This window comes from Mixophyes fleayi, chromosome 7 (assembly GCF_038048845.1).
Source record: "Mixophyes fleayi isolate aMixFle1 chromosome 7, aMixFle1.hap1, whole genome shotgun sequence".
Classification (NCBI taxonomy): Eukaryota; Metazoa; Chordata; class Amphibia; order Anura; family Limnodynastidae; genus Mixophyes; species Mixophyes fleayi.
Genome location: NC_134408.1, coordinates 3123317 through 3195405, shown reverse-complemented (window position 1 = coordinate 3195405; position 72089 = coordinate 3123317). Strand labels below are relative to the sequence as shown.

The window sequence follows — 72089 nt, the reverse complement described above, 5'->3', positions numbered from 1 at the left end:
TCTCTCACGACCACTTTCTCAACACTCTGCCCCTGTCTCTGCTCTCCTGCCACTAATCCCCCATACACACTATTCTCCCATTGCCTTTGTATGTACTGATCTTAATTCTACCATTATTGTACTGCCTTAGCCATAGTACTGCTCTACCATAATATTGCCGTGCCATAATATTGCCTTGCTGGTGTTTTACCACTTTGTTGCATTGCCGCTGTCATACCTCCCTTGCCAACATCTGGACTTCTACACTACCTATGCCCAGACAATCATGCGCTCTACAACTTTTAGACCCCTGCACCATCTGGATGTGGCCTAAATAGGTATTTGCACCATCTGGCCCCTCCAGGACTCTGTACCACCTTGGCTTCTGCACCATCATGGCTCCATCTAGGCTTCTCTACATTACTACCTCAGTATTATGCTGATCTCTGCAACATAGTGAAGCCCACTATGCCTATTGTCCCATTTGTTCTTTTGTCTCTCATTACCCCCTCCCTTTAGAAAGTAAACTCTCATGGGCAGGGTCCTCTACCCTATGTCTCATGCCTGTTCGCTGAGTCTCATGTCTGTACTCTACGTTCCTCTCTGTCCCTTTCTTGTCTTATGCAGAATTGTTTTTGACTGCCATGTGATTTGTTCTGTTAACTGTATCCATGCATTTATTATTCTGCTTCTCTGTGCATATTGTTATCTGTATGTACGTATGTCAATTTGCTGTATGTTCTACTACTCTGTGACTGACAGAAACCTTGTGGCGTCTTATAAATAAAAGATAATGACAGAGCTTACCTGGATGGAGATGCCGTGATTACACCTGTGGATATTGTAGAACAGCACGAATGGAGCTCAGGGCAGAATTTTTAAATGTATATTTTTTATCATACACAATTGAACTCTTTTGCATTTCACAAACTTAGTTCTAGGTAGAGGAGGAAGCAGCCTGTCAGGAGATGTATCTGTTACAACTGCTTCACCCCTGGTGCAAGATCCGTGCTCGTGATGATGATGATGATGATGATGATGGTGATGATGATGACATTGATGGTATGTGTAAAAAAAACAAATAAATAATTAAAAACATGTGCCCCCCTTCAAAACTCCTTCCAGCACTAGTGCTGAGAGCCTAGTCTGGTATTGGCAAAATCACTCGGATAAAAAGTGTGATGTACCCCCGAAAATGCCAATACCAACTCTAGGCTACGCCAACCAGGTCTGGTGGCACTATATCAGGGAAATATGCAGTGTGAGGTTCCCCTGACACAGTAGTAACCAGCCCTAGGCCGGATAACACAAGGTTGATTTCCTTAGGGGAATTGGGCAAATGAAAAAGTGCAGACCCCACGTGCTGGTGCTTTAAGTACTGCAAGTGCCAGTATATCCATGGCTGCTAGAACATGCTGGCACTTGTAGAACTGCAAACACCAGCATGCCCTGGCATCCATGTCCCAACGGGACCTATATTGCAACATGTAAAACTGCATAAAAAAACAAACACCCAGAAAAAAAGCATTTAGTACAAATAAGACACCCTCCTTCACCAACTTACTGCCCAACTAATTACTGGTGGGGGGTCCTCTAATACTGTTCTGCAACATACTGTCATTATCTATCTATCTATCTATCTATCTATCATATGATATATAACAATACGTTGACTTAACATGCTGGATACTTAGTACAACACACTAGAACAGCAGAGGAACCAGGAAGTTCAGCCAGGGGAGGGGGAAACTTTCACTTTCACTATCACAGGTCACAAATAACTTCCAAGCTCAGCACAGTTAATGTGAACGGTGTGGGACAGATGTGACGGAACAGACTGGATACAAGAAAGAGACAGAGGAAATACTCTTAGCTGACTGCCTATACGTGAGCGAGGTGAGGAGACACTGACTGTACATGAGACAGAGATAGAGGTATGGAGAGACGTAGAGGGCTATAGAGAGGGGGCGAGGGAGAATGGGTGGAGAGAGAGAGAGCTTGAGAGACAGAGGGGCGTATTTAAGAAGCACCGCAAAAGAAAAAAAAATAGTTTTCAATCCTTATCGCATTGATAAAGATTGAACTATGTCTCATATTCATCACAAGAAACAGCAGTTCTGATAAACTGCTGTTCTTGTGAAGTGCAAAACTTACTTGCCACTGCCCCTTCACTTCCGGAGACGTTTGCGATCTACGGGGGTCCCCTTCTAATTCCAGTGCGCATGCGCCGACTGAAAACTCGGGCATGCGCACAAACATCCCTGCAACTCACTGTTGCAGAGAAAGCGGTGTGAGACAGGGAGGGATCATGTGATCCCTCCACACATGCGCTGTCCAGCTCAGAGCAGAGCTGAACATTGTTGAAAATGATCAAAAATGGTAATGTACAGCAGACTGAGCTGGCGTACATTACCATAGGTGTACAAGTGTTTTAGAAAGTTGCTGAATTGCGGTACATAGCAGTCCACATAGACATCTATGGGGACTACTATGTATTTCGACAAAAAATGCAAAGCAGCCGATATCATAGATATCAGCTGCGATACAGTGTTGATATATTAGGAAAATACTTAAATATGGGTCCATTAACTATAATAAATAGGCTACAAAGAGAGAAAAGAGTTGAGGGAGAAGGGGGTGAGAGAGAGAGAGGGTGAGGGGAATATAGTTGGGGAGAGAGAAAGGCAGACAGAGAGGAAGATGGAAAGGAGATAGTGAATGAGAGGTTGAGAGGTAGAGAGATAGAGAGAGGGAGAGAGAAACGGGGCAGACAGAGATAGGGAGAGAAGGGAATAGAGAGAAGTAAAGGTAGAGAGGGAGTGGGAGAGATAAAGGGGAGAAAGAGATTCAGATGTAAATAGATAAGGAAAGGGGAGAGAATGGGAAGATAGAGAAGGATTTAGATTTCAATTTTGTAGCAACGGAAGCCACGTTACACAGCAAGTGGTGCAAATATATATTTCTATGTGTGCAGGGTAACTCCTGCAGGTCCTGCATGTTGCACACATGTACTGGTCAGCTGTATTTTGCCCCATGTTTTACATGTGGATCGGCCACAGCCCTCACAGATTACATTGTGCACTTGGCGTCCTCCTGCAGCACAAAACAGATTCGATTTTTGCACCCTGTAGATGGATTTGCTCCTAACACTAAACCAGCCCATAGTGCCTTACAGCAACCTCAAAATATTCTCTAAAATACCTATGACCTAGAGCTATAGTTGTGTCACCTGCATTATGCTCATGCTATAGAATTGTACAGTACCACCAGATTATAAGTGTTTAGTAAAGCAAAAATGGAAAATAGAAACAATCTGCTAAAAATTCTTATTTTTATTATCACAGAAATGAAAAAGAAACATCCAATAAATATTCTAATCAGACTGAATAGGATAAGTTAAAGCCAAAAATATCCCGTTATTACCTGCTCCTATTTCACCACAATTCTTCTTTTCATTTTAGGACATTATGTTTCAACTATTAATTCTTCCAGTCTGTCATATTGTTATCAGAGTTGTCTCATTTCTTCTATATAAACTTCTAAAAATAAAAATCAGAACAACGAGAAATGTTGGGATATTTACCCGGGAAGCAGAGAATAACTACAGATTTCTGCAAGATTTCCTCACATCTTCTGATAGAGTAATCAATGAAGTAAGGCCATTCGCCATAACAAACAGTGGTCACCAGGAGTTCAGAGAGGAGGTTGGGAGGTGTGACGCTGCTATACTTTATCATTCCAAGAGAAGGGGACGAGTGAATATCACAGATGTGACGGATGCTCTGTATAATGAGGAGCTGGAACAATTGTCCAGACAACTAGGTAAAAGCCGACGAAGGCACTGTACATACAAATGATGGGGGATTGTGTCACTTGTGTTATTCTATACCATCTTTGTATGTCAACTGTTTTTATATACTTTTTGTTATATGGAGATTTGTTTTTGCTTTTGTTAGGATAAGTTCTCCTACAGTAATATCATGCAGTTGTGTTCTGGCATCATCGAGGAAGGGTGTATCATATTAGTGTTGGGATGTTGCTTAATATTTGGGTAACTGGTGTAAGTGGCAATATTGTAATTGTGGTTTTGTTCTTTAAGGGAAGAGTAACGTGATTGTAGTGGCCGATCACTTGGAATCCAGTTCTCCAGAGGGAAAGAAGAGGATACTCCAAAATCAGCCTCGAATCCAGGAAATGACCAGTGATCTCTTTCTCTTCAGTGAGAGGGACAACAATGAGAGAAAGTTACAGGACCATATGAATACGAATTTACAGAACATATTATCTGTCATTAATCAAGATTTCCGCATCTTTATAGGTAAATCCTATTTGTTTGTAATATCCTGTATTTCATGTTGATACATCCCTGGTGTGCGGTAAAGGAATATTAACGGTGATTGATGCCAGTTGGCCCGACAGTGGCTCTACCATGATGAAGTTAACATGACCCTAATTCAAGGCCCTTATTAATGCAAAACTGAAGCTACAGTAATGTTCCAGTTTGTTACATTCAAGAAGCCGGTCCTGAAGAGTAAATGACTATTTCTTATCACCGCTGTCCTCCATGTAGATCTCTAAAGGTCGTTTTACCTTTGGGGACATAATGTACTCATACCTGACAACTTGTAAAGCGATGAAGACAACAGAAAAGACTTAGCAAACCTCAAGTTCTTAAAATTTAAGGATCCCCAGCGCATTTAATGAACTTATTTAATCATATATAAATATTGTGCATCTTCCTACCAGCCTCTATGTAACATCTGCACCACCCTTGGGTCATCTGGCTCCATGCCACATAGTTCACAGCGCTCCTTGTCTGACAACCACATGTCGATCCATTAGGTTAGACCTTGTAGTCCAGAATACTATTCTGCCTTCAGTTCTCTGATAACTCAGTGATAACCAGAGTTCATGATAAGTAGCCGGTAGTTATAATCAATGATGATACCGGCATGTTAAACATACTCAGTTCACGTGACCCAAATCGTGGGTTATCCACTTGATTGTGGATATTGGCATCAGGTATTGTGCTGGCTCCATCCACATTAAATACACTCTTCTCCCAGTAAAGACACAAGACCAGGATACACTGCTTGTTATCCCAGGTAGTCTGAGCAGTTAGTAGGTTGAGGAAAAGCTGTTCTTGTGCCTCATTGAGTTCATTCACAAAATTATAAGTTGTTATCGCTGCCCAGAAAAGTCGTCTCCTCTCAGCTTTATCTCAGATACTTTGAGCTCTGAAAAACCTCCAGAAATATTTACATGTATATCTGTGAAAGTTATTCAGTAGCTATTTCTTTGTACTTAGTGGTTTAGTGGTTGTTACAATAGACAGAAAATTTGATCTTAAAGGATAATTCCACCCAAAAGTGGCTTTTAAGTTGTTGATGGAATTTCAAAGATAATCCTCTATTCCCAAAGTTTTATTAACTAGGGTCCAATGTTCAAGGAGTTCTGCTGGTCTCCAGCCATTGTGCTCTCTGACTCCCCTCTGCTTGCTCCTGATCGCTTCTTCTGGGAGCATGTTATTTGTGAACATTACACTGCCTAACTAATAGAAAACCAGAGTGGCAGTCATACCTTGTGCTCAGCAGACCTCAATCTTTGGGGTAGGATTATTATGAAGGCCTCACTTTGTTATATTTCTCAGTATTAGAATTTGTAAAATGATATATACATCATTAACAGGTAATAGGAATAATATAGATATAAGTGGGCTAAGCCATTAGCTGTTTACACAATATTTCCCAAACCCAGACTTCAAGAAGCCCCCATAGTCCATGTTTTCCATATCTCCTTACTGGAGCACAGGTGTATTCATAACTGACTGACTCATTGTAACAGGTTCACAGGTGATACTAATTATTTCCAATGTGGAAACCTGCACTGTTAGAGCTCCACAAGGACTGGATTTGAGAAGCCCTAAACTAGTACTACATACATACAATCAGCTGTATATTATACCAAGGGCATTATAATGCACCACAGTTAGAAATGTTCTCCATCAACAAACCAGTTTATCCTGGGGAATAAGAGCTTCAAAAGATTTCCATCATAATTCTCACAGACTGCAAGTATCTCTGTGCCACTGTAGCTTTATAGGATTGGTGGTTCTCTTGGCTCTGTTGTCATGTTCCTTGGCAGTGTAATGGGAACACACAGAGAACGTCTGACATTACGTAAAATCTCCCCGTATCCTGTGACTTATTTCCATAACACAAATTTCCTTCCAATCTCCAGATTCACAAAGGGGATGTGGGATTCCAATCCTGGTAAGTAGAAAACATATATTTTACTTATGTAATTCATTTAAAATAAATATTCATGCAAGAATATTAAAATCCATAAACATGTACAGTAATATTTATAATATTTCCATACCAAGGTTTCCATACCAAATAGCTTTATGTAGAAATGATGATTAGTGACTGATTGATTGTTGACCTTGGAATACATTGGGAAATGTGTATTAAAAGGAAAAGCAGAATTCAGTTTGTAGGTTATCAGGATGCTTGACGTTGTCATGTGCCTTCATAGCTTTTCATGGGCTTCGATAGTCTAATTATTGTCTAAATAATATTACTTATAATCTCTTTGAGCGAGTAGCTTTACATATTAAAGAAGAAATAACATAAAACAGAACTGAATTACTTGCACGGACGTATTAATCATTAATTGAATTCTCTAAATTCTGTTAGGGAACAAATGACAAGTTTATACAAGAGAGTCTCTTATAGGTTCTTACATCTTTATCGTGTCCACTTTCATCCAATCTGATGCGGGTTCAGCTGCTACATAATACAACTAGTTGGACATGTATTGCAATAAATGCAACAAATAGCCCCTGTCTTAATACATAAGAAAATGGCTACCATGGAAATGGATGATTCTCAGAAAGAAATATCCTGAAACGAATATCGACGTATCACAGATCTGTACGTGGAGAATTCACATGGAAACTCAGCCGGGAGGGGTTTATAAAGACTAAATGCATGTGATATAACTGAATAAACCAGTGACATCCATCATATATTACATTGTACTTAAAGAGTATAATGTTGCTGAACATTGCATCAAATAATCACAAGTTTATTGTTACATTTATTTTGTATTTTGGAAAGACCCTTTCGTTGTATTTGGATGGAGTAAAATACAGTTTATAGTACATTCTTGTTACTAAGCAGAATACATGAAATGGAAACTAAAGATTGAATGAGTTGTTTCCATACTGTCCAAATGTCCCAGTATTCTTTTATATATCATCCCCCCCCACGTGCTTTATCTGACCACCCTTCATATAATCACATGACAATTGACATCATTAATTGTGACTCTGAGGACATTAATTAGAACATTTCTGTACTTGGGCCATATTATATATATATATATATATATATATATATATATATATATACACATACAAACTGCCATTAATATAATATATATACACACAAGTAACAGGAATATAGGTAATATTTCCAGTAATCTATATCCAAGTAATGTCATCAGGCGTCTCCTTCACTCTGGTCACCACAGTGACTGCACCTTGAAAGGGACTGATCATATTTCTATAGAAACTGCCCCGTCTGAACCCATGTTTCATGTTGTTGTCCAGACCTGAACGCTGCTCGCAGCATTATTCATCCGGCCAGCACAAATGTCAGTGGGTACCGACAGTGCAATAAATCCAAACAGACCTAAGGAACATGAGACACTCAGCCCTTTGGTCCTCTAGTGCTTGGCCCGTGGGTCATGTGTGGTCCCTAGAGGTAGTGATGATGCCTCCTGTGCATCGTTTATCTGCTGATACCAGTGTATGGGACAGAGTAATGGTTGTCATTGATTCATAGTCATGCAGCATATACTTGTATCTGTACTACTCATCACACAATGCGAGTTTATGTGTTATGAGCTTGTTTAACTTTTCCTTGTTTTTTTGTGTATTTGTTAGACACCACTGTTTGTGAACGTACTTCGAATTTTTGCTTTTTTGCTGGAATATATCATCAGGTAGGTAATAAAATATGTGTACAGTATGATTTAATGTAGGCTGTGTGTGACTTATGTTAATACATTATCTCATTTGTGTGACTCCTTGTATATACTGCTCTGTCTTGTTCTCCGTCATTCATATACTGTGTATGTGATTCCTAGTGGATATAATACTTGACCACTTTTTGGACCTCCTGAAGTATCAGGAGGGAGGCCCAAGGTGCACGTGCAGGTGGTGTGACTATGTGACTATCATAACTGTGTCACCTACCGAATCACATCATCAAACCCCCATTCTGCCCACTTAATTAGGGAAGTGGGCAGATTACAAAGGTGGCTTCTCTCCCTGTAGAAAACCCGGAAATTTGGGAGTCTCCCAGACATTCTAGGAGGATATGCAAATATTGATATTATAATGTATATGTGAATCCATTTGATATTTTTACATATTCTGCTCTGTGTGACACCCACTCTGCTATTCCTAAAACAATGTCTTCTGCTCATATGCTGAGATTCAGAAATGAATATGTGTTAAGCCTTAAATGTTTTGATGTATCTGTATAACTAGGTGGTGGAGGCAGTGATGAACAGACCCAACACTGCAGCTGTGGGTGAGTTTGTGGACTGTTATCAGCTATGGGTTTACGTTTATTGATTTATTTTTACATTCTCATCATGAGTAAATAATTTTGTGTTTGTGCAATCCAACTTCAGTATTCCTATATCTCTAAGACAGAGTCATTGACCAGACCAAGAGGTACCCATGGGCCAAAGAGGTAGACAAAGCTCCAGAACCCAGGACCTAGATTTTGAGCGATCAGTTACATGAAGAGTTCTTTAACCTCCATTATTTTAGCACATGATTGGTATTGACAGGAGGCCCAGAAAATAACCTCTTTCTATACAACACAGGGAAGGACACTGCATCCACTCTCATCATAGATTCCTTTATCTAAAATATTCATTTTCAAATCTGAGTGAAATTGGCTGAAATTCCTCTGAATTGCAGCAAATGGAATTTCTAGGGCTTTACACAATCCCTCTCGTAGTCTGATTCAGAATGGAACACAAGTGAAATGCGTCAGCTTGACAAACCCCTCAGACGCTTGCGTCCAACTTGCGAACATTTGCAAAAACCTTTTATTTTATATGTTACAAACACAATTGTGATGAAGCATCATCAACCTGAATAACCTACAGCGGGAACAACTTCCTGACATGTGTACAGAGAATAATAATCTATTAAAGTCTCAGTAAGTGCCTGTGTATCATTTGCAAACCTCTAATTAGAAGCGGTTCGTTAGTTCAGCGGTTCAACATTATCATCATCCGCTAGTGCGAGAAAGCACAAAGATAAGCTACACAAAGGAATCAGGCCCTGAGTATATTTTCTATAGTTCACTCCCATTAAAACCTATAACAACAGAATATAATTTACCTGGTTGGGGTTCCGGAAGCAGAAAAGTAGATACATCAAAAAGTTTTGATATCTCAAGGGTCAATATTTGAAATGAATGATGTGTACAACGTAAATGAATCAGTAATGGACGATTACACAAAGAGCAGACCCCTCTTTTTATTCTGTTTGGTAATACCCAGTCTTGTTTTATTACTTTGTTTGCTCACCATTGTAAAGAGCTGAGGTGAATGCTGGCACCATATCTAGTGGGTGACTATGGAAGAGGGGAATACCGTAAAGAATAAGTGCCTACATGTTATTCTACACCAGCGCCAGTGCTTTTATGGATCTGGCATTTTTCTATGTGCGCTACCTCCCTCATCTGAGTATGTGCAAAGAAACATATATGTATCCCTCAGGGGAATGAATCAGTGAGTATTGGGGGGAATATTTTAATTAATCTATTCCTTTTTGTATTGAAGAGTCCTGAAAAGGTTGTTAGTCAAGGCTGTTGGACTGCCCCAGAAGAACCTCAATTGATGGAGCATGTTTGACGAGTTTTTACTATCCAATGCAAGTACATGAATGCCACATTATTCACCGGACCGCGCCTGTTTCACATGTTCTTTGGAATTAATGAGTGGCTTGTCTACACAAAAATGACATATATATTGTAATATTCATGTGTGTCTTTGCTCCCAGGCAGTACAATAGATTTCATGTAATATTTGTATATCGCTACACAAGTGGATTGTCAGACAGACCGCCATTGTTTTATAAAGATAAACTCTATAGTACCATATACTATAACATGTTAGTGTTTTGTACTTGGCGACTAATGATTTTATAAGCTAGTAACACATTTTGCTATGAATTATAATTAAATAATTTACTTTGGACAATGCAGTGAGCTGTATGGGTGTGTGTGTATTATAGACCGTATCATGTGTAGAAAGAACCTCACAGAATTCAGGTATAATCTATGTTTTAGCCATGAAAACATTTTTTTGCTTTAATTGAAGTATCATCTTTACTAATTTGGTCAATTCCTTGGCCTTATCTTACTGTGACTGCCCAGGTCTGATTTGAATAAAGGATGATTTTAGATGATGGTATGTGTAATGTATTTCTTATACAAGAGTATGGGCATATTTATTAATATATGGAGATAAGTATGACTTTTATCGATTCTTATTAGCTAGCCAGTTTGTGCATGCGCAGTATGAACAGAAAACTGTAGCCATCAGATGAGAACCCTCACAAAATTGCACCCCATAACTTCCCCTTTATCCCCACCATCTACCGGTGGGGGAGTAGAAGCTGTGAATGACAGAGTAAGGGTAAAATAATGAGGACCCTCTTGTGACAACTCTTCCACCCCAATCGTCCCAGTAAAGTGCTAATTTTCTTTTATGGTGTTTCTCATTAACTGCAGTGCAGTTTCCAACGCAATATGACATCTGGTGGTAAACAAAGGGTACTGCATGTTAAAATAAATTAGACTAAAAGCTTTGGCACACACATTGTACATGATGTAATATTTCCTTAAAGTTCTGTGATAATTAAAAAATATTGTCTGTAAGCGATTCATAATATGTAGACACTATATAAGTAATTGTCATTATTACTATTATTATATACATACGACACTAATCCCCAGATATTATGTTATATCCACTGTCTACAGAATGAACATATATGTAGTCTGCTGCTTCTCTGGTGTAGGCACTTTTCTCATCAGCACCTGTGTGTAAACCCTTCACTGCTAAGGACGTGGGACAACTGTTTCCAATGTCACATAACTGAACCAATCTTCTGAGTTTAATATTTTCTTCGTTATGAACGAAGGACTGTGGACTAGGGCCCTAGCCATGTCCTTTGTGGGATGGCGACCCCCCCCTCTCTGGTGGCTCTCCTTCACTGCTAAGGACGTGGGACAACTGTTTCCAACACCAAATAACTGAACCAATCTTCTGAGTTTAATATTTTCTTCGTTATATACTACACTATGGCCCTAGACATGGTCTCTGTGGGATGGCAACTCCCCCCTCTCTGGTGGCTCTTCTTCACTCCTTCAGTGGCACTAACACAAAGTGGTGGTACATGCATTATTTCGTAGGCCCCAACCTATATATTCTCCCAGTGTGCACTTTATGCCCCAGTCTGACACTGTGTATAAGGAAAGATCACTCTTCCCCCAATAGTGAACAGTATTATCAGAGGGGACTTTTTGAGATGAATGATTTACAGTAAAGGCAACATAACCTACAAATAGACTATTATAGATGAGATACAGTAAGAGATCAATACAGAGAGCAGGATTTGAAGCAGAAAGAAATGATTGATTTAATCTTTCACCGGAAGGTAGAGAAAAAAAGAATAAAATAAAATCAGATTTATTGTTAGTGTCTGTGAGGAGTAGAAGGAATCAGACAGTACAAAGACATTGGCCAATATTATTGTTAGACAAGGGTCTGGAACAAGCCTTAGGGCCAAATTGGAGGCACCTAATTCACCTAATATAAGGGATATGGTGCTCCGCAGTCATTATGTGAGGAAAGATAAAACATTTCCTAAGGTAAAAGTTTAAAAGTGGAAAGTGTAGGTTATGTCTATACATGTCCTGAACACCGATGGTTGAGGATACATTTCTTAAGAAAAATCGAATCAAATATTTATTATGTGTGATATTACGTGGTGTAATTTATTGCACTAGTGGAAAAAGACACACGGGCACGGTGGTGATACTGTACATACAACATGTATATATATATATATATATATATATATATATATAATATATAACATTGGTACGATAAGGAATACAGAATCTGACAGACAACATATGAGACCACTCACATCAGTTGTGAGACTCTCTCACTACAACCATAAAGGGAATCTAACGGATTACAAGTGTTTAGGAAACAGAACATTAGTCTGGATCAGAGGAGTTGACCTAACATGGGAACTCCTACAACGGGGGAGAGAATGGATTTTTTTGTAGGATGCCTTCGCTCCGTATGGGATGAATGAAGGTAAAAACTACTCATTTTTTTTTAATTAACTAATTGTGGTCTCAAACTGTATAACCAATTATACTCGTTTTGACTACCTTTCAGTATTTTAGTCACTTGTTGGTGGACATTAAGGATTCCATAGGAATAAAATAATTTCACATATAGGATATATGGTAATCAATGGTCACCAATGTTATTTTTATCTTAACAACATGAATAATACGGTGATTATAATATAAGACACTGAAATACATTATTTGAAATATTACAATAGAACACAGGGCAGGATTACACTACATCACATTCTGCTCATTTAGAAATCAAAAGTAGGGTACAGTAATTTAGTGGGGTCCTTTAGGGTGCACCGTTGTACACGTTGGACTAATATTACCGTTAATTCATTTTCAAAGTCGCGGCACCAAAAGTTACTGAAATGCAACTTTGGAACAATTACATTGACCTATTGAAGAGACATAATGGCAAGTCAGAAGGCGGCCCGAGATCATGCTCCTCACATACCCGCTATGTACTGCAAATACTCCTACTTAGTAGAATATCATATGCATTTGTCTTTAGAATAAATATTTTACATGTGTAATAAAGTCCAAAAAATAACTTGACATAAAATGGGGGAAGGTGAGTAAAACAGGAACCGCTCTATAAAAATAAATGTGGATCATACTCATCTGCCAAAATTCCAGGGCCAAAAATCATTCCCAAATTGGCCATTCTCCCGATCGCACCAAGCCACACCCAGATTAAGCAAAACAATGTCTATATTCTACTAGACCACGCCCAAAGATGCTATGCCACACCTCTTTACTATAACAGAAACTGAAATTGTTGAGGGGTTTGCTGTCACTCTTTTTGTATTTCTTCCAGCAGGGGGCAGGAGGGGGCATGACTACATGTAAATTCCCCTAACATGGGTAGATCACGTAAATGTTCTGTTCTACTAATAACTCTGATCTTTTAAAATTCTGGTTATTTAAGATAGACATTCACATATACATTTTTGAAGGGATATATTTTAAAGCATGCATAACGTTTATCTATAACATCACCATTCATATACTACACTAAACCATTTCAAAGCAAAGTCTTAAATGTTTTAGTATAATTGGCCAATATTGCCTGAGTCATTAAGGTACATAAATGTCTGTGTTGTGTATTTTGCATAAAATTGGGGCAGAACGGGGAGGACACTGGGCGTAGGCACATAGACAATGTACAGTAAGGATGTGCCAAGCTCCAGCGTATGCAGCAGCATCTGATTCAAGCATTGGGCATCTCTCAGGTACGTGTTTTTCTGTTGTATCACTTGCTCTGCTATAGGTCAGGTGCTGATTGCTAGTGATGACGGCTGTGTATACAGCTACAACATGTGTCTGCAATCAGGAGCAACTAGAATAATGCATTTTACGTACAGGAAACATTAGAAAAAAAACTAATAAATGTATTTTTTGCGGGGGTAGAAAAAAAAAGTTCTTAATGTTTTGATTATATTATTATTAACAGGTGACATGAATTGAATAGTTTTTTTTCTGTGCATTCTTTTGTGACTGTATTTTCCATATATGTATTGGACGTATCCTACAGTGTATTGAATGTTAGATCAGAGCGGACCTGGACCCATATTTACCAGACATATCTTTGCATCTGCTCCTTGTTGTATACGGACGTGCGTATACCCGATATATGTTCATTTAAAGAAAAAAAAACACACAAATAAAGGTTAAGTTTTATTAAACAATTAGTGGTACATATGGTATACTTCACTCTATAAATGTTATATTCAACAAAATAATAGGACTGTAGTCACCTAATCAAGTCAGTTCCCTTGTCTTCCTTTTTCTTTTTTTGTGTACAACATTACACATTGTCCTCTTCATGTGAAGCCCCCTCTTGTCTTACCCCCCTCCCAGAAGAACAGCTATGAAATGTAGGCAGGTATGTTAGCTAGGTATAGAAAAATGACTTGATCTGTGCATTAAAAGTGAATCTGAATAAAGGTGGAACTGCCGCTTTAAGATTTGAAGAGGTTGCTCTATTGCAACGTTTTATATAGGTGATAAGCTTAGAATCTCTATGTCCTTATTGCTGTTCTCCTACTTTCACTTTCTCAGTCATCTCGCATTCTTGTAACGAAGAGAGACATACAGAATAAAGCAGCTTCCGATGGGTGAGTACAGAAACTTGGGGTGTCTGTAGGTGACTGTACTGAATCAGATACTGTCCCATCGTGCTGATGATATGCCCCAGTGATGTGCTGCTTTGTGAGGGCTGTGCGGGGAAAGGGAATGATTACAGGCTGCCAGGGATATTGTGAGTAATACTGACATATAGTAAAATATGGTTCTTACAATTGCCTGAGGCCTCACTATTTGTGAAAAGTTTTGCAGGAGAAAAGCAGGTCTGGGATAATGCCATATGACAATGCCTAGAGTTACAGATAATTATTTGCATTTTCCAGCACAGTCAGGAAACCCTTTACTAACTGGTGAGATGCAGATGTGATCTCATACAACTGCATCTCATACAAAGGAAGTGAGCTGGCGGGGGCCGTGGTTAAACAATGTCAAGCTGAGATGTGTTGAGGTTTGTTGCAGCTTATTGCACCAAGAGCTTGTTACCACTGGGGTTAACCTGACCGTGTAACAAAAGTAATAAACCGGAATACGTGCATAATATGATCCTCTGGATTTCTCTTTGTAGATTAATTACATTTCGTTAGAATATTCAGAGAATACCTGGACAAGGAAGAACTATATTTAAGAATTAACGAATTTGATGGTTTCTCAGATAATTGGAAATATAAACAGCCAAGTCCAGTTTTCCAGTTTTAGGTCACAGAAGAATGGACATTTGCTCTTAACCTTTAACTAAGGTTTTCCCAAAGTTCCAGTTTCAGTTCCATATTGGTATCATTTGTTTAATGTAATCATGTTTGCGGTGAACACGACTGATCGTCACCTTATGGGAGTTTCAAACTGCGGAAATATTGGAGCCACAAGAAACTGGTGGGTTACAAGGAAGAGTAGAGTCGAGTAGAAGAGAGGAATCAGATGAAACCTCCATGAAAAAAATGAGCTTTCAGTAACTGGAGCAGATGAATTAATGTTTATTAATGAAGTTGTTAGGTGTTGGCGGTCAGGACATGATGGTGACCTTGTGATCTTCTCTTCATTCCTCACAGGTTGCATAACAGTCATCGGGATTTTTGCGCAGTTTTTGGTAAGACAATCCAACTACAGTATGTAACATGGTAATAGATGGGGAAATACACACATGCAGGGAGCTTACATTTGGAGTAAATTGTCCTTAGATAGGAATTAAATTAACTACCTTCATTTTATAATGAGAAAAATCTGGAATTATTTACCTTCATGAATAGGACGGTTTACCTAAAGATTTCTCCTTATCGACCCTTCATTTCTTATTTCCTTCTATTTTATGGTACTGTATTGTCTCTGTCCTTTGTTACCCCCCCCACCCCCCAAATTGCCATTAATGTATATATCTGGCTATCAGCAGGTCATCAGTGCTTATCATCCTTTTATAGATCATATTGATCCTTTTCCCATTCGCTGTTGTGGGGTTCACAATCAGATACATTGTATTATGGGTAAGTAGAGCAACCTTACAGTGTGAAGCTAATTATAGGTGAGTAAAACCAATTCAACCAATCCACAGTTTTACTGAATGTCAGCTGGTTGGATTAGTGCTAATTGCTGGCTGTGATATTAGTGCTCAATGGAAATGTTTTCAGTAATTACCCCCTCACATCCCCAATGAGATGAACTACATGTGATTTGTGAGAAATTCAGCCCATTGCCTCCAACAGTTCTTTGATCCTTCATCTCCGAAGAATGAATGTAAACTGCAGCAAATAAGGTTATCAATGTGGTTTGTCCAATAAGCTGTGTCAGCAAACTTTATATCCATCTGTTTGTATTTAAACATGAGATTTTTAACACTGAAGGATCATGGGACCTAGGAGGACTATAAAGGCTCAGATCCTAGAACTACCACAGATTGTTAGTTGAGGAGGAGGAGATAATTACCAAAATAAATCTACTACTTATACTCAGTAGATCTAGCGAGTTCTCCAATTTGTCTAATGATCTGGAGCAGGAGATCTTCTCTCCGCCTGAAGTGTTTCCCTCATGAACTTTAGTGTGCACAGGTCCATCCGACTAGTAGAGTGGATCTCTTGCACAGATCCATGAGAAGTATTGTATGTTCTAATGAGTTGCTGGAACAATGGAGTACAGCTATGTAACACACTGGATTTCACTTGAACTCACTTATACCCAAATTAAACATTTTTGTTCTTGGTGAAATGACAGCTGCAAAATTCACATTACAGTGACAGCATCTGGTTTAATAGTTTATAGCTGATTGGGTAATATTTAATTTGAGATTGTCCAGTCATTTACTTGCAGATCATAGGAGACTGTTATAGCATTATAACATAATACAGTATGGTACAGTAAAGTACAATGTACTACATTAACTTATTATATGTATAATATAGTGCAGTACAGTATAGAACAGTATAGTTGAGTGCTGTATATTATAGCATAGCACTGTGCAGTAAGTACAGTATAGTTGAGTGCTGTATATTACAGCATAGTACTGTGTAGTATAGTATTGTATATTACAATAATACAGACATGGCTCTTATCCCTCAAACAAGATATAAAACAGAAAAAAAAACCCTGTATAGGTGTTTAATAATTATAGTGAACAATCAGCTGTTAATAAGAAGCCTCTACTCCGGACACAATGAGGCTTAGCACAGAGTATACTTGCAGAATGCACTGATGTCTGTTATCCAGTCCTCTCCCCGAAGTGCTGTTTTCCAAAGTAGATGAAATCCCAGTGGTATTATTGCTCCATAAAACTGTTTAATCGCTTAGAGCTTAGTTAACAAATGTCACAGGAACCCAAAATATATATGGTTCCCTTATGTGTTTCATTGTAAAGGCAACTCCATCAGAGGGTAAATACTGGATAACTGGCATGAGTGCATTCTGCAAGTATACTCTGTGCTGAGCCTAGTTGTGTCCGGGTCTGTGACTATTCTGATAATGACTGCGAGCTGGGACTGTTAGTTCCAGGACAATCTGGACATTTTCTAAGCTACTTACAGCAAACTGAATTATCAGTTGGAATCCTGCGGAAACTATGGATTCATTGCTACAAAGAGATTTCATTATCAGCATTTTTCGGGGCCATATGTCCCATTATTTAAAAAAATGTGTATGGACAAAATCTCGCTTTTAGCATCAAACATTGTTTGTATTTGTCTAGACATGGTCTATTATAAAGTATATGTTTACCAGACTCGCACTGCAGTGATAGAATTAAATGTGTATTTGTTTTTTAATGATTATTAATAAATGATCTGTTGTTTTTACATCACAGAGAAAGGTTTTGCTTTTAAGTCAATTTTCCAACGCTGTCATTTTCTCTCTTTTTGTATATGGCACTTACCCCTGTTGTTCTTTCTTGTTTCGTTTGTAAAATAATTATGGGTTTGTCTTGTTATATCTGTTAATTAGCTGTTGTGTTGAAGAGGTTTATGCAATAATCATCAATCAATATTCTATGTTTTAATCCCAGGTATAGTGGATCATCGAATCCATTTTAGTTGTGGGATTCACCGAAAGGCTTAACTTTTGAAAAGTGTGGTATGCACTACAAACACGGAATAACTAGTCATGGGTATGAGTGTAGAAGGTGTCTATATTGTGTGAGATTGAGGATGTGACTTCTGCAATGGGTTAAAAGATTCCTGTAGGAGGTGTGGGATGTGTGTGGACTGTGTGAGGTTGTTCAGTTGAGTAAAGTACTATGATGGCAATGGATAGGAGAACAACAGGGGAAAGAGGTGTGTAAAAGGGGCTGGGATAAAAGCAACAAAAACTCTTGGAACTTGCATGGGGGAATGTGTAGGACTTTGCAGTAGTTGTAAGTGAAACAATTGTTGTGAAGGTTCTGTGTATTTCTGATATGCAGTATGTTAGGAACCCCTCCAGCCGGCACAACACAACCCGGAATCTACTCTGCCAGTCAGGTGTTCACTGGAGCCCCTGATGGTGGGGACAGACTGGGCCGCAGACTGACAGAGGGTCGTGAAGTGCGTACCAGCTGGGGAGAACCCAGGCAAGAGGAGTCAGGTCCACGCAGAGGTCAAGGGCCGGCAGCAGACAACAGTATCGATGAACAAGCTGAGGTCAGGGGTCACAGGCAAATAGCAGAATGGTTAAACAGGCCAAAGATCAGGGTCACAGGAAACACGAGCAAGGTCCAAATAAAAGCCAAGGGTCATACACGGGGAGTCAAATAGAGATATCAGGATACAGGACAAGAACTAGCAGGTTAGCAGACTGGAACACAGGAGCTATAACCGGCAATGAGGCAGCAGACCTCATTGCCTTAAATACCAGTGGCCACCAATCAGAGCCTAGCTCTGAATTAGACACAGCCCCCAGCATAATTAATAGGCTGCATTAATTAGCCCACAGGCTAGAACATATGGTGAGCGCTGCGCCCGGCTTCCTCTCATTGCCGGGACGCAGCGTCGAAGCGTCTTCTCGTTGCCCCGGCAACGGCCGGGTCAGGGCCGGAAGTGACGTCCCGGTCGCCATAGCGACGGCCGGGACGCAGGTGAGTGAGTCGCGGCGGCTGGGCACCGCCGCGGCTCGTAAGAGTACCCCCCCTTGAGGAGGGGTCGAGGGACCCCGACATCCAGGTTTTCTTGGGAACCTCCTGAAGAATTCCTTCAATTGTTTAGGGGCATGGAGTTGTCTTCGCGGAACCCAAGATCGCTCTTCTAACCCGCGATTCCTCCACTGCACCAGGAAGTGCACCTGTCCTTGCACTTTTTTGGAATCTAAAATCCTTTGAACCACATATCTTAGTGGCTTCCTCGAACTTCCCCCAGGCACAGTTGAGGATTGGCTAGGATACAATACCGGCTTCAACAATGAACAATGAAATGTGTTCGGAATTTTTAGTGAGCTAGGAATCTTCAATCTAAAAGCTACCGGATTGATCTGTTTGGTAATCATGAACGGCCCAATAAATTTAGGCCCTAGTTTTTTACAAGGCTGTCTGAGCCTGAGATTTCTAGTTGATAGCCATACTTTCTAGCCCACTCTGAATGGGCAGGTGGTACGGTGGCGATCCGAAAATTTTTTGTCCGACAATGAGGATTTTTTCAAGGAGGACTGAACTTTCCCCCAAATTACTTTCAGATCAGCAGCTGTGGAATGAATCTCCGGAATACCAGCAGATTTGAGAGAGTACAGAGAATTAGACCTGGGATGGAAACCGGGGAAGTTTGAGTAGATGAGTGAGATGAGTTATTGTAGGCAAACTCTGCCCAAGGCAGCAAAGATGACCAGTTGTCATGGAATTCTGAGGAATAACATCGGAGGAACTGTTCCAGTGCTTGGTTAACCCTTTCAGTTTGCCCGTTAGACTGAGGGTGGTATGCAGATGACAGACTGATCCGGATTCCGAGGAGGGTGCAGAAGGATTTCCAGAATTGTGCTATGAATTGTGAACCACGATCAGAAACAATATCGGAAGGAAGGCCATGGAGCCGGAAAACATGTTGTATGAAGAGAATGGCCAGATCTCGAGCTGTAGGAAGCCTGGTTAATGGGATGAAATGTGCCATTTTACTGAAACGGTCCACCACAACCCAAATAGTATTATGTCCTGCAGAAGGTGGCAAATCAACAATAAAATCCATGGACAAATGTGTCCAAGGTTTTGCAGGAATGGGCAATGGAAGCAATTGACCCACCGGGCGAGTCCTGGGGACTTTATTCCTGGCACAAATTTCACACGAGAGGACATGACTTTTGACGTCAGCGGACAAGGATGGCCACCAGATCGTACGGGAAAGGATCTCCAGCGTCTTATAAATTCCAGGGTGTCCAGCAGACCTACTATTATGCGCCTCTGCAAGAACCGCCTTCCTTAGATGGACTGGAACAAAAAGACGTTGTTCCGGAGTAGTATCAGGGGCTAATTTCTGGAATCTCTGAAGTGTGATACTCAGATCTTGGGTTAATCCAACATGGATTATGGAAGGAGGAATAATAGGCTCTCGGTTCGAAACTGGAACGTGGTATGCCAAGAAACTTCTGGACAGAGCATCTGCCCGGACATTTTTGGAACCCGGTCGATAGGTGATCAGGAAATTGAACCGGGTAAAGAACAACGACCAACGGGCCTGTCTGGGATTTAGACGTTTGGCCGATTGTATATATTGCAAGTTCTTGTGGTCGGTAATGACAGAGATCTGATGTGGCGCACCCTCCAGCCAATGTCGCCACTCCTCGAAAGCCCATTTGATTGCCAACAGTTCCCTATTCCCGACATCATAGTTGGCTTCTGCTGAAGAGAACTGACGGGAGAAATAGGCACACGGGTGTAGACGATTAGTATGAGGGTCCTTCTGTGATAGTATAGCCCCAGCACCGACGTCAGAGGCGTCGACCTCAAGAACAAATGGTTTAGCTGGATCCGGGTGTCTAAGGACCTGAGCGGAGACAAAGGCTTTTTTCAGGCTTTCGAATGAGGCTACTGCTTGAGGCGACCAATTAGTTGGATCCATCCCTTTACGGGTTAGGGCGACAATGGGAGCCACGATGTCCGCAAAACCTGGAATGAACCTTCTATAATAATTGGAGAAGCCCAGAAACCTCTGCACCGCCTTAAGGTTGTTTGGTTGCACCCAATCTAGAATAGCCTGAACCTTAGTTGGATCCATGGAGAATCCCTCAGAAGAGATTATGTAACCTAAAAAGGATACTTTCTGCACCTCGAACTCACACTTTTCTAGTTTGGCGTAAAGGTGGTTCTCTCGCAGTCTTCGTAGAACTTGTTTAACGTGATTCTGATGTACAGACAGCGATCTGGAATAGATGAGGATATCATCTAAATAGACGACCAAGAAAGTCCCGAAGAACCTCATTGATTAAGTCCTGGAATACTGCAGGTGCATTGCTAACACCGAACGGCATAACCAAGTATTCATAATGGCCAGAGTGCGTATTGAATGCCGTCTTCCACTCGTCTCCCTCCTTGATACGGATGAGGTTATACGCTCCACGAAGATCGATTTTTTAGGAAGACAGTAGCACCTCTCAGCTGATCAAATAATACGGAGATGAGCGGAAGGGGATAGGTATTCTTGACTGTAATAAGATTCAATCCCCGGTAATCAATACAGGGTCTTAGTCCTCCGTCCTTTTTGGATACAAAGAAGCATCCTGCTCCTACGGGAGATTTAGATGGCCTGATGAAGCCCTTCTCCAGACTTTCTTCAATGTATTCCTGCATGGACTTGGTCTCCGGACCAGAGAGAGAGTACAGGCGACCCTTAGGCAACTTGGAACGAGGAATAAGCTCGATGGCACAGTCAAAGTCACGGTGTGGTAGTAAGGTGTCAGCAGCCTTCTTGGAGAACACATCCCAGAACTCATGATATTGTGAGGGAAGCTGCTCCGGAATAGACTGAATCACCCACAGGGGCAATGACAAGCAGGACTGTGTACAGTAAGAGCTCCACTGGACAATTTCTCCTTTTACCCAGTCCATGACAGGGTTATGACGGGAAAGCCATGGGTGACCCAAGATCAAGGGAACTGATGAACAATCGATAAGAAGGAAGGTTATTGACTCTGAATGGAGAGCTCCGATTTTTAATTGTAGTGGCGAGGTCTCCCAGGAAATCTTGCCACCAGGCAACGGACCTCCATCTAAGCCACAGACAGTAATAGCGGACTTGAGTTTTACCATCGGAATTTTAGCAGCGCGGGCGAACCCGATGTCCAGGAAATTGCCTGCAGCTCCACTATCAACGAAGGCAGACAGGTCCATTGAACGAGCACTAAACATGAGCTGTGCAGGGATCAATACGGCGTTTTTCGGGGAGACAATCTGCAGACCTAGGTGAACTTTCCCCTCGTTCCCTAGGCATGCTCTTTTCCCGGCTTATTCGGGCAGGAACGGGAGAAGTGGCCTTTTGTGCCGCAATAGAGACATAGGCCCTGTGATCTTCTCTTGTCTCTTTCCTCAGGGGAGAGACGATACGCCCCCAATTGCATGGGTTCCTCACCATCCGTGGGAACAGGAATGAAGCCGGATAGAGGTGATGATGTCTCCTTTTCGATTTTCCGCTCTTTGAATCTCCTGTCGATTTTAATGGAGAGGTGCATCAGATCCTCCAGAGAGGTAGGAGATGGGTACTGCACCAAAGAGTCTTTGACCTGTTCCGACAGGCCAAGACGGAACTGACTCCGCAAGGCAGGATCATTCCATCCACTATCAGGTGACCATCTACGGAATTCAGCGCAGTATTCCTCTGCCGAGCGCCGGCCTTGTTTCAAGGCCCGTAGATGAGTTTCAGCGGAGGCAGTACGGTCCGGGTCGTCATATAGTAGACCTAACGCCTCGAAGAAAGCGTCTACTGACTGCATGGCAGGACTGGTCTGCGGCAAGGAAAACGCCCAGGACTGGGGGTCACCCTGTAGAAGGCAAATGATAATCCCGACTCTTTGATGCTCTGACCCGGAGGAGCGGGGTCTCAATCGGAAATAGAGCTTGCAGCTCTCCCTGAAATTCCGAAACAGGGACCTATTTCCAGAGAAGCGATCCGGCAAGTTCATCTTAGGTTCACAGACGGAACTTGGAGTGGGTTGTGACACTTTTGCGGCTTCTTCTTGAACAGACAGACGCTCAGCCAATCCCTGGATCATCTGATATAAGGACTCAACATGAGCTGCTAGGGCTTGTGCCGGAGACGGTGAGGATCCACTTGCATCCATTCCAACCTCGTCTCCGTGAGTGGGCCGGTTATAATGTTAGGAACCCCTCCAGCCGGCACAACACAACCCGGAATCTACTCTGCCAGTCAGGTGTTCACTGGAGCCCCTGATGGTGGGGACAGACTGGGCCGCAGACTGACAGAGGGTCGTGAAGTGCGTACCAGCTGGGGAGAACCCAGGCAAGAGGAGTCAGGTCCACGCAGAGGTCAAGGGCTGGCAGCAGACAACAGTATCGATGAACAAGCTGAGGTCAGGGGTCACAGGCAAATAGCAGAATGGTTAAACAGGCCAAAGATCAGGGTCACAGGAAACACGAGCAAGGTCCAAATCAAAGCCAAGGGTCATACACGGGGAGTCAAATAGAGATATCAGGATACAGGACAAGAACTAGCAGGTTAGCAGACTGGAACACAGGAGCTATAACCGGCAATGAGGCAGCAGACCTCATTGCCTTAAATACCAGTGGCCACCAATCAGAGCCTAGCTCTGAATTAGACACAGCCCCCAGCATAATTAATAGGCTGCATTAATTAGCCCACAGGCTAGAACATATGGTGAGCGCTGCGCCCGGCTTCCTCTCATTGCCGGGACGCAGCGTCGAAGCGTCTTCTCGTTGCCCCGGCAACGGCCGGGTCAGGGCCGGAAGTGACGTCCCGGTCGCCATAGCGACGGCCGGGACGCAGGTGAGTGAGCCGCGGCGGCTGGGCCTATAAGACAATTTGATAAACAAATAAATGAATTCAGGGAGTGCCATCAATGCCCAGTTTTTCAGTGAAGGGTTGGTATATACATTGCTGTGGTACGCCTGGTGTTTCTAATTGAGACACAAGTGCATATTTTTTCACATCTCCAGTGAAAGGTAAGAGCTTTGGCATGTTAAATTTTGACTCCTTCAGAGATTCTAAGGCATTCAATGCAATCAGCTTATTCCATATTTTCTCATAGATCTTCCTGAAGTTGTGTGAATTTTCCATTATAGCAGTGCAGTCCTCCATCATTACTCAGCATTCATCATCATCATCATTTATTTATATAGCGCCACTAATTCCGCAGCGCTGTACAGAGAACTCATTCACATCAGTCCCTGCCCCAGTGGAGCTTACAGTCTAAATTCCATAATATACACACAGACACACACAGAGACAGACACAGACTAGGGTCAATTTGTTAGCAGCCAATTAACCTACCAGTATGTTTTTGGAGTGTGGGAGGAAACCGGAGCACCCAGAGGAAACCCACACAAACACAGGGAGAACATACAAACTCCACACAGATAAGGCCATGGTCGGGAATTGAACTCATGACCCCAGTGCTGTGAGGCAGAAGTGCTAACCACTGAGCCACTGTGCTGCCTTGCATTCCATAGTGCTCCAAATATTTTGCTAGCTATATCTGACCTTCAGTGCTATTGAGGCAGTTTTAAATGTACTGGATTCATTGTTGAAGCCAGCAACAAGCCTCACAGCATTTACTGCATGCAAAAAGTTTGATGGAATGATGAAGTCCTCCATTTTCTCCAAATTGGTAGCTCTTCTGAGATGTAACCGTAGCCAATCAGTTTCTCTAAGTTTCTGATGAATGTACCAATGTTTACTGTATCTGATCCGACCTGGTTGTACAGATGCTGCTCTCATCTGTATTATACATCGGTCATTGGGGGATAAGATTTCATCTTGTTACATGTCATTCAAAAGCTTCCAAACATCAGTGTTGGTGAAACAGGTTGAACAAAGACACACAAAGAGGCAGGTCTGGGCTTGTCACACTTTAGATTAAGTTTAGATTTCTTCATGTGTCGACACAGATATTTTCTTGCAAAACAAGCTTTGGCAAGTGACACAGTGCATGAAACCTTTGGGGACTGCACCATTTTTGTGATGTTTGCATGGAATCAAAACTCTGCTCCCAGTCCTTATTACCTCACAGTTGTGTGCAAAGTTACTATTTCAAACATGTTCAAATGGTATACACCTTTCCTTTGAGTACTTGGGTAGTTTTAGTACCCTGGCAACTTCAGTCTCATTGCAAGGAGCATGTTCGGTATGCCAGGCTTTTTGAGACAGGTTTCCCACAATATAGGCAGTACTACTTTGTTGTAGATTCTAGATTCATCACTTATTTGGAAATTGTTACGACAGACACGGCATCAGATTTTCAGGCTTCTTTGTTTAAAACACGTGGCGATCAGGTAGAGAATTGTTGTGTGTAGAACAAGTCTCTCGGGGTTTTTTTGTACGGCCTCCCTACGATGGTGTTTTATCACTGCTGTTGCTGATGTCTGACCCATTCTTCTCTAATGGGTCAGGAAAATACTCGTCTTCACTTCTATCCAGGCTATAATCAGAGCTCAAAACAAATTAAACAAAAAAAAAAATCAGGCGCTAAGAATCCTAAACAGCACAAAAAATCCGATCTGCAGCTCTCACAAACAGGATTCTGAATCTAATAAAAACTAGAGAGCTCTAACGTGACAATCCATTTATTACAATTCATATAATTATTATAATACCTAAAATAATAAAATAGCATCGGACACCATTAATATCATTAACTAAATTCTGGAGCCAATAAATATCAAAAGAACTAAATATTGTAAACAAATACTCAGTCCTCTGGTCTTTGACCAAAATTTTCATAATAAGGATGTAAATAAACATTCAATCCGCTGATATAGATCAATAATCTCTCCTTAGCTAAAAGCAACAGGGATTAGCAGATAAATTCATTATCATACGTAAAAACCGTTGCAAGCAAATAAGAGTCCATTAGTGTCACTGTACCAAGGAGGGACAACTGGATCCTGGTAGTTCAGCTGGGATTGGCGTGACTTCTGCTAGGGGCACTGAATCTAACAAGCGAAAGGTGTTCACCAGTGATTTCCGCAAGGGAATATGGGCTTTGCGGCTTCCACTCGCAGGTCGCAGCCCCCTAGGGAAGATCCCAATGAACCAGAAGAGAAGGAGCGTTGAATTAGGTAGAAATTAGCGTTGCCACTTGGGAAGCGGTTTGTAGAGATAAAGTAGCGTTGTCACTTGGAGGTGGTATTTAGCAGGAATGTTCTGCGGCGTCGCCACTTGGGAACCGGTTTGTAGAGATAAAGTAGTGTTGCCACTTGGAAGTGGTTTGCAGGTATATTCTGCGGCGTAGTCACTCATAAGTGATTTGCAGGTGTGATTTGCTGCGTAGGAGCCTGGAGAAGCAGGAATATTGGAACGCAGAGTAGAACTTCTCAGGAGCATGAAATAGACACAGGAGCTGTTTCCAGTACAGAGGTCAGGAACTGACTGAAAGAACCAGCCCTGAATCCAGAGTAGAAAGGTAAGATATAGGGCTGGTTTAATTAGGGCAGCCAATAGAGGGCAGCAGAAGGTAGGAAAAGGTTGGAAGCTTCTCCGCTTGCGCAGAACTGCCGGCCGCCAAGAAGACAGAGACAGCGCTGGAAGGAAGCAGGTCTGCCGCCCCTGATCAGGTAAGACAGGAGAGCAGTAGGTGCACACGCCAGGTTCCGAGGGGACACAGAGGGAGCCCGGCGTGTGACAATTAGCATGCGGAAAATTGCCGCGGCATATTGTTCATCTTGAATAATAAATGGACATAGATACTTATCCTTCCCAGTATAATGAAGCACTTATCCGGAGAGATAATGTCCGATAACGGGTAAATAGTAACAAAATCGATGACTTTAAACATCCATAACCCCGGAGCTGCCACCAATGCCATCAAGAATATTCATAAATAGCTTTTATTTTTCATTTTGTTTTAAAAGATATCGATAAATATCCATAACCATACCAAAACTAGTGAGGGTGAAGGAGCAGGGATGTAACAGATCCCAGAGTAGTGGTAGAGGACATATATACCCCTTATACAACTACTATATTTATTATGACAACCTGCCATGTACAAATGTAAATATTATATATAATAGTTGGGTGAGGGGTTTATACATACATAACTCACACACCTTGGTGCTCTATAACCCTTTAGTCCACCCTACTTATCTGACCAGTATGGGGTTAATTCAGTCCCCACGTTAGATGTTAGGGGACTTATAAAGTCCTCATCCAACTATTACATGTAACCCAGGAGCTAACAATTGCAGAGACACAGCCAGCCAGACAATTGCAAATAGAGCAAGTGGTAATCTAGTATTTAACCTAACATGAACATTGACACTTGTTTTGGAAACACATTGCCCAGTGTGTTTTCCAAAGTGTAACATTGAAATTCCATGTAATACATTATTCTGCCACCAGATGGCACCATGAAATAATCCTATTTCACATGTCAGATGAATGAAAGTTATGCAGCATATGTGCACTGTGCTTTGTGAAACAATTACTAGGATCATGTCACCTCTTAAATGAATCAATCGGTGGTCTAAATGGAGGTATCTGTCAGTCACTTGTAGAAATAATAATAATAACACTAACACACAATTGTAAACTGAAATGTAATTGAATAAAACACCCCATGCAATTTTACAAATATAAATTAAAATATTTTGTCTTAATACATTATAGTCCTATACATAAATACAATCTTCCTTTCTCCTTTCTTGTTATTTGATCTGATGCAGTCCAAATGAGGGAAACCCTATAAAAATCCCTTTAAAAAGACTCACCCCTCAGTCAAGTGACAAATACTAAATGACCATGCCCAAGGGTAAGCAGGACTTCATTTCTGCCAGCCAATCAGAAGCCATTTCATTGTTCATATTCATATTTAATAAAATGGTGAACAATGGTTTTGAGGATTTTATCCAATTTAACTTTATTAAGTGTGTATGTATATTTTTCTATTTTTAATATTTTGGAATACTTGGTATCAGAAATGTATCCTGACAGGTGTATCTGCTTCTGTGCCCAGGTGTACATCGGTCACATGTACTTGAACACGCCCTTACTGTGCTTGGACTACACTAGCATAGCCCTTGCCTCCCCCGATATGCCAATAGTTTTGCTTACTTCTTTTACTTACTTGTTGTTAGTGCCCAATTTTATTAAAGTGTATGTTATTGTAGCTATATCGTGTTTTAGTGCCCTACAAATTAAGGTACTAATCTTTCATAATACTTAGTACTGCATAGTATAGAATAGCATAGTATATTATAGTATAGTGCAGTAGAGTACAATACCATATTACACATTATATTATAGAATATTCAGGGAGTAATTTGTACTGGAAGACACAGTAACACAGTTTGGGCACTTGTTTTGGCTTATTAGACTTTAATACTTGTTAGTGTTCTTCCTCCGTATGTCATGTCAAGTTTTGCAGTTTGACTTTTCGTTTATCTGCGTTTCACTTAGTATTTTTTTGCTACAAATATAATACAGAATAGTACAGTAGAATAAGATAGGTCAGTATTGTATTGGACAATATAGTACATTATAGAAGAATATAGTATAATAAATGAAAGTACAGTACACTCTACTTTATTGTAATATAGTATATTACAGTACAGTATAACAGTATAGTATGGTAGAGTTCAGTACAGTATAATACAGTGCAGCATAGTACATTATATAACAGTATAGTACAGTACTGTAGCATAGTATATTATGGTATCTTATAGTATTATGTAGCATTGTACAGTATAGTACAGTAGAGTATAGTATAATATAACATGGCATGGTATAGTACAGAATGATGCAATACATTATAATATATCATATTTAAGTATAATTCAGTACAGTAAAGCATAGTATCATAGCACGGCATAGTATAGTACCGTATAGTATAGTACAGTATGAGAACATATTGTTACACTAATAATGTTAGAATGTATTGTTATTATATTGTTTTTCTGTTCCTTCCTAAACAGATTTGCCCTAAGTCCTCCCAACGAGTTATTGGGATCTTCTCTCGTTCCGCACCCAGTGACTATGAGTGGATCACTAATGGCCTTAGATCCGCAATGTTCAGACATCTGGTGTCAGAGACGAAACCCATCTCCATCTCTAACAACGTCCATCAGTTCAGAGAAGCTGCACATGGCTGCGACTTTGTACTGCTGTATCACACGAAAAACCGAGGGAGGGTCAATCTTACAAATGTGACCGACTCTCTCTACGACATGGAGCTGAGATATTTGTCAGAGCTTAAAGGTAAAGGTTAGATCATGGCTGGGATCTTTTCTATCTCATCACCTGTATGGTATTGGGGTGACAAATGGGGATCAGTCAGCCGTTACAACAAAACAAATTGCTGTCTGTCCTTTTCCCTGGGAGTGAGAGCTGCCCCCTCATATAGTCCCATCATGCTCAGTATACTATGGTCTATGGTGCAGCTGTGTATTGTGCTATGTACAATCTATGCAGCTATTCTGCAGTTTGAAGCCCTGAACGCTGCAGTTACACCTCTATTATTTGGGATATTTAGATGGTGTGTTTGACAGATGGCAAAATCTGACTTTTCCCTGCAGGTCTGTGGTAATGTAAAGTATTACCTCCATACTCCATTAGAGACAGCTGTAACCCCTCCCCCATCTTTAGGACAATGTCCTAATGGGATCTCATATAGGTCAAAAAGATGAAGCTACAGTCATTTAAGTTACTGTGACATCACTGGTTCTGTTCTTGTGTATGCAGCAACCAATCCACACAGTTACATTCTGCAGAGCGAGCCTGTCAGTCACTGTCTCTCTGTTAGAGAAGCCCTCCCCCTAATACGTCAGCGTGATATACAGGTGTGAGAGGCATTGTGGGCTTATTTAATATAAACACTCCAGTTATTTACTGTACCTTATTCAGCTCAGTAATACACAGCCTTCCATATATATCTATGCCATATAGCAGTGTTGCTTTATCTTTAAATTGAGAGATTGTTAACCTAACACCACAGTATAGTTCAAAGTGCAAAGTATTAGAACCTGTATCATCCAATCAGATCAGCTTTCATTAGATGAACCAACACTGGACTTATGCAATCTGACTGGTCAATATAGGTTACATCATATAGATGCTATTTTCTATTTCTATTAGTCTAAGAAAAAAGTTAAAACATTAATGTATAATAGTTTTAATTTTAGGGTTTATCTAGCTTCTATTACACTGTTACTGAATCTATAAAGTTGGCCAACGCTAATTAGAATTTCATTAGGACTCAATTACAAAACCGTAAATAGTGCAGACAAGCAGCACTTAGATTTCAAAGGTCACATTATGATACCTTTACTTCATGTGTCACATTGATACATTTTAATCTTTTAATTACATTTGTTTTTGAACAAGTATAAATAAGCTTTAGTGAATCAAAGGATCATGGTCAACACAAAAGCCGCCCTACTGAAGTTAACATCTGTTGTCCGATCATCGCCACCTTGTCAGCAGACAAGCTGTCTTTTTATGGGCTAAAATGGTTCTGTGGACAACACATAAATTAGAAGCATCAGGAGATACATATGGAGTATCTGCCGCTTGTAGTTCATTATTATATCTCAACCCACGGAGCAATATTTAATTCTTGCATCTGGATTTACAGCCGGATGTATGACTGTGATTTGCCCACATTCAGCAAGGAACACCCCAATCTGACCATCAGACGGAGCTGAACCTTGCATCTACACTACTGCCACCATCTTGACAGCAAATTTCTCACCCGTGATAATGGGGCAATGGCACAAAAATTTGGATTTGTTTCTCATAATTCCCCTAAATCTTTTCCTAAAACCCTCCTGCCACTCTTATTCATACTGGGCTATAATCCCTTAAAGTAAGTCTATAATTATATTATTAATTATGTGAACTGATATAAAACATTCTAGAGTTAAACAACTACTTTTATTCTATTTATTTATTTATTTATTTATATATATATATATAAACATTGTACACGCTTGGAGACAGTCCTTTACTGAACTTCTTAGTTGAAAATGTAGCCTCTGTGTCCCCCAACACCATCATCTACCTGATATGATGGGCTTACCAGAGTGGGAATAGCTCTCTGTGCTGGGACATGGGAAGCCTGTGACGTCAGTTGGAGAAGAAGAGGTGAAGGCAGGGGTAGAACATTGAATCTCTGGCCCTCCATAATCTCCAGGCTCCGTAGCTAATGGACCCCCAGCAATGGTGGTAGATCCACTGGTGAGTGTAGGACAGTTTTATGTGGAGTGCAAACAGTGATTAGGTGAAGATGGAGAAATTTAAATCTAAGGTAAGTATTACTATAATCTATGAGAGAGGTACCTAGAACCATATAGATGCATATTTTATTTTAATAGAAATGACTGTCTAGATCTACTTAGGCTATATACATAAAGTGCACAAAACATGTTGTATCCATTAAGTCAGTGATGGACAACCTGATACACTTCAGTTACCACAAGGGCCACTCACTAACCTTCCAAAGGGCTACACATTACCTTTAATCTTAGTAATAATTCTTCTGTAATAACAAATCGGCCGGCATTATAAACAAGTAGTATAAGAAGTAATCAACAGATCCGACAATAAAGTAGGAAGCAGGTTGGGGCCGCAGGGGAATGCTTGGTGGGTCTCATGTGGTCCGTGGGACATCTATTCCCCATCATGGCTTAAGCAAAGTAAATGTTAATGTGTACAGCTTCAAAGTCAATCCAACTGTAATTGTACAAAAGGTTGTGGGCTAAGCATGAATTTTCTATAGATAAGATTTACTGTTAGGAATTGTCTAATTACCCCATGTCAAGACCAAAAAATGGGGGAAATGAGTCATTTTTGTTTAATATGTAGATGATTGCAGGAACCGGGTTTTAGTGACTTTTATTTGTATATATGACATCGGTCTGGCTTAAGACCAAGTGAACTATTCCTGCTTTGACTGTTGTTCTCTGACTGTAACATTGATTTTAAAGGTAGGGTGAATGTTATCGTGGTGATAGATGACCTGGATCAGGGCGGCTATGAGGAGAAGAATCGCATCCTGCGTGAGCAACCTGATATTTTGGAATGTTCCCAGGATCTGATACTCGTCACTCTGAGAGATAAGAATAACCCACGTACTGTTAATGAGAAGCTTGAGCAGATCAAAGATCTCATATCTACAGGTAACTGGACTAACATAAACGTCATTAATCAACTACATGAAATCAGGAAGTTTAACACTTCTACATATTCTATACAATACATTATTTCTCTTTAAATTACTTATTTAGCTAATACTTCTTGTTTTTGTAACCTTATTTTAATATAGCTCCAACATACAGTATATCCTCAGCACCCTTGCTTTGATATCCCCTTGTAACTACATCCTCAAAACTCATTTGCTTCTCCTTCCTCCTCCAAAAAAGACCTTTCACTTGTACATAAATGTACAATCTAAGAGAAGGCAACACTTCACTGGCCATAATACAACCCATATGTTTATATACTGGCACGCAATGCAAAAAAAGGAGTAACTTTGCACCTTGGCAAAACCATGTTGTTGAGGGGAAGATAAAATTAAAATATGAGGACAGATTTATATTTGGGGTAGGACATGTCCTAGATCAGTTTTACATTTCAGTGTAAAAATAAATCTATCAAGTATTTGTGTGCTACAGGAAAAAAACAGTCATTATTGTCCTTATGTGCAAAATAATGAACAAATGAACTAATTTGCATTGCAGAATGTTTTGTCATGGAGCAAATTTACTCTTTTTTTTTTCTTTAGTTTACTTAATGAATCAAGCCCATAGTATCAATGTTTAAAGAGCACACAAAAAACTTTGAAATATAGGATTAATTTAAATTTGCAATGTAGTGCATTCCAGCATAAGGTTGTGGCATGGGGATAGTAAAGGGAGGATGATAGGTATATGTCATTGGCAGACCAGAGAAAACAGATAGTTAACAAGACTTAAAAGGGTAAAATATTGTGGATGGCTTTTTAGATAAGACACTTCATATTACATTCTAATTTAAAGAAAGGAGACAGACAGTTAATTAGCTGACCGAGAGGGGCAGCATTAGTAAAATGGTAAGGATGGATCAACATGGCAGCCACATTAGAAAGCAGAAGATGGAAATAGTGTCAATTTGGTTAATGATAGGCCAATTACAGTAATCAATACAGGAGATGACGAAAGCATATAATATTGTTTTAGTATTATGGATGCAAGAGACTTTTTTTAAGATGGATAAAACTGGGGGACAATTTAAAACTAAGTATTACCCCAGAAACAGTGATCGAATAGGGGGTGTGTATTGCGTTTTCAAGGGGAGACATGTAAAAGTCACTTATCCTGGATTCCAACTAATAAAAAAAGTGGGGAGAAAGTAGGACTTGCAAAATAGAATGTGGCACAGTGGCTACTATTGCTGCCTCACAGTGCTAGGTTCAATTCTGACAAGGGCACTATCTATCAGAGGTTTGTATGTTCTCCCCATGTATGTGTGGGATTCATCTGGATGCTCCGTTTTCTTCACACAGTCCAAGAACATATTGATAGGTTAATTGGCTTCTGAACAAAATGGAGCCCCTAGTGTATGTTTGTGTGGTAGGGAATTTATACTTTAAGGTCCAATGTGGCAGAGATGGATGTGATTGATTCAATATTCTATGGAAAGTGCTGGGTAACATGGTGGCACTATATAAATAAAGTATAATATATAGTGTTAAATAATGAATGGATAGGTTGTAGGACAAGACATAGATCCACAATTAATAACCCTTTGAGTTAGCTGCCGTACAATCAGTAAAAACATTAGTAAGAGGGGCTTTAGTAGACTAACATTCCTGAAATTCAGGTTGAAGGGGGTTAATGTGAGGCTTATTTGAGAGGTAATAGATAAGACAGGAATGTAGCAGGAATAGAAGAAATTTAGGTGCCTACGGAAAGCAAGAGTCAGAAAGTTGGCTAGAAGGGAAGGATGAATGACTTGACATGAGAATAAAGAGAGTTAGATAGGAAGAAGAAAGAAAGGTGGAGACTTCATTGTCACAGGAAGAATTAAGGAGACAATGTATGTATGCCAGGATTTAGGAGATAAATTGTTATGAGATTGTCATACAATTATTCTTCTAGTAACACTTAAGATCTTGTAGTGCAATCAGTGTTTTCTGTCTGTAGTTTTGCAATAAGTACGGAGGTAGGTATAGAAGAATCATTTAGAATTAGTGGATGAGGAAGAGAAGAGAGATATTGGCTGGCTCTGCCTTGCTTAGGACATAGATAGAAAGAGCAGAATACACATTTATGAGTGTGAATTCCTCCGTTGCAGTTCAGCAGATCTGGAACATTTTTGGGAACAGTATTTGTTTAGTGTGTCAAAATGTAATTGGCGAAGGTAATGGGCCAAGTAGCCCATGTTTTGTTATGGTGTGCTGTTTTCAGGATATCACATGGGAAGTAAAGAGGGAAGAACAAGGATTTAGGGTGTCATTGATGTGTTGTATGATATTGGAATGTACAGTAGGTTTTGGAGAAGGGGAGACAAATGTAATTAGGAGGTTATTATTATTATTATTATTATTTTTCACTCCCTTATGTGTTTATACAGTGTTAGCATATTATGCAGCTCTTTACAGAGAATATCAAATCATTCACATCAGTCTCTCTGCACTACCGGAGCTTAATTTATTCTCATTCCCCTACTACACAGACCCACAGGGTCATTAATATAATATTGGAAATAAGGCAAGTGACAATGGCATCAAGAGAATGAACAAATTTATTTTGGGAGGGGTGATTATTTTGAAAGTCTTTAGGAGGAGATTCAAAAGCATAAAGTAGGACATGATAGGGATGTTAAATCCTTTATCAGAGTGGGCTTTTTACAGGGTAGAAAGTATCGGAAGCCAAACAGAATATTGTCTACAAATTGATGTGTTGGGCCAGAGTAATGACTGTACTGGATATATGACCTTAGCTTGGTGGGAGTGTAAGAGATGGGACTTTGGATTGTATAAATAGTATATGGGGGAGGGCAGTATGCCTACCCTGCCACCACTCTTCTTCCACATTTGTCAGTGAACCAGGATACTGCTGGGAGGAAACAGATTTTCTACCTTTAACCATTTATTTCTTCTTAATAGAGTCGCATGAATCTTTGAATTTTTGCAGTTATCTGGTAAGAATCAATAAAAACTAATCAAATTATCATAGTATTTTCAGATTTTGTTTTGCACGAAATGCAAATTCTCACCATAAAAAAACCTCAATTTACATAATTAAAAATGAACCAGCAGCCAATGAGCTTCAACATGCCATTAGCTGGGAATAAAATAACCAGCATTTGGTCCTGACCACCATGGTTAGGTGAGGCACTCGGTACTGAACTATACATATATTTAGTTATACATTGCTGCCTATGTCATTGTTATACAATACACAGATATTTTTAACAGTTTCCTGAATGGCATCATCTGTCTTCAAAGTGAGGTCAGCAGTAAGATGCTGCTTTATGCTATGCTGTAAATATCTCCGTAGACACAGAAATCAGAGCATATGTTTTCATTCAGATTAACTAATGCATAATAATCTACAGGAACCATTAAGCTATAATCACATTCCCTCTCCAGTGACCCTTGTAGTTTGATAAACATTATCGGCCTGATTCAGAGCGGAATGCAAGTAAAAATGTAACTTGCGATTGAGTCGCACGGAAGTGTATCCATGTGTGCGCCATATTCAGAGTTGAAAATGCGTCCAGGTCTGCATAAGTAATAGATGCAGACATACAGATGCTTACGTCCAACTTGTGAACATGTATAAAAATATTTTATGTTATATGTTATGGACACAATTGCTATGAAGCATCAATGGAACTTGAATAACCAACTAATGCAGTAGTAGCAACTTCCCAAAATGCGTGGCCAAAAAGAAAAAAATATTGAAAACCCAGTCTGGGCAAATGCTAATCTATGGCGGAGTGACTACTGAAGTCTCATTCGCAAACCTCTAATTGCACGTTTGGGTGTTCATCATCATCATCATCATCATTTGCCCCATACACCTGACATTGATCACCCGCTAACAAAAACACTTTTTCCTTTGTTTCTGCGACTACCTCCCAGTCTCAATCCATATGCAATTGGTCAAACACGCCTGTACTATACATTGCCTACTTTACAACACCCCATTCCCTTCCCCGTCACGCCTCTTACACGAACCGCATATGTCTCACTCTGAATCAGGCCCTATGTGTCTCACAACTTGGTCCAATTGGAGTGATTTCTAAATGTATTTATTTTTCCTTTTCAGAGATCTATGACAAGCTGGGTCATCAATCATGTGAGATTTTTTAACATTTTCCGTACTTGTGCAATGTGTTGCTGAGAATCTTCTCATTATCTCTCAGTTCTGCCCTTTATTCTATCAATGTTGGATCAGTCTACACATTTCTGCCCCTTTTAACATTTTACTAGATTTTAGTGAACATTAAGCATTCTCTATATTGTATTTGTTTGCCTCGCTGTCATGTTCCCTTCCCTGAGCCTCATGAAGTACCTCTGCTATTTAAAATGCTGGGGCTACACTGGGACCCCCGGTGAAGACCCCCCTCACTACAAAGTTTTTCCTATTCAACCTAACTCTGCCAGTGAATGGAGGAAGTGCTATGTGCAGACAGGGCTACCGGCCCATGCATAGTGCATGGACCCGGATCCAGGTAAGCCGGAGAGGCTTCAGCTGGATTCCATTGTAAAAGTCAGGATGGCGCTACTTTGTTGTGAAAATATTTGCTTTGTCTAATACCGGAGTACACATAGAGGTCTATGGGGACTGCTGTAAGAGACGGTAATTGGGTTAAGGGTTTTTCTGGAGTTAACCCTCACTTAAATAAGAAAAAGCAGTGAAAGAGCATTTTGGCTCTTCAATGCTTGTTAAATAGACCCCTAAACATGATATATCGACCATGCTTGTTTTTATCTTCATATATTTTTATATTCGTCCAAACTTTATTACATAATGTAACAATAATTTGTGTACTGACATGTGTAAACTACAATAAATGGAATTGTTATAAACAGATCTTCTTATAACAGAGAATCAGTGATAGGGAAAGACATCACTTGTGTACTCTTTATAAATATCAATTAGTGGTGTACGGAATTAGTGGTGTGTACAGCAACTACTGTACACACCACTAATATCTGTTAATATATGTTTTGAGGGGCTGGATCACTGCATTTTTAAGCTATTACGTTCTCCAAAATCATTTCACTTCTAATGACCAAATCTGGCTATTGAAGCATCAAGAAATGATATTGAGCTAACAGATGTTTATAAAATGGGAAGATAAAGGAGGAACATTGGCATACATGGTAAAACCTTTATGTATTCTTGTTTGTCTAGGTGACGTGCTGTTGTGGGAGAGATGGAAGAGAAGGGATGTACAAGGTAAGGCTCAGACCTGCTGTAATGTTCTATCAGTCCTAGGATGAGTGTAGCCTTCTTCTGTCAGACGCCGTCCCTGCGCCTCCTCCTCGAGCAGGGACGGACGTCTGTCTTTGGAGCGCCCCGTTGCCAGGCAACAGGGACGCGTCTTCCGGCAACGTGGTGCGCAGGCGCGCCCGTCGCCATAGCAACGGGACGCGTTTTCAAGTTCCTGTCGGCGGTCAGAACAGCTGACCGCCGATCCGCTGCCCACCAATGAGGAATCATCACTTCCTATTTAAAGTCTGCTCTGACACCATTAGGGTGCCAGAGCAACTGGTTTATCTAGTCTCCAGCGTTCCAGTATAGTGTTATCTTGTCTCCTGTGTTTGACCCGGCTTCCTGACCTCTCTTTCGGATCCTCCCTTTGTTCCATCCTGATATCCTGGTTTGACCTCGGCCTGCTGACCATTCTCTGTCTTCTGATTCTGTACCTCATCTGCCTGGTTGGTTCCTGACTCTGCCTGTTTGACTACGTTTTCTCTATATCTCGCAAGTAGCTACCTGGGAGGGCCGCGACCTGCACGTCGTTGCCGCTAAGTCCAAACTTCCTTGCGGGGGTCCCTGGTGAACACCAGCGGCGTGTTAGACTCCGCGCCTCCTAGTGTAGTAGTGCCAATACTTGCAGGTACTAAGGTCACATCTGTGACATCTTCTAAACTTGATAAGATCCTATTTTGCTCAGACTTAACAATATCATTAACAGTGATTTATATTTTGCTATAACTTGGGGCACAATTAATGTGCAAAATTGCTCTTTTATGTACAAGCACAAATTTCATTTTAGCTAAGCCCCCAGCCAGGAAATGATTAGTTCATTCATCAAACATGTTACTGGATGACATTCACAGCACATTTCTTGGCATCACTTTAGCATATGCAATAAAAGAAGTATTACAGGTATGTATATATTACATGTTTCTACTTTCACTGTTAAATCATTACATTTTATCCCCATCATAAATATATACAGTTATCTATATCACGGTCTATGTTGGTGATGCTGAGAGAGCAAGCAATCAGTAATTATACAAATGTTCTATCTGTCCTTTCAGCCATTGCTTGTCTAAAGCAAACCACCAGTGGAGTCTTCCGGCACCGTATCCAGCTTCCTGTATATTACTCATTGATACTCTGAAGTTTTCGAAGACAGTTGTGTTCATTTTGCTCCAGAGAAGATGATACTAGTGAGTGTATCAGGAATTGGAATCGAAGCAAAAGTTGGATCATATATGGTTCTAGAATGTTCCCCACATACTCTGTACATAAAATACAATTCCTTTAAAGGTTAATTCTTCTCAAAATGTAAATTTACCCCAGTACAGTCAGCATTAGTTTTACTCAGTGACAAGAAGACTGAACCCCAAAGCAAAATTTAGGAGAGGATCTGGTAATGTCGATCCAACCTCCCGTCCACCTGCTTGGCTTTCAGAAAATTCCCTTGTGAGAGCAGAGTATGGGCCTCAGAAGGGTGAACTGGTATTGTTGGACCATCCTCCTGCCCAGGCCTGTTAGTCCCTGCACCCCAGCAGTTGCTGTAGTTCCACCATTGGTATTACTAAGTATAATAACGTCATACCGCGGATTGTTTGTTGCTTTTGCAGACTAAAATATCCGTGAAAGGGATTACTGACAGGAAGTCTGCTGTACTCATGAAAACCTCCTCAGTCATATCATAGTGTCATCTCAATTAGCTTCAGTTCTGAGCAGCTTCTGAAAACTGTATTTGCAAATATCAATATATTTTTCTGAAAATGAAACTATTTTACTCATAATCTCCTGCAATGACTTTTGCAATTCCCTTCCCTTAACCAGACTTTCACCCTACGCTGTCTATGAATGCAGATGTTAAACACATTTTCCTTGTAAGATGTTCTACTGCTGCTTCACTCTGTCAGTCATTCCAAACATTGATGGCCTGTATTCTACTGAGTACAATACAAAATATTACTACTAAGATGGAAGACCATTAACAAAACTGAACCAACATACGGCTCTACCCTTGTCTCAAAATATCGGACAGCTCGACAACTCCGTTCTGCACAAGATTTGCGTCTCTCACTCACACTCATTATTTGCATCCATTATCAATTACAGGACCTTTCTCAAGCTGTTCCCACTCTGTGGAAGTGTTATCTGAAAATTCTTCTGGCAGCTTATCCAGTTCCAGAGATTCATTCTTAACCTCCTCTATTCTACCCAATTATCCATCCCCAGGCAATTCTATCCAAATACCCATTCCAGGCTATTCTACCTCATCGCCCTGCCAGACTATTCTACCAGATTACCCCTCACCACATTCTAGTATACCCAATTACCTCCACAGGCCCAGGGCCGGATTTACCGCTAGGCAACCTATGCACCTGCCTACGACCTAGCCATTCTCAGGGGGCCCAGATTGGGGGGGGGGGGATAAAAAAAAGATTTGCGGCCCCTCCCCCGACTCGCGGCACCCAACCCCCCTACGCACAACTCGTTTTGGGGGGTGGGGAAGGTGGTCGGGTGCCGCGAGTCGCTGGAGGGGCTGGTGTTATGGTAGCAGGGTCATGTGACCGCAGCGGTCACATGGTACACAGTGTTAGGCGGGCTGCTGGAACTCTATGGTAGTCAGTGTGCAGGACTGTTCCTGGAGTCACAAAAGGTAGAAAAAGGTATGAGGGAGGGGTACTGTGATGGAGAGCTAGTGTGTGTGTGATTGAAGCTGCAGTGTAAGAGGGAGGCATGTGTGAAGGTGCTGGGCAGAGAGGGGGCATGTGTGAAGGTGCTGGGCAGAGAGGTGACATGTGTGAAGGTGCTGGGCAGAGAGGGGGTGAAGGTGCTGGGCAGAGAGGGGGCATGTGTGAAGGTGCTGAGCAGAGAGGGGTTAAGGTGCTGGGCAGAGAGGGGGCATGTCTGAATGTGCTGGGCATAAAGGGGGCATGTGTTAAGGTGCTAAGCAGAGAGGGGGCATGTATGAAGGTGCTGGGCAGAAAGGGGGCATCTGTGAAGGTACTGGGCAAAGAGGGGGCATGTGTGAAGGTGCTGGGCAGAAAGGGGGCATCTGTGAAGGTACTGGCCAGAGAGGGGCCATGTGTGAAGGTGCTGGGCAGAAAGGGGGCATGTGTGAAGGTGCTGGGCAGTGAGGGGGTGAAGGTGCTGGTCAAAGAGGGAGCATGTGTGAAGGTGCTGGGCAGAGAGGGGGTGAAGGTGCTGAGCAGAGAGGGGGTGAAGGTGCTGAGCAGAGAGGGGGTGAAGGTGCTGGCCAGAGAGGGGCCATGTGTGAAGGTGCTGGGCAGAAAGGGGGCATGTGTGAAGGTGCTGGGCAGAAAGGGGGCATGTGTGAAGGTGCTGGGCAGAGAGGGGGTGAAGGTGCTGGCCAGAGAGACAACACAAGCCCTGTAATAAGTACAGAGTGAGTACAGAAGACCACACAAACACAGCAGTCTCATGTTTAAAGGACTGCTAAGCTAGATGAAGAGAGAGTTTGCTGTCATATGTTGCTGTGTCTACATGAAGATGGATGACACAAAATGGGAGACTTGCAATTTAAATTCCATACAATTATTTCATGTGAATAGCACAAGTTGTCGTGTGAACAAGATACTTATTCAGAGAGTCTGGGAGGCAAATAACTTAATCCTGTATCTGTTTCATGGAAGCAAATGAGCTTTATGTAAATCTGTGATCAGCATCTGGCCGTCTAATGAACGTAGCTCAAGTGTCTTGCTCTAAGCAAAACAATATGTCATCTTGTTAATCCTTTCAATGATGTCTATATAACAGCTCTCTCTTTGTGATGGAGCAGTGGGGTGATGTTCCATTGCTGCTTCACCATTCTGTAGAATTCTATTATGCATTGCCTTTATAAATTCATTTACTACATAATTTATAATCTTTGAATCGAGTTGGGGCACTGGAAGACTAATTATTCTGTTGTGTGGTGTGATTGTGGTACAAATTATGTTGGTGAAATGTGCTAAATTTTAGGGCTAAATACAGAGCTAGGTGAATCATTTTTGGAACATTTCTCTCATCAATACACTCCTGTATCCTAGTCTGTTCTATACAATTCCTCAACATATAAGCTAATTCCTGCTCCACTAAATTCCTGTATCCACCTATAATATCCAACTCCCATGTATACAACACTCATCTTACCTTCTATTATATTTCATATCCCTCACTCTCCTCTATTACATCTCGTCTCCATATACACAGCTCTCTAATATCCCATCTCCCTCTCTCTCTCTCTGATATTCCACTGCTGACTGATTACTTACAAGAGGTGGGTGAAACTTTCACATGTGCGCCTCAGTAGCAACAAAAGTATTTTTTATTATTTCAAAAGCCTGGCATGCGTTAGCATGTGAGGATGTTTTAAAAAAAACTACTGACCCTTTATAAAAAAAAAAATTATAGATAGATGCACACATTATTAATTTGTTGTAATGTGTAAAAAATTACATTTTATGCTTGTTTTATACTTATTTAGTTTTTGCAAAAAAATAAAAATTAACACAGAACCTTAAAAAGGTTAAATATAAGGATTACCCAAGCTTTGTTAGTGGAAGTATGGTTTTTCTATTATGTAAAATCTACAGTAGGAGTAGGGTCCATGGGTGGAAGAGGCTCGAGGTTCCTGCCAGGAGGAAGAGGACATTGATCCAAGTACTCCAGATTCACAAGATCATTCTGCCTTCAAGGCATATGTGATATTGTGATTTCATCTTATATTGCATGTAATACCTTTTGGGTTTGCTTAAAATGTAATGCTTACAATAAATGTACAAATATTCATGGTAATCAATTTTTTTCCAAAAAAGTGCATTTAGAGGAAAGAACAGGCAACGTTATGACACACAAACACAAGTGAAACACACAAAATGCAATAGATGCCACAGGGGCAGGAGGAACGCTATTTTGATTTCCAATAAAATTAATATTAATGGCATCAATCAATCTCTCAAAAGTGGTATGAATTATTGTCAGCGTGTTTCTGATATGATCCATTCTTGCCTGTAAATATGTGGCAGTTTCATGCATTTTAGGAACAATTGATATGAGATTGACTTATTGCCACAATCCACTGATGTTTCTCCATGTGGCTGTTGTTCCTCTGCCCGGTCAAAGGTGTCTCCATCTGTGGGGTCATCTTCATCTTCACTAAGCTTCTTGGCATCGACAGCTCACATAGTGGAAGATAAAAATTAACATTAAAATCATGTATGTTTTTGTCTATAACATTCTACTTTTAGCATCATATAAGTAGATTTCATAACACACATTAGTAATCTCACATGTGAAATGTATATACATTTATTTGTCATATATGTTTATATGTGGGGTCATTTAGAGAGAAAATCACACCAAATGACCAATTGACAATATACATAATGTGTAAATTTCATACCTTTGGCTTAATGGAAATATTTTATAGACATCCATTTATAGCTTAATTATTATCCAAGGGATCATCACAGAAAATTAATAGTAATCTTACTCTGACTACATTGCCAGATCATCCAATAGACTGACTAGGTTGCAGTCTAGGGCACCAGGCTTTGGTGGGGATTGTTGATGAAAAATTTGCAACCTCCTTTAAAAAAAGGCAAGTGGAGATTTACACACAGGAATATACACATTGCTGGTGGGGGTGTTAAGATTTTTTTAGCATCAACATTACAGTAATTTGAACAGTTAATGCATGTATTCTGATATGATATTTACCTGAAGGGGATTATTGTGTGGTTGGTGGAGGGGGGGGGGGGTCAAGGAGGGTGCTTTCACCAGTATATATCGACCCCATGCGCTGCACCATTTGGTCGTCAATGCAGGACAATACTGTCAGCTCTAGAGGATTGAGGTCTAAGGACTCCATAGGACCTCCACCTATCCGCCTGACATGTCTGCGGTGGTCTCTCAGTTTGACCTAAAGGAACTGCTTAAAGTTCTGCCACCTGAAATGTCCAAAGTGAAGAATGTTGCAATATATACTTGCAAAAATATGTTCAAAAGACTGGTGCAGACATATATTGATATAAATTCAAAAGGCACATAATAATTACAGATTGCTACACACCCATAAACTATTTTTAATCATAAAACTGGTCACAATATAATATTGCAATCATTTACATTGCTATATTTTTAAAAGATTTTTGGTTTGTTATTCCCATGCTATGCACTACATCTGTGCATTTGACAATACTTAAAAGGAAGTGGCCATGTTTGTAATGTATTCTGAGCACAATATAATTGTAAACCATTTGTGTTTGCTTACCGTTTCTGACCTCAGTCACAGACTCCGAATAGGAACCACAGCATTGACCTGCTCAGTAATATCCTCCCAAGTACGTCGCTTCGCTGGGGCAGGTGGCTGGTGGCTTGTGTTGTACAGCCTCTCCACCATAAGATCCACCAGTGTATCCATCTCTGTACTCAAATTCGAGCTGCCTGCGCTTGGCGGAAGATTTGCTTTGCCCAGCCACCACTTCCTCCGAATGGAACGTTTTACAATATACTAGTTATAGTAACAAATTCTCCTTTTAAATTTAATTTGGAGGCTCAATCACAAAATGGAAAGGCCTCTCCAGCTTTATATAGTGTCTGTAAATACATATAATTATAGTTTGATGTGGCCATGTTGATGTAGTTATATCCCATTGTAGAAGTGAAAATATTGTAGTTAGCAATGTGGCTTGCAATAACTTTCATTGGACAAAGTACAAGTACAGTATGTGATTACATTTACTATCTATCTATCTATCTATCTATCTATCTATCTATCTATCTATCTATCTATCTATCTATCCTGACAGGAACCAACTACCACACTTCAACTGCCATTTTAAAGTCAGTCATCCCAGCTAACTGTCACTTTTTGCTCCCTTGGTCGCTGTCATGTTACTGTGAACAGAGCTTTATCAATCCCGGACATAGAGGGCAGCACAGTGACCTAGTGGTTAGCACTTCTGCCTCACAGCACTGGGGTCATGAGTTAGTTTCCCGACATGGCCTTATCTGTGTGGAGTTTATATGTTCTCCCTGTGTTTGCGTGGGTTTCCTCCGGGTGCTCCAGTTTCCTCTTACACTCCAAAAACATACTGGTAGGTTAATTGGCTGCTATCAAATTGACCAGAGTGTCTCTCTCTCTCCCTGTCTCCCTGTCTCCCTGTCTGTCTGTCTGTCTGTGTCTGTGTGTATATGTTAGGGAATTTAGACTGTAAGCTCCAATGGGGCAGAGTGAGTTCTCTGTACAAATAAATGACGATGATGACGATTAGTGCACATGTGCGGGCCATCATGTCCGCTGGCACTATATTAATGAAACATATTTGATATTAATGTTTGTTATAAAAAGGTTATTTTCATAATGGAATAGTGAGGTTGATGCATATAAAGGGTTAATATGATGTAATTGTAATATAGTGAATTAGGGTAATTAATGAAATGCACGCATGTGAGCTCAGATGGGAATTAGGGGTAAAGACGGTTGTGCAAACAGGTGCAATTGCTCCAAAATCATCTAGAAGAGTACAGAAAAACACAACCACAATTGCATTGGAAATAATTTATGTCAAGTAAATGACTTATTACTGTATTAATCTCCGAACAGTTTACTCAGCTGTGCTTATATTAGAATACAGCCTTCACGTTGTGACAGAGGAGAGTGATTTGGTTGATCATTGTGTAGGTCAGAATAGGCTGCACCTGTGTCTGACAACATTGTGTACTGGTGGCCCCTTATCAGTGCTGAGACTTGAGGGGGCCCGCACCTGTCTTACGTGATGGGTGTAAGTATCCTTGGAGCCTGTGACTGTCAATTTATCTCTTTTGTGTGTCAGTTTGCTGCACAACACTTGCTTTTTCTATATTTTTGCATTTCTCTTACATGACCTGTAACTGATGTCTTAGCTCTGTGTAAGTAGGGCCCTGATGTTTAACCCATGTGTGAGTGGTATCCTGTGGCCTGATTCATTAAGGATCTTAAATTAAGAGGTATCTTATTTCAGTCCCCTGGACAAAACCATGTTACAATACAAGGGGTGCAAACTAGTTTTCTGTTTTGCACATAACATAAATACTGACTGTTTTTTCATGTAGCACACAACTACTTGATAGCTTATTTGTAAATTGAAATTTAAAGTTGATATTTGTGTGCTACATGAAAAAACAGTCAGTATTTAACTTATGTGCAAAACAGAATACTAATTTGCACCCCTTGCATTATAACATGGGGGTAAATGTATCAAACTGAGAGTTTTCCGGCGGGTTTGAAAAAGTGGAGATGTTGCCTATAGCAACCAATCAGATTCTAGCTGTCATTTTGTAGAATGTACTAAGTAAATGATAGCTAGAATCTGATTGGCTTTTTAAACCCGCCGGAAAACTCTCAGCTTGATACATTTACCCCATGGTGTTGTCCAGGAGACTGAAATAAGAAGTTTCTCAAGTTAAGGACCTTAATGAATCAGGCCCCAAGTGACAAACTTGTTCTATTATCACAGTTGTTCAAAGCTTCTAACTAATCTTTTGTACAGCCTGGCTTAATGGCCTAATCTCAATAGCTACTCTAAAGGGGGAATTTAATTTGGCCACGCTCAACGCAGCATTAATTATATTACCGTTAATACAGTAATTTTAACCCTGATTTCCACTCACGGCTCCCTGAGCTGTGACCAAAAGCCAACGTTAAGGATTACCATATTAGTGCGCACTATTACAGTAATATCGGTAATAGTGCACAGGTCACGTTACGTTCGGCAGTAGCGCAGCCAATTGAATCCCCCCCTATATATAAGGGCAATTTATATTAACTCAGTCTAGCAATTATACCACTCTATACACACGTATAAAAACTAGTTGAATGTACTAATTTACATTCACACTATTTCAATTACAAATTACTAATATATATATATACACTATTTTATTTCAGACAATTTCATCATACTTCTACCACGCACTATATTATTTTATTCTATTTAGACAATTACCTACATGGTAACAGTACGTACAAGTTAAGTGCTTGTTTTTTAAATGCAAGTTGCATTCACATTGCATTCGAAAATAAATCAGACCCATAATGTGTATCCCACAGAACTCATTTTTTAAATCCCAGTTATTCCTGTTCTGCTCTCTTAAATCTTATCTTCCTTTTTTCTACTCCTCCATATTCAACTCCACTACCAAATGGATGGGTTTTACCAATGCCAAAGTCAACAAATTTCAAATTAGCAATAAAATATTTCACAATAGAATATGTAGTGGGAATTATCAAAGCAAAATACCCGAGAGACCACACACCAAAATGTACCCACTCTGGCTAGTGTAATTCTAGTTATTGTCTGTGTTATAAACTGGGGTGAGATATTGTCCTCTGATACAGTCATTGTGACCATTAATTACCTATTGGAAATCTGGTGTCTACTGACGTCAGGAGGAGACAGTATAATGGTCTAATAACTCATTGAGCTACAACAAGTCAGACATGGACCTGTCAAATAAACAAATAAATTGAGCAATGCATCATTTGTCAGATACTGAACATGAGCTTCTAGATGCAAATACATCGATGAGCTGTTGTCACAACTGTGCAGCCGGAGTGTACACAGTAAATCTATACGACTCATAAACTCACCACTTTAAGAGACTTGTTGTGTTTGCTCTGGAAAATGTTCTATAAACAGTATCAACAAGAAAAATTACATGTTCCATCTGTAGTAATAGGAAAAAGGCGCCAGAGGTCACAATAGTCTCAGCGCCAGCAGATGTATCTGGATTGGTTTTAGTTGGTGAAAGTTAAAGATCTCCACAAACTTTGTTCATTTTTGACGTATATTTTCCAATAGATTGTTGGAAACTCTGTTCCTCTTATATTATAATTAAGGTGCCATGGACTGGAGACCTTCATCACATCATTTCTTCCTCCATATTATAAAGATTATAACTTGTCTTTTTCAGCACAGATTCATGTCCATGTTATTATACATTTGTCTGGACGTAGATACTATGATACATGGTAAAGTAAATCTATAAGGTACAAGAAGAGAACAATGAATTTCATCTTTGTTTATATATCACACCAGGGATTTACTTTTGGGATAATATTCCTAAATTTAAAATTGACCTTACAAGAAAAACAGGGAACTAAATATCATCTTCGCCACATAGTTAATCCTTTATTATCAATTCTAAGTCTAATTTTTGAAAAAAAAGGACAAAAATAAATAACATTATTTTCTAAACACTCCGATACATTTTGGGTGTGAAGTGATTGTTTGTTTGTTACTTTGAAGCGCTGCAGATGAAATATTTGCTGAGTTATTGTATTTCCCCAATGCTACTAAATCCATTAGTTTTTGTTGCATAAATGTTTGTTGGAAATATTTTAGTTCAGTATCTTTTTTATTCCCATTTCACTCACATCCAAATCAAAGTAACAGTCACTTTAATTGAACTGTTTCCATTCAGACCCTATTATTACTATATTTATAATGTTAGAAAGGTGTGATACGAGTTATCTAGAACACAGACTGTGCTCAGAATCACAGGTGTGTGTTAAGGTGTAATGTGTATTTGTTAATCACTTGTCTCTGACTCTTACTGGCTGACCAATCAGCTTGTATCTCTTTCTATATAAAGATGTATTGAGCTGCCGGATTGTCCTGAGTAATAGTTATTGCATGTCTTGTGAAGAGAGCCTGTTGCTGAATCCCAGAGCACAGATTGGTCTACAGCTGCCTTTTACATTCACAGCTTCCTTCTTTTATTTCCTCTTCGGTTGCCTGAAGCCCCTGCTTGAGACCAGTTGTTGGACTTGACTACAGACATTTCATTCTGCATCTGACTATTGTCTCCAGTGTATATAATCAGATTACTAAGCCTGAAGCCACAACCGAAAGAACTGAAGAAGTTGTTTACAAGCTACCAGCATTTAAATACATTTGGCAATTTCTGAGTGTGTGACCATAACTTCACAATAACCAGGGACTCATGGGTACTGCTAATCCTTTCGCTCAGATTTGTATGATTATAATAACTCTTGAGGCCATAGCTGGAACATTTCTTAATGTCTCTACTATATTTTTAATTTGCTTCTGGTATTATAAAGGGCAGGAGGTAAGTCCCACCAATAAGATCATTATAGCCTTGAGTATCTCCAATTTAATATACGTATGTATATCCTTTACCAATATTTTAGTATTTTATTTTTGGCCTGTGATCTTCTTCACAAATCCTCAAATCACTCCTTCTATATTTTCAGCAATCTTTTTCTGTATCATCTCCTCATTCTGGCTCACCGCCTGCCTGTGCTTCTTCTACTTCATGAAGATCAAAACTTTCAGCTTCGCATTTCTATCTCGACTGAAGACAAAGATCAACACGACAATTCCATGGATGATCTTCCTGGCTGAAGTACTGTCTCTTTTTAGTGCCTCTCTCAACATGCTACAATTTGGTAAAGATGAAGACTCTCCCAAGAACATCTCGTTTGTCCTTTTAGCCAAGATGAAAACATCATCAAATGGGATATTTCCATATAGCTTATACATGTCTTTTATTTGCAGTATCGTACCATTTCTGATCAGTGTGGTGACTATAACGTCCATAGTTTGGTCCTTGAACCTCCAGAGTCGAAGGATGGAGCAGAACAAGGCAACATCTGGCAGTGTCAATATAAAAGCTTACGAAGGGACCATACGTATCATGATACGCCTTTTAATTTTTTGTGGAATGTTTTATGTAATATTGTTTCTATTTTATTTCAATATTTTTGCCACATATAGTCCGGGGTTTTGGATATTTCTGATAATAATGAGTTCATATGGTGTGACTCAAGCGGTTCTTCTCACTCTTGCAAACACAAAGCTGAAGGAAGCCTGGAGGAGAATATTTTATTGTAGAAATTCATCCTCACAGGAAGCTGAAGACAGGGAACAGTAGTCAGCGCAGAATGTTTTCAGAGATGTCCATGAGAAAATGTTTAGACCCAGTCTCCTCTAAATGTACTACTGCCTGAGAAGAGCCAATACATCAGCTGATACTGAACTGAGAACTGAAACAGTGTATCTGGATATTTGTCAGCCCTCCGACTATCTGCAAACAGACTAATGTAGGTTAAAGAAAAAAAAAATCTACAATTAGCACCAGCTTGTATCAAACTCATATAAACTCTGGGAAGTTTCAGCTTTGGAATCATTGGATTTGTCTATAAAGGAATGAACGAGACTGTGCCTAGATAAGGTCTTTTTCTCAACATTTATTGTGTTTGAGAAGTTGATGGATTGGACAGACTCATAAAAGACAAAGATTACTCTCCTCAGACCTCAAAATCATACTGAGAATCGTGGTTAATGAAGATCAGTCTTGGACATGTTGCTTGTAATGTAAAATTAAGTCAGTAAAGTATTTGGGGGTCATCAGACTTTTTCAAGAAAGCTGAAATTAAGAACAACGCACCATTCATGCTGATAAGAAGCTACACTGGGCTGGATTAGGAATTACATAGCAACTCTTTTACTTTATAAAAAAAATTGCTGGGATGTGTTGTCATTAAAAATGATTAATATTTATAAAGAATGTTTAGAAGGAAAGACTTTATTTAAGAATTAAATAAAACAAACATTACTCAGTGACAATCTATTTCTTATTCTGTTACATTTATAATGTCCAGACAACATTATAATTGTAAGAGTATAATAATTATTAGTAATTGCAAAAGGGAGAGAATATATATATATATAAATAATATATATACAGACATAGAGTAACTTCTACATTTCTACATTATCTTTACCTGTAATATATATTTACACATCATTCCCACACTATATCCAATCTAAGAATCCTTTTGTATATTATACTCTATTCCATTTTTCACTTATTTTATGTGTCTTTCTGTATATTGGCTATTTTAAATATAATTTATAATACATAATAGATAGTAATGTACTAAGAAAATTATATGCAAAATAAATTTAAAAAGTTTGTGATATCAGTACTATCCATCAATAATAATCCTATACTGCTTGTCATCTCCTTCGAATAACAGCTGCTTAGATGATTCTCACATATTGGGGTATTTTGCCTTTATTGGTCATACAAATCAGCAGAATCTATAACAGGATGTATATCTGGATTTATAAGAGAATGTATAACAGGATATAAATCTGGATGTATAGCAGGATGTATAGTAGAATTAGCTTATTTAGAAGCAGAGAATCAACAGAATCTATAACAGGATGTATATCTGGATGTATAGCAGGATGTATAACAGGATGTTTAGCAGGATGTATATCTAGATGTATAACAGTATGTATAACAGGATGTATATCTGGATGTATAGCAGGATGTATAGCAGGATGTATAGCAGGATGTATAGCAGGATGTATAACAGGATGTATATCTGGATGTATAACAGGATGTATAGCAGGATGTATAGCAGGATGTATAGCAGGATGTATATCTGGATGTATATCTGGATGTATAGCAGGATGTATAGCAGGATGTATATCTAGATGTATAACAGGATGTATAACAGGATGTATAGCAGGATGTATAGCAGGATGTATAGCAGAATGTATAACAGGATGTATAGCAGAATGTATAGCAGAATGTATAGCAGAATGTGTAGCAGGATGTGTAGCAGAATGTATAACAGGATGTATAGCAGGATGTATAGCAGGATGTATAGCAGGATGTATAACAGGATGTATAGCAGGATGTATAACAGGATGTATAGCAGTATGTATAGCAGGATGTATAGCAGGATGTATAGCAGGATGTATAGCAGGATGTATAACAGGATGTATAGCAGGATGTATAACAGGATGTATAACAGGATGTATATCTGGATGTATAGCAGGATGTATAGCAGGATGTATAGCAGAATGTATAGCTTATTTAGAAGCAGAGAATTTCTAGAATTTGTACGGAAGAACATAACCGCCATCTACTTCCTAATTACCAGTTCTTCTACTCTTCCCAGAGTGCACTCAGTTCTTAAAGTAAATAGCTATATTAAAACAGGCAGTGGGATAAACCTTCAGACAAAATACTGCAAAATCAGTATACTTCCTAATTCCTAATACATAAAAACTGTCAGCACAAGAACTATAATTACCACATTTCCTTCTCCACCACCTCACATAATTGCCACTTAGTTTCAGGGGCATCAGTGGTGGAAGTGGGGGGTATACGGGGGCATGTCATACCGCCTCACATTCCAGTCACCTACATTATCTATCTATCTATATACAGTGGTGGAAGTGGGGGGTATACGGGGTGTGTCATACCGTTACTTCTCCTTCTACCTTTATTGTACCACTAATACATTCCAGTCACTTACATCCCCATTACGTTTTTCATGCCCGCATTAAACTTACAATTCGATCACTAAGAGCTAGATTTACTAAGCTGCGGGTTTGAAAAAGTGGGGATGTTGCCTATAGCAACCAATCAGATTCTAGCTGTCATTTTGTAGAAGGTACTAAATAAATAAAAGCTAGAATCTGATTGGTTGCTATAGGCAACAGCCCCACTTTTTCAAACCCGCAGCTTAGTAAATCTAGCCCTAAGTGTTGTTTCAAGTACCTATAATTACATTTCTTAGCATTATAATAAATTATGACTTCTATACTATTTATACATTTAGGGTATTAGCAATTCCTTCCTATAAACAGTCCTGATAATCTTCAGTACATGATACAAAAGATACTATAGATATATATAAATGTTAAAATTTTGGTCAATGCAGCTTATTATAAGTGTGTTTAGATGGGTGTTTTTTTTTAATAAATAATATTTGTTTGTACTCATGCTCATAGATTAGCATGTCAAGATTATTATTATTATTATTATTATTATTATTGCTACTCTTTATGTATATAGTGGCAGCATATTACACAGTACTGTACATAGAGGGTCCATTAGTCACCTCATCCTCTGCACCAGGGTATATTACAATCTAATTTCACAGGCACACAAAGTCACCCACATTAGGGACAATTTAGATGCTAAATGATGTTCCTGTGTAAAATCTATCTTTATAAGACTTAGCCTGGGGCTACCACTGGGGGTAAAGTTCTGTATCTGATACTGTGATGGAAAGATCTGTGTTCCCATTAATTTCTGAAAATAAAAAACTTTGCTAAATAAATAATTTCCTTGTATATTATTCCACAACAATGCCATGTGGCAGTCATTCCATCACAAGGTTTAATTTACACATCCTCCACCTATACAATATTTTATTCATTTATTTAAAATCTGTAAGTAAATCAATAAACATATAACATGAGTAGTGCCTTATGGTCTGAATTTGACCCAAAAACTGTTGGTGTTTCCCCTATAGAATGCTGTCTCACTCTCCAGCAAAACACCTACCTGCCCCTCCCCATCCCTTCTCTCAAACTTGTAAATGCATTCACTTTATGAGTGGCATCCAATTCTGCTCCACACATGTCTACAACCATGACACATATATAGCCACATATAAAGAATGAATAGACCTACACATCCCTAGCTTTCCTTTCTTTGACATTCATCAATTAATTCAATAGATGTGGAGCCATCCAATTAGATGCCACATCCCTGTATGGAGCACGTCTGTATATATGTGATTGCACCTGAACGGATGGAGGTCCCACCCCTCCCTGTAAAAAAAAGAAAAGAAAAAAAATATACTTTGCTTTGATAAAGTGAAATAAATAAAACTACTGTTCCCAGTAAAACTAACAAGGCACAAAAATGCAAAAAGTGTTAGAGGCATCTGGGAAAGCAGCGATAGCATCGTTCCCTCCCCCAGATCTTCTACCGCACACGGTGATCATGGTAACAAATATGGAGGATGGACTATAAATTATATTTTAGTAGTCTGTGCTGTTGAAGGATTAGTACTTGAATATTGAATTAGGAACTAGGGGTCATCAAGATCAATAGGGGCAGCACACAGTGGCTCAGTGGTTAGCACTTCTGCCTCAGAACTCTGGTGTCGTGAGTTTGGTTCCCGACCAAGTTCTTATCTGTGTGGAGTTTGTATGTTTTCCCCATAAAATACCCAGCTCAACTGAGCTCAAAGTGCATGTGAATAGCAATAATAATAATAATAATAATAATAATAATAATAATAATAATAATAATATCAATAATAATAATAATAATAATAATAATAATAATACTAAAAAAATGTATATAAAAAACTCTATATCAATATACTCACTTCAGAAGATAATTCCTGTTGGGTGATGAAATTCCACCATATATAAACTATTATAGCTCCCAACTTTCAATGAGCAAATGACAAAAATGTCCAATGTTCCTAATGAATTAGATGCCAATCACAATAAAGTGTTCCCATGGATCACATATATCTTGATGAAATAGCACAGATCTATTAGAAAGTGAACCTTTCTCAAGTGCAAATAGACAGTTTCTGTACTCGTGGGTGAGTCCTAATTTAGTAGGTTAATCTTTGAAGTGAACTGTTCAGTCTTTCCATCATGCATGTCCTGCAAATGTTTACACAGATTGATTTTCCAGAGGGTGGTTCAGTACACCTGTATGTGCATCTGCATGTAATTACATAGATGGCAAACAAATAGCTGAATTAGCTCAAAACGATAACAATCTTGTAGATGAAATACATTTCCAGACACTCAATGACTGACACAATCCAGCTTGAAGAAAAGTTGTGCAGAACAAATCTTATTAACATCTTACATTTCATAGAGATTGTGCAGTCAGCCTCTAATTCTTATAAGTTAAGTGTGAGGCTCAGCTTGATGTACTAAGAAAGAAGCCGCATAGAAACTGAAAATGTTGTTAGATGTAACATTATATTTTGACTTTTTACATATATCCAAACTTGGCTTGTAGTCAGATAAGAACAGCTGCCGGAAACTGGAATGACCAAGCAGTTTTCAGAATGATGAAACATAAATCATGATCTTATAGCAGTGTATATACTCATATATCCTAACAAACCTTAGTACATGCTGCGTATTACTCTAGAAGAACATTATCCTCCCACTCTTTCCTCAAGACCTCAATTGCAGCTCCACAGAGTTGATGTTTTTCTTACATTATTGAAAGGAAAGAGGAAAATTATTGGAGATATTTGACTCATGGATCTCAACAGTCTAATAACTGTAATTTGTTTCATTGTACTAATTCTTGAGGTCAGTACTGGAATATTTGGCAATCTTTTTATAATATCTGTCATTTTCTTCAAGAATAACAATCGACTCGATAAGAGTGACTGCAATAAAATTCTTGTTGCCTTGGCCATCTCCAGCATGTGTCATGACTGTGTCTTGACTGTTAACATTTTAACAATCTTCCTTTACCCAGGGATTTATACATCACTCTATATTTCTTACACTGTCGTACTTCTGACTATGTACAGTAACTCTTCCTGTAGCTGGATGGCTGCCACCCTATGCTTCTTCTACTTCATAAAGATCACAACCTTGAGCTCCCAAATCTTTGTTTGGGTCAAGATGAAGATCAACAAAATCATAAACTGGATGATGTTTGTGTCACAAATGGTTTCTGTTTTAAGCTCTTCTCTAAACTTATTAAACTTACTTGAGCCAAAAGAAACTACTAGAGATAACTCGACTGTCTTCTCCAACATGACATCAGGAGGTCAAGCATTCTTTTCACGTACATTTGTTTTCTTCAGCAATTGTGTGCCCATGTTCATCATGATAATCACTACTACCTCAACGGTTGTGTCCCTCATCCTACACCGTCGCAAAATGAAGAGGAACATGGGGACATCTGTCAGTGTGAATACAACAGCTTATGAAGGTGTTGTCCGTACAATGATTAGTTTCTTGGTGTTTTATGCAATATTTTATGTGGCATTGTATATTTATACTTTTGCTATTGGGTTCTCAACAAATCTTGGGTTTTGGACAATGTGGATAATTTTGTTCTCTTTTACCCCAGTTCAGTCTATTTTCTTAATCTCTGGTACCCCAACCCTGAAGAAAGCTTGGGGGCACATGATATTTTGGATCAAAGACAAGATCTCTGTAAGCACTGGAGACTGATTTATTTATACTATATATTCCTCAGTAACAAGTAACAGTGATCAGTCTGTAATATAATCTCATTTGTAAAACTTCCCATCTATTGTATATACAGTATGTGTGTATTGCATGTCTGATGTATATGTTAATGTAATAATATAATTATTCCTGTGCTGTAAATATCTGATGTCTGACCAGCTATAATCACCATAGATTATATTCACAAAACCATTCATTTTATGCAGTTTACCTTCCTGAATAGGTTATATTGCTAAATGTGGAGCATTTCTCAGCACTATATTATAGAAATAAACCACCGGGCACAGTGTATAGCCAACAGTGTTTGTAGTAACAAATATAACACAAAATCTCATTATCATAGTTTGAACAGCAATTCTCAATCACATAGATGGAGCATCTGGTAGGAGAAGGGATAACACAGCAGATGTGCATTTATTCACAGTCAGGTCTCTAGATACAGTAGGAAAATCTATTTGCTCAAAATTATGTTTTTTGACTAAAATACCTAACAAATACAACAGAACCCCCCCCCCCCCCCTCCCACAGCATCATGGTAACTTTGATCATCTATTTATAGGACAGTTCTGGTTATTCCAGTGAGATCAGTCAAGAAGATCCTGATTTTAGAACGATAGTTTATTTTGTGCAATTGTGCACAAGACCACAGCTGGGATATGATCCAATATCTCCATTTTTATTTATTTATTTTTATTTTATATTTTTTATGTGTGATCACTAACAATAAAATCATGACAAGTTATTAAATATATAGGATTATTAGGTTTCTTTTTGTTGCTGTCCTTGTTTTCTGCATTCTGAGCAAAAATTGTGACTTCTAATATAATGTTTTTTAATAGTGCATGTAGATCTTCCAGAAAAAATAAACTAAATAAAATATATTATTATTATTATTATTAACATTTATTTATATAGTGCCAGCATATTCCATAGTCCTTTACATGTGCAATCAAATGCAGTACTAGAATGAAACCGGGTATTACAGACAGACAGAGAGGTAAAGAGGGCCCTGCTTGCAAGCTTACAATGTATAGGAGTTTGATACATGAGGTTAAGAGTTAAATATTGCTTATTGGTTCAGCCCGATTGTGAAGGTACAAGATGCTTAGTGGGGCTATATAATCCAGTCACACAGCAATGTTGGTCAGGGGGGTCAGAGTATAGAAAGTACACATGTAAGTTGTGTTAACTGAGAACTAGGGTTATATGGTGCCCTAGGGAGTTAAGAGGGTGGTTGAGAAATATTATAAGCTTGCCTGCAGAGATGGGTTTTTAGAGAACACTTGAAGGTTTGGAGGCTGGGGAAAATATTTTTTATGAGAATTTTATATAGTGCATCCCGAAATATGTCCTTTAACCAGGAAAGGGAACAGGTAATGAAAGTGGATGAAGGCACAGATTGTGTGCTGGGCGTAGTTTTGTTGATGGCCTTGTACTATACCTCCGACATATTTGTGGGGATTTTTCTTCTATACCCTGAGCCTTGCCTCCAGAAAGTGCATTTTATGTATGGACCTGTTACTGTGTAGTTCAAACTGCTTTCATTACTGGGCATTGCAAGCTACTTTTAATGAAAGAGCTGCCTTTATCTTCATGAATTGCTCCAAAGCTGGGAGTCTCTCTGCTGGGCCAAAGGCTTTATTCAGGTATCAACACAATGTGGTGGAAACAGACATCAGATCTGGCTTGTGTAGAGGAGGTGAAGAATTATCTGTGATTAAGTATTTTTACTGTTATTATTATTATTATGAACTTTTATTATAGGGCGCCACATGAGGTCAGCAGCGCCATATATAGGGCAAACAACAAGACAGTACAGTAAACAAATAATACTACAACTCTCAACACAGCTATTGGGATAAAACGAGAATATTCACTGCAGTCTGAAAGCTGTGCCCATTAGCGTGGGTGCAGCTAATGAGGTAGAGCCACTGAAAGAGGTGCAAAGACAATGGAGAAGAGCCCAAGGAGGAGGTGCACAGTGTAGCTGGTGAGCAAAAGTTATAGGTAATGAGAACAGAATGACCCTACTCAATAGAGCTTACAATCTAAACGGAAAGGGTTTGGAACAGCAGGTGTAAAATATAGACTTCCAAATAGGCATATATGCGAGTTTCTCCCAGTCTGTATTAGCTACATTTGAATAGACTTGTCTTTAATCAACTTAGTCTATGTTACAATGCCCCTGCCCTCCCCCATCCCTCATCTCCAGGCACAAGGGGTCATAAACTGCTGACTGAAGAGTTCTTAACCACTGTTACCATACCCATATAAAACGACTTAACCAAAACCAAACTTAACACTAAAAATAACGACACCGGACATCTGTTAAATTTGACAATGATTAAAGTTGCAATTTATTAGATTTCAATTGGAATTTGATTAATTTAAATCGGTGGTGGAGAAGGCAAGGATGATGAGGCGACCCAACCTGTGTCAAAATTACCAAACAGTGTATGGCCGTCCGGCATTATCCACTGGTCCCAGGACAAATCCTTTACAATTGGCCGGTGCTAAATCTTGTGTCAGCTTGCATGCCCCCCTCTGGGCTCACAATGCCCTGCCCATACAGAGCAGGCCAAGGAGTCCTGTTTAAAGAACCAAGAGCCAAGGTGCTTCAAGAGGGTAGTGCCCTTCGGCCAATCAGCGATAGCACAGTGTGACCGGTTGCCGACTCACCAAATTTGTCTTCCTGCCACAAATCTGTTCTGCAAAGCAAAAGGTTAATGACAAAAAAGAACATGCCAAACATATAGGGCGGGTGTGGTGGGATTTCCAGCCGAGGAAGAAGGAATGAACATGCCTTATCCCGGTGTACATCCTCTCCAGGGAGTAAACACCCACCCCCATCCCATTGGCTGAAAACTGTAGAGGAGTTAACCCTTAAGCTGTAAGTAACATTTGTTATCCCTATCATCTGAGTTTAGGGACATTCTGCTTATGGCTGCACTTGTCATAAGTTCCAGAATCGTGCAAGTCTGCATATGTGCGCATCCACTTTCAGTGATTTCATGCAAGATATGTAAAATGTCCTATTCTGCATCAGTCTCATTGTGTTTGCCGAAAAGGATGAAATAACACAGAAAAGTTTAACTCATGCACTGTATAACTGAAACACATTATTGGATACATTGAGCTCATAACAAATAACATGATTATTCAGTCTTTGCATTGCTTATATTTCTCTACTGAATTTAAATGGTATATGGCATCATGCCAAACCTATAAATCAAGTTTGTGGCATTATGCGCAGACCTGTGCAATTTGCATACAACACAATCTTAACGGGATCTGAAACTGAAAACGAACAAATTGACTGTGATTATCGAGGTTATTTATTTTTAGAGGATCGCAGCAGATATCTGATGTCCATCACTCCTCAATCTCAAATGCAGTCCCCATAGGTGTCTATGGGGACAGTCAAAATGCCCTATTACTCTGAAGATGGTGCTACCTGTTCTATTCTATGGGAGCATCTTCTTATCCTTCCCGGCAGGCTTCATGCTCCTCACCATCACTAAATTGTACATGGCCAAAAGAATCTGTAACTACATTGATCATGATTGTGATCCCGTTACTATAGACTATTTACCGGTACAGACTCCTATCGGTGCCGCTGCTTCTCATAATTAATTATAATAAATTGCCACGTTAATTAATTTCTTATCATTCCAAGCAATATGCGATGGGTCATATATAGACCCCTATGTCTGATGATGGAGTCACCACCTTAGTTATAGCCTTAGAGAAATCCACACACTGGGATGTTTTATGCTGAGTTTCCTGTAATGACGTCTTCTATGTTACAGAAGGACAATGGGATGTTTCAGGTTATTACATGTTTGTAATGCATCACATTATATCCTTTCAATGTTGATATCTGTATGAAATCTGAAGATAGATGGATAGCGATTACTTACAAACACCCAACACCAAACTTGTATCATGTAACCTTCACCCACTGAGTCAGTGACAAGGCAGAAATTACAGGTAACACCTCACAAGGAGATGGACAAACTGTAAATTTTCATGGGCAAAGTTTATGGCCCAAAGATAGAGATTGGAGTAAGTTCAAATATGTTGCTGTAATATGTTATAATAACTTCAGAGTATAATATAAACACTTTTACTCCATATTAAAATGTGACATTTAACCTGGCACTGTCTAAATTGACGTCCAAGTATTACTTCATACTGTTTGAATACTTTGTTAATGGTAATTTCTACCCTTATATATAGACTGCTTAAGGTTTGCATAAAAATAGAGTAACTTTGCACTTGGGCAAAACCATGTTGCATTGGAGGGGGGGGGGTAAATTTAAAATATGGGCACAAATTTATAGTTGGAATAGGGTATGTCTTAGATCAACTTTAAATGTCAGTGTACAAATAAGCTATTAAGTATCTGTGTGCTAGATGAAAAAACATCTAGTATTTAACTTATGTGCAAATTAATAAACTAATTTGCACCCCTTGCATTGTAACATGGTTTCTCCCAGAAAAAATTTAATCCATTTTTTGCCTTACTTTCCTTAATGACTCCGGGCCATTATGTTTTATATATCTACCTGTGAAGATACAGGGTTTTCTGGCCCAATTCTACCCAATTCACACTTTCTGGCCACCCAGGGGTGCCTTACTGTGCCAGGGAAGCCTACCTAGTACCCTCTAGGATTCATTTAGTCACTCAGGCAAATGTAGTTAGAAAGTAAAACAATTTACATTTATTGTACTAAAAACAATCACTAGAATATTATATACACACAGTACATAAATGCCAGGCAGGTTCACCACATTATCTGTCCCTTACACCACTAGCTTAAGGAGTTATAGTCACTTGGCTGTCCTCAATTGCAGAATCCAAAGCCCATGGATTTCTCTCAGCTGCATATGTAGTCTCTGGTAGAGAACGGCAACTCAACACCAGACCTTGCACCTTCAAGTAATCAAGTCACTAAATGAGCATCCACTCCCCCCTGGAGTAGATCCCTATATCAGGGTCAAATTTTCATAGTGTTTTCCCCTCCCTGGGCAAACACCTGGCTCTCTCCCTCTTTAAACATTGGTGAGTGCTGGATCAGGGCATTGGAAGGGGGAGTGGAGATGAGCTGTGCTTCCACAGAAGCTTCGTGCTGAATTGCAAACAAAATGTCTAGACTAGTCCTATGGAGAAAAAATGGATACTAATTGGCCTCCCCCACCTCCAAAGATAGTGTAGCAGTCAGCCCCTGCTAATATAAACCCCTTACACCACTTTGGAGGGTTCCCATAAGCTGGAACTGGAGGAGATAGGGAGCCCATCCCAGGACCCTGAAGAAGAATGTAAGTATTTTGATTGAATAAGCTAGTCGTATATTATTTTATTTGTTTTACGCATAAAAGTCAATAATTTTTAATATTTTTTTAGATAAATCTGTATTTGCCTAGGACTAGACAATTACTGCTATTCTACAGGTGTCTGACTTAGTGGGCCTCAATATTGTTTGCCCTTAAGTAAAGCAGCCCTCCAAAACATTTGCATGTGCCTCCAATATGCATTCCTCTGGCTAGTGATGTGTTCACACCAAGATGATTCTTGCATAGAATTTGACTCAATGTAGTACCTCTGAACTCTGCAAAGCTAGAAAAATTTGGGATCAATATATATACATAGAGTGTAATGTTAAAATGTTCTCTTCAGGTGGAGAACAAAAAATCCCCCTGCACATTACTGTACATAAAAAAAAAATTCAAAAACACCAAATGTAAATATTTAAAAAATGATTAAAAAATTATTTATAAGTTTGTGTTTCAGTAATTAATTTAATTACTGAATTTTACTAATTTAAATTATTTATTTAGTTATTAAAAAGTTTGTATTTAAAAAAAATCTTCGTTTTTTTTCTAGGTAAATGTTTATTGATGAAACATATTTGATATTAAAGTGCCTTATAGAAGGGTAATTGTTATCATGTAATAAAGAGCTAATATTATAATAAAGGTATTCATGGTTTAGGTCTTCTAAAATGTAAAGAGTTTGGTCTCATATTGAAGCATATTTCACCAGCATTAATCCGGTTTTGACAGAGTAGTGATCACATCTAGAGGTCGCAAGTGAGCAATATGAGATTAATACTCAAAAGCTCTCTTGTTATTGGTCCTACCTTTGTAAAGAGTTCAAATGAACTGACCTATGACCAATAGTCTACTGGAACATCGTTAGCCCTGGACCAATGAAGACCTCTTAGTGTTATCTGTGTATATTTTGTGACATCATCAGTGTTTTTTCAAACTTAACCACATAAAAACAGCCTCTGATTTAGGAAGAGCCTCACTCTTTGCCAACAGTTACAGGATTGACGGACTGTTTCCAGATCCAGGGGCTGCGCAGTGTATGTATCAGTTGTACTTTGTATTATTATTGTGATCTGCAGAATTTTGCTATTAAATCTCTTTTGTGCTTTGGAACCACATTAATTGCATCAGACAACATTTATTGATAGCGACAATACAAACATTACAGTATGCGTGTACAAGGTATGTGCTTGCTTTTTAAATGCAAGTTGCATCCACTTTGTGTTCGAAGATGAATCAGACCCATAATGTATATCCTACAGAATTGATCATTTATGTTCCAGCTATCGCTGTTGTGCTATCTTATATCCTAACTTTCTTTAGTCTACTCCTTCATATCCAAAGCATTATCAGATTTATGGGTTTTGCCAATGCTCAAATTAACAAATTCACTTTTTAACAATCTCTGTGATTTTCCCTCTAGAGAAGATTACTGAAAAGAGATGTAGAGGAACAAAGTAATTACATATGTCAGAATAGAATAAGTAGCGAGTAGTAACTAAGTAAAATAACAGAGAAACCGCACATCACAATTTACACACTCCGGCTAGTCTAATGGCTGTTATTGCCAGTTATAAGCTGGTAGTATAAACAAACACAGCTGAGAGTGAATCCTTGTCCTCTGATACAGTCATCATGACCATTAAATTCCTATTGGAAATCTGGTGTCTACAGAGACCTGAAGTCAGGAGAAAAACAGTATAATGGTCTAATATCTCATTGAGCTACAACAAGTCAGACCTGGACCTGTCAAAGAAACAAATAAATTGAGCAATGCATCATATGTCAGATACTGAACATGAGCTTCTAGATGCAAATACATCGATGAGCTATTGTCACAACTGTGCAGCCGAGTGTACACAGTAAATCTATACGACTCATAAACTCACCACTTTAAGAGACTTGTTGTGTTTGCTCTGGATAATGTTCTATAAACAGTATCAACAAGAAAAATTACATGTTCCATCTGTAGTAATAGGAAAAAGGTGCCACAGGTCACAATAGTCTCAGCGCCAGCAGATGTATCTGGATTGGTTTTAGTTGGTGAATGTTAAAGATCTCCACAAACCATGTTCATTTTGACGTATATTTTCCTATAGATTTTTGGAAACTCTGTTCCTCTTATATTATAATCAAATTATCATTGACTGGAGACCTTAAATTACATCCCCAACCCTTCTTCCTCCATTTTATAAAGATTATACTTTTTGCTTTTCAGCACAGACTCAGGTCCATATTATTATATAGTTATCTGGACTTAGATACTATGATAGATGGTAAAGTGAACCTATAAGGTACAAGAAGAGCGCAGTGAATTTCATCTTTGTCTATAAATCACACCAGGGTTTTACTTTTCGGATAAGATTCCTATTTTTAAAACTGACCTTGCAAAAAAAACAGGCAACTAAATATCTTCTTTGCCACTTAGTTAATCCTTTATTATCAACTCTAAGGGGTATATGTACTAAACAGGGGGTTTGAAAAAGTTCGGATGTTGCCTGTAGCAACCAATCAGATTCTAGTTATCATTTTTTTAGTGCATTCTACAAAATGAAAGCTAGAATCTGATTGGTTGCTGTAAGCAACATCTCCACTTTTTCAAACCTGCACTTTAATATATATATATCCCTAAGACTACTTTTGCAAAAAAAAATACAAAAATAAATACCATTACTTTCAGTCACTTATTTTCTAGCACATGCACGTATATATTTTGGGTGTGAAATTGCTTTTAGTTACTTTGTAGCACTGCAGATGAAATAGTTTCCACAATGCTACTAAATCCATTAGTTCTTGTTGCATAAATGTTTTTTCATTATTTTGGAAAAATTTTAGTTCAGTATCTTTTTTATTCCCATTTCACTCACATCCAAATCAAAGTAACAGCCACTTTAATTGAACTGTTTCCATTCAGACCCTATTATTACTATATTTATAATGTTAGAAAGGTGTGATACGAGTTATCTAGAACACAGACTGTGCTCAGAATCACAGGTGTGTGTTAAGGTGTAATGTGTATTTGTTAATCACTTGTCTCTGACTCTTACTGGCTGACCAATCAGCTTGTATCTCTTTCTATATAAAGATGTATTGAGCTGCCGGATAGTCCTGAGTAATAGTTATTGCATGTCCTGTGAAGTGAGCCTGTTGCTGAATCCCAGAGCACTGATTGGTCTACAGCTGCCTTTTACATTCACAGCTTCCTTCTTTTATTTCCTCTTCGGTTGCCTGAAGCCCCTGCTTGAGACCAGTTGTTGGACTTGACTACAGACATTTCATTCTGCATCTGACTATTGTCTCCAGTGTATATAATCAGATTACTAAGCCTGAAGCCACAACCGAAGAACTGAAGAAGTTGTTTGCAAGTTACAAGTATCTAATTATATTTGGAGATTTCTGAGCGTGTGACCATAACTTCACAATAGCCAGGGACTCATAGGCACTGCTAATCCTTTAGGTCAGATTTATATGATTATAGTAACTCTAGAGGCCATAGCCAGAATATTCTCTAATATCTTTTTAATTTGCATCTGGTATTTTAAAAGGCAGGATGTAAGTCCCACCAATAAGATCATTATAGCCTTGAGTATCTCCAATATAATATACGTATGTATATCCTTTACCAATATTTTAGTATTTTATTTTTGGCCTGTGATCTCCTTCACAAATCATCACATCACTCCTTCCATTTTTCAGTAATCTTTTTCTGCTGCTCTGATTGTGTTTTAAACACAAACAGGGCAGCCGGGCAGCGCACTCTCCCTGCCTGTCACTACCGTACAGACCTGCACATAGTGTGCAGCCACAGGCAGCCTTAGCTGTCAAACATGGGACTAAATCACCCCCAGTAAATTTATATTCTAGATGTGCCCCTGATATATATATATTTTATTAACGGCCAATTGTGCCCTTATACTAAGGTTGCATCTATTAAACTGCATTCCGCCATGTTAATTCTGTGAGAGGGGTCCTGGTGTTTGAGGGGCTACATTTTAAAAAGTATTATATCTATTAAGCTGAAATTTGACATATGGATGGAGAATCGTCCATAGGCGCCGCATGCAAAATTTCAGAATAAAAAATGACAAGTTAGGAAAAATCTAAGTTTGATAATCTTGCTTTTTTTCCACTTCCTGTTTTTCAAAAGTCACAGTTTTTCTGTTTTTTTTTGGAAGAGCGTAACTCAGTGTACAGGAGGTTTTAAGACTTGGGGTTTGTTTTGTTAGAACGCTATTAGGGCGGAGGAATTCCTTTGATGGGCGACAGCTTTGAGAAACTTACAGGTTTTTTTTACAATTTAGTAAAATATGCCCATACTAAAGATAGGGGATTTTTACAGAATTTCATAACATTGCGCATATGAGATAGAGGTGTGTGCTGGGTTTACTCAGAGTGCCTTCACTAGCGAGTACAAATATGGCTGCCTCTCTTGCTAAGAAATTTCCTTCTGTGAGCAGTAGATATTTTCCAGTTTTTCCAGGCACAAGGGGGTTGGTTAGTGTTTTGGGGCTGAGGGGGGGACACTATACTAGTATTAGCCCTGGCACCGCTCTCATTTCACAGTTTAATCCCGCTCAAAGCGGTGCCAGAGGCGACTGTAACAGAGCCTGTTTAAACCTCCCGCCCTTCAGTGATGTCAATAATTTATTCCCTGCACTGAGCTGGGCGCGGTAGTTTTAAAACTGCTCTGTGGCTAAAACACTGATCATAGGGAATAGGAGCCGGATAAAGTTGCTGGTAGCGTAATAAAACACATTAAGCACCTAAGTAATGTTCCCAGCTTAAGCTAAATATGCCCATATAATTATCTAAACCCATAAGAAAATGGTGCATACTAAATATCTTTCGAAGGCAGAAACATAAAACCCAAAAAATGTTCCAGTCCAAATTAGCTACTCTACAGCATAGTGTATGATGGTCCTGTGTTAATCCTTGACTAATGTCTATGGTCAGTCTAGAACTACTTGTGAAGTATGGGCACTATAATGTACATGATGACCCCGAGCCCCCGCACTTCCCCTGAACTGTCCTGGGTAGTCCTCACAGCAGTTCATGCTCCAGCAGCAGTAAATATCGTAGTAACATGTGATAGTCCCCAAGACCAGCGCCATCATTAGACAGCTGCCTAGTGTGTCGGGTACTGGGGGGCAGCACTGAGGCCAGGGACACACTAATTATTAATATTATTAATAATTAGTTAATGCGGGCGGTGCATTGGACAGATCGCCCATTCACAATAATGCTCTCCTGCAGAACTATGTGGTGTGCTCCAGTGCAGCACTGCATTTTAAAATCTGCATGGCCCCCGGCTCCCGGCTCCTGGCAGAGTCATGATGTCATGGTGCTGCAAGTGTAGAGGAGCCAACAGGAGTCAGGCAGAGACAGAAGAAACAAGCAAAAAGCAAGAAACTAGAAGCGGGAAAGAAGAGAAAGGAAAAAAAATGAAGAAATCAAGGTGAGTACAGAAAAGAGGAGGCTATAGAAAGGGGGGAGAATGGATGCTATACAAAGGGGGAAGAATTGAGGCTATAAAAAGGGCTAGGGAGAAAAGATGCTACAGAAAAGTTACAGACTATGGGGACTATATACTATAATAGTGCAGTGACAATTTGCAGTGATGCATAATGAAGCACCACTGTTATTCACCATGGCGGGGCTACTCTAGGATAGTTGAGGGACCATTTATGTTTTTTACTATTTGGCCTCTATTTAGTTCTCCTTTGTTGCTTTTTATTAGTATAATTAATTTTACATCTACAGAATACATTAACAAATACACAAATTTATAGTACGGTCTAAATCAGTGGTTAACAAACTTTTGCAGTTCGCAGCACCCTTAGAGTCTCCATAATTTTTTCAAGGCACCCCTCCAAAATAATTACTGAGCAGTCCTGTTTTAGAAGAAGTAGTTGGGTCAAAAAATTGTAATAAGTATTTAGGTCAGGACAGAAATACTTATTTAGTCGTATGCAAAAATGTCCCCTCTGCATCCAAACACTCTGCCCCCTCTGCATCCAGACACTCTGCCCCCAGGCACACTGGCCCCTCTGCATCCAGACACACTGGCCCCTCTGCATTCAGACACTCTGCCCCCTTTGCATCCAGACACTCTGCCCCCTCTGCATCGAGACACTCTGCCCCCTCTGCATCCAGACACTCTGCCCCCTCTGCATCCAGACACTCTGCCCCCTCTGCTTCCAGACACACTGCCCCCTCTGCATCCAGACACACTGCCCCCTCTGCATTCAGTCCCTCTGCCCTCTCTCACGCTGCCCCCTCTGCCCTCTCTCATGCTGCCCCCTCTGCCCTCTCTCATGCTGCCCCCCTCACGCTGTCACCCTCCTCTGCCCTCTCTCACGCTGTCACCCTCCTCTGCACTCTCTCACGCTGTCACCCTCCTCCGCACTCTCTCATGATCCCTCTCACTCTGCTCCCTCTGCCGCGCGCCAGCCATAGAAAAAACAAAGAACACAAAAACGTACAAATCCGCACGGCGCCGGGACCCAGCATCCTCCTCTCTCATGCAGCTTGTCACTTAATGTCATGAGAGAATGAGAGAGGAGGATTCAGGGTCCCGGCGCCGCGTGGATTGGTAAGTTTTTGTGTTCTTTGTTTTTTCTATGGCTTGCCCGCGGCACCCCTGTGACAGTGCCCACCATGGCACCCCTGGGAGCCACGGCACACACTTTGGGAACCGCTGGTCTAGATTATCTATATAATTTACATTACCTTTCACTATTTATTTGCATGTGTTAGTATATTTAATATTACTTCTACAGAATACATAAATAGACAGCAACAGTGGAGAGCCAAGTAGTGGGCAAATACTAAAAAAAAAAATGTTGCTCAACCATTAAGCATCAAGCTGTTTATTAAATGCTTCTAGGCAAGAGGGTTTGTGAAAAAAAATCTGGTTGGCAAGGGGGCATGCGAGAGGAAAGCAGTTTTGCAAAGGAACATGTTTGGGAAAAGCAGGTGGCCGGGGGAGGGCATTTTAAAAAAAGCTGGTAGGCAAAAGCTGTCCAGGGCGCTTAGGAGAGCGGTGTATGTGAGATAAGCACGGGGCAGGAGAGCATGTAAGTGAAGCTGGTGTTATGTGGGTAGTGACAAAAGCTGTAGGGCAAGGGCTGGCATATGTGAGAGTAGCTAGTAGGCAGATGAACATGTGTGAGAAAAGTTGGGCAGCCGGGAACATGAGCCTTAAAACATAAATAGCCACCTATAAAGAATGAATAGACCTACAGGCTCCTAGATTTTCCTTCTTTGAAACGCATCAATTCATTCAAAAAATGTTGAGCCTTCCATTTGGGTGGAACATCCCTGTATGGAGCATGTCTGTATATAAGTGATGGCATGTGAATAGATGGATGCCCAACCCCCCCAAAAAATAACAAATAATATATATACTTTGCTTTGATAAGTAAAAATAAATTACAATGCTATTCCCATTGAACCTAACAAGGCACAAAAGTACAAAGAGTGTTGGAAGCATCTGAGAAAGCAGTGATAGGATTATTCTCTCTCCCCTCCAGACCTTCTACCACACACGGTGATCATAGTAAAAAAATAACGTGGTTGGACAAGAAATAAACCCCATCCTGAACACTCAAGTGTGGCATAAGACCCTTTTATAGAAGGGAAAGAGAGTTGTATTTCTGTACCTCTGGAGGAGCCCTAATTTGGTAAGTCAGACTTTGAAGTGAACTGTTCAGTCTTTCCACCATGCAGGTCCTACAAAACTATACAAAGACAAATTTTCCAGAGGGTGGTTCAGTACATCAGTAAGTGCATCTGCACCAGTTTATATATGTGGAAAACAAATAGATGAATTTGCTCCAAAAGGTAGAAATCTTGTAGAAAAATGTATTGCCAGGCACTCAATATCTGGCACAATCCGGCTTTTAGAAAAGTTGTGTAAGACAAATCTTATTAACATCTTACAATTCATAGAGATTGTGCAGTCAGTGTGAGGCTCAGCTTGATGTACTAATAAAGAAACTGCGTGGAAACTGAAACTTTTGTTAGATGTAACTCTATATTATGATATTTTACATATATCCAAACTCATATTGAGATAAGAACAGCTGCCAGAAACTGGAATGACCAAGCAGTATTCAAAACATAAAACTGGATCTTACAGCAATATACCTATTCATAAAGCTAAGAGACTAGAGTACATGCTGTGTATTGCTATAGAAGCACATTATCCTCACACTCTTTATTCAAGACCTCACTTCTAGCTCTTCACTAAGTTTTTATTACATTATTGACAAGAAAGTGGAAAATCTCTGGAGATATTTGACTCATGGATCTCAACAGTCTAATAACTGTAACTTATTTCATTGTACTAATTCTTGAGGCCATTACTGGAATGTTTGGCAATATTTTCATAATATCTGTCATTTTCTTCAAGAATACCAAATGGCTAAATAAGAGTGACTGCAATAAAATTCTTGTTGCCTTGGCCATCTCTGGTGGGTGTCATGACTGTGTCTTGACTTTTAACATTTTATCCAAATTCTTTTTCCCGGGGATTTATGCATCACTTTATATTGCTTACACCGTCTTATTTCTGACTATGTTCAGTGCCTCTTCCTGTGCCTGGATGGCTGCCACCCTATGCTTCTTCTACTTCATAAAGATCACAACCTTCAGCTCCCAAATCTTTGTTTGGGTCAAGATGAAGATCAGCAAAATCATAAACTGGATGATGTTTGTGTCACAAATGGTGTGTATTTTAAGCACTTCTCTAAACATATTAAAATTACTTGAACTAAAAGAATTTATTAGAAATAACTCCACTATCTTCTCCAACATGACATCGGAAGCTCAAGACGACATGCAAATACCCATTGTCTACCTCAGCAATTGTGTGCCCATGTTCATCATGATGGTCACTACTGCCTCAACTGTTGTGTCCCTCATCCTACACCATCACAAAATGAAGAGGAACACAGGGACATCTGTCAGAGCGAATACGACAGCTTATGAAGGTGTTGTCCGTACAATGATTAGTTTCTTGGTGTTTTATGCAATATTTTATGTGGTATTGTTTATTTATACTTTTGCTATTTTTGCCTCATCAAATCTTGGAAAAGGGATAATGTCGATAATTCTGTTCTCATTTACCCCAGTTCAGTGTATTTTCTTAATCTCTGGTACCCCAAACCTGAAGAAAGCTTGGGGGCACATGATATTTTGGATCAAAGACATTATCTCTGTAAGCACTGGAGGCTGATTTATTTATACTATATATTCCTCAGTAACAAGTAACAGTGATCAGTCTGTAATATAATCTAATTTGTAAAATTTATTGAATATACAGTATGTGTGTATTGCATGTCTGATGTATATATTACTGTAATAATATAATTATTCCTGTGTTGTAAATATATGATTTCTGACCAGCTATAATCACCAAATATTATATCCACAAAACCACTGATTCTGTGCACTTTACCTTCATCAATATTTTATATTGCTAAGTGTGGATAATTTCTCAGCACTATATTATAGAAATAAAGCACCGGGCACAGTGTAGCCAACAGTGTTTGTAGTAACAAATATAACAAGTGATTGTAAGTCCCACGCAAACTCTCTTCACCATACTCAATGAGAAAAACTGCAATTCTCTATTATGTAGATGGAACATCTGAAACAGAAAGGATATCACATTAACTGTGCGTTTATCCAAGTCAAGTCTCTACATACAGTTGGACAATCTATTTGCACAAAATTTAGTTTTTTTGTTTGAAAGATCTAACAAATGTTGGGTTTTTTTGCATTATGAGCAAAACATTTGATTTCTAGAGCTAATATAGTGTTTTTATAACAGTGCATATAGATCTTCCAGAAGAAAAATAAACAAAATAAATTATCATTATTATTAATATTATTATTATTATTATTATTATTATTAACAACATTTATTTATATAGTGCCAGCATATTCCATAGTTCTTTACATTTGGAATAAAAAACAGTAATATATTGAGACAGAGTATTGCAGACAGACAGAGAGGTAAGTGGGCTCTGCTTACAAGCTTACAATCTATAAGAGTTTGATATATGAGGATAAGAGTTACATATTGCTTATTGGTTCAGCACGGTTGTGAAGGCAAAAGATGCCTAGTGGGCTATATGATCCAGTCACACAGCAATGTTGGTCAGGAGGTCAGAGGGTAGTTTGAGTATAGAAAGTACACATGTAAGTTGTGTGAACTGTATTCTAGAGTAATAGGTTGCCCTAGGGAGGTTAAGAAGGTGGTTGAGGAATCATAATCATCATTTATTTATATAGCGCCAACATATTCCGTAGCACAAACATAGTAAATTAATAAAAAAACTGGGTAAAACAGACAAAGAGATGAGAAGGTCCTGCTCGCAAGCTTACAATCTATGGGACAATGGGAGTTTGACACATGAGGCTAAGGCTACATTTTGCATTTCGGCCCAGCCAGGCTGCAAAGGTAAAAGTGACTCATAAGCTAAATGATCCTGTCACAGAACAATGTCAGTCAGGGGGTAGTTGTCTTGTGTGAAATTGTGTAACGGGTGGTAATAGGGTAAGGTAAAGAGGTTAAGATGGTGGTTGAGGAATATCATAAGCTTGTCTGAAGAGGTGGTTTTTCAGAGAACGCTTGAAAGTTTGTAGACCAGAGGAGAGTCTTAATGTGCGAGGGAGAGAATTCCATAGAGTGGGTGCAGCCCGAAAACAGTCCTGTAACTGGGATTGGGAGGATGTAATGAGCGTGGATGAGAGACGAAGATCTTGTGCAGAACGGAGTTGCCGAGTTGGGAGATATTTTGAGACAAGAGAGGAGATGTATGTTGGTGCAGCTTTGTTGCTGGCCTTGTAGGTTAGTAAAAGTATTTTATATTGGATTTAGTAGAAAACAGGCAACCAGTGTAGAGACATACAGAGTGATTCAACAGAGGAATAACGATTTGCAAGAAAAATAATCTTGCTGCAGCATGCAAAATAGATTGTAGGGGTTTGAGTCTGTTTTGGGGAGGACCAGTAAGGAGGGAATTGCAATAGTCAATGCGAGAGATGATAAGTGCATGAATTAAGGTTTTTCAAAAAACGTTTTTGCAGTGTCTTGCGTAAGATATGTGCGAA

General features: G+C 39.4%; 2 protein-coding genes across 3 annotated transcripts; both read left to right on the top strand.

Moving 5' to 3' along the window:
- Window positions 1-1713: 1713 nt before the first annotated feature.
- On the top strand, window positions 1714-10480 carry LOC142097153 (uncharacterized). 2 transcript variants are annotated; one of them, XM_075178767.1, is made up of 6 exons: window positions 1725-1875; window positions 3441-3801; window positions 4079-4297; window positions 6220-6251; window positions 7931-8582; window positions 9853-10480. In XM_075178767.1, the coding sequence occupies exons 2-5, from the start codon at window positions 3447-3449 to the stop codon at window positions 7991-7993; spliced, it is 669 nt and encodes a 222-aa protein (XP_075034868.1). In that variant the 5' UTR covers window positions 1725-1875; window positions 3441-3446; the 3' UTR covers window positions 7994-8582; window positions 9853-10480. The 2 variants fall into 2 exon arrangements, 1 of the variants encoding a protein (XP_075034868.1); XR_012678137.1 differs by lacking the exon at window positions 6220-6251 and having other exon boundaries at window positions 1714-1875.
- Window positions 10481-14504: 4024 nt separating this feature from the next.
- LOC142097152 (uncharacterized) lies at window positions 14505-42225 on the top strand. Its single transcript, XM_075178765.1, has 10 exons — window positions 14505-14569; window positions 15584-15621; window positions 15950-16012; window positions 29068-29350; window positions 32077-32268; window positions 35238-35272; window positions 36406-36435; window positions 37498-37542; window positions 38634-40740; window positions 40813-42225. Exons 1-9 carry the CDS (start codon window positions 14566-14568, stop codon window positions 38646-38648), a joined length of 705 nt encoding a protein of 234 aa, XP_075034866.1. The 5' UTR covers window positions 14505-14565; the 3' UTR covers window positions 38649-40740; window positions 40813-42225.
- Window positions 42226-72089: the final 29864 nt, after the last annotated feature.

Bases quoted from the DNA above. Each gene is read 5' to 3' on its own strand.
- LOC142097152 (XM_075178765.1), top strand. The intron at 16,013-29,067 runs GTAAGTAGAGCA...CTTCCTAAACAG, and splicing joins TCAGATACATTGTATTATGG to ATTTGCCCTAAGTCCTCCCA. The intron at 32,269-35,237 runs GTAACTGGACTA...TCTTCTTAATAG, and splicing joins CAAAGATCTCATATCTACAG to AGTCGCATGAATCTTTGAAT.
- LOC142097153 (XM_075178767.1), top strand. From the start codon at position 3,447: ATGTTTCAACTATTAATTCTTCCAGTCTGTCATATTGTTATCAGAGTT. The intron at 3,802-4,078 runs GTAAAAGCCGAC...TTGTTCTTTAAG, and splicing joins ACAATTGTCCAGACAACTAG to GGAAGAGTAACGTGATTGTA. The intron at 4,298-6,219 runs GTAAATCCTATT...TCCAATCTCCAG, and splicing joins AGATTTCCGCATCTTTATAG to ATTCACAAAGGGGATGTGGG.